General features: G+C 39.3%; 1 protein-coding gene across 1 annotated transcript; it reads right to left on the reverse strand.

Moving 5' to 3' along the window:
* Window positions 1-7,743: 7,743 nt before the first annotated feature.
* On the reverse strand, window positions 7,744-57,406 carry dhx8 (DEAH (Asp-Glu-Ala-His) box polypeptide 8). The gene is made up of 23 exons (XM_060849098.1): window positions 57,203-57,406; window positions 54,467-54,552; window positions 53,179-53,254; window positions 52,517-52,602; window positions 49,714-49,817; window positions 44,586-44,921; window positions 43,121-43,265; window positions 39,687-39,890; window positions 39,154-39,241; window positions 38,022-38,119; window positions 35,783-35,930; window positions 34,928-35,109; window positions 32,676-32,870; window positions 31,169-31,354; window positions 30,390-30,600; window positions 29,479-29,660; window positions 26,913-27,053; window positions 25,466-25,621; window positions 23,165-23,302; window positions 22,145-22,273; window positions 21,359-21,555; window positions 15,816-15,995; window positions 7,744-9,048 (listed from the first exon to the last, which is right to left on the reverse strand). Exons 1-23 carry the CDS (start codon window positions 57,309-57,311, stop codon window positions 8,829-8,831), a joined length of 3,597 nt encoding a protein of 1,198 aa, XP_060705081.1. The 5' UTR covers window positions 57,312-57,406; the 3' UTR covers window positions 7,744-8,828.
* Between the last annotated feature and the right edge of the window lie 14,683 nt (window positions 57,407-72,089).

The following is a 72,089-nucleotide window of genomic DNA, read 5'->3' on the forward strand; positions in this document are numbered from 1 at the left end:
CAGGGTTACTCTTCGGAGGGTCGGTGTAGACCGAATGGCTTGTTTCCACACTGTAGAGATTCTATGATTCTCAGGCCAACAGAACCAATCTCAATCAAATCATTTGAGGAGGACATAGGATGGAAACAAACCTTCAGTCCAACTTGTCCATGCCACCAGATATCCCAACCTAATCTAGTCCCATTTACTAGCAGTTGGCCCATATCCCTCTAAATCCTTCCTATTCATATACCCATCCAGATGCCTTTTAAATGTTGCAATTGTACCAGCCTTCAGCACTTCCTCTGGCAGCTCATGTCATACATGCACCACCCTCTGTGAGAAAAAGTTGCCCCTTGGGTCCCTTTTATATTTTCCCCTCTCACCTAAACTTACACCCTCTAGTTCTAGACTCCCCCACCCCAGGGAAAAGACTTTGTCTATCTATCCTATCCATGTCCCTCATGATTTTATAAACCTCTATTAAGTCACCCCTCAGCCTTCGACGCTCCAGGGAAAACAGCCCCAGCCAATTCAGCATCTACAAGGAAGAACTCATGAAAAATTGCTCAATGTAAGTGGGGGCTTTTAGAAGAATAAGAACGTTGTGTTGAATAGCACTGTGTTACATGAATAAGCTTCTGTCAGCATTTGATGTGATGTGGCAGCACTGGGAATAGGACCTCTAGGCCTAGCAATATTTTGAAGACAGTTTCCAGGATCTATAAGTACTAGAAGAGATGGTTTAGGAGCATCAGGGCAAATTTTGGATAAAACATTTAAAAAAACTATATTTGTGTGAACAATTCTTGTTCTAACCATCAACAAAGAGAACCAGGTAAAGGCCAAGTAAAGACCAGGTAAACATGTCTTTGGAACTCTCTTCCTCAAAAAGTATTAGAAGCAGAATCATGCAGCACGGAAATAGATCTTTCAGTCCAATCAGTTAATGCCGAGCATAAACCTAAACTAAACTAGGCCCACTCTCTTTGAATATTTTTAAGGCAGAAGTACCTAGATTCTTCATAAGGTGAAAGGTTATCAAGGTTATGTGTGATTCTGGGCTAATCTAATCAGTCATGATCTTACTGAATGGCAGAGCAGGCTCAAGAGACAGAGTGGCTTACTAATTTGGAGTAGCTTGGAAATGTGTGTTGTCAAAATATTCATAACTTTAACATGGAAGTAAACCTTTGAAAATTGAATTTCCAGTTTCTGCCTATTTTCTAAGAGATAAAAAAAAACTTCCCAATCCTCAGAGCGGAGTAAGACCTCAATGTTTGTTGATGCACAGATTGATTCTTGGGAAATCCTCCAATCTACAAAAGTTCAGAATGCATCTCAAAGAATTTAGCCACCTGGAATTAAAATTCCTCTCTCAAATTCTGGGAGGCAAAATATTACCAGTCAAACTGTGGGCTCTCAGGAAATGTATAAGATCTAATGCAAAAGAAAAATTCCTATTAGCAACATCAATGTCTTACTGAGTAAAAACAACGTCAGATAACAGCAAGCTGTACAAATACACAAAATCAGAAGTAGCTGCTAAATTGGTTAATATGCATGTGAATGTGATTCTACAAACAGTCTCATCGTCTGTGGCCATTGAGAGGGGAGAGAATGTGTTTGTGCTTCGATTTCCATAATTCCTTCAGGAAAAAAATATTTATAAACAACAGCAAGCTCATCTGTGATTTCACAAAAACGAAATGGGCTGCCACTATGCATGGGCTAAAAAGACCACTTGTTCAACAGGCTGGAAGGGTGCTTGAGCTAAGAAACCACATCATCAATGCCACATGGAGAAGTGTGAAAAATAAAAAATAAATAATGAGTTTGCTTCCAGTGATTTGGCAATGACAGTGCCACAAACACATTTTTAATACCTCGCTGTAAAAGACATCCATTTGATATCAGCTAGAGTATTGCATCCAGTTCTGGACCCACAGTTTAAGAAGGATTTGAAGACATTGGAGAGTGTGCAGAAGAGATCTACAAAACTCCAAGATTAAGGAACTTCAGTTGTGGAGATAAATTGTTGACTGTTTTCTTTGGAGAAGAGAAAGCTGAGAAGGGATCTGATCAAAGTATTCAAAATCTTGTGAGAGTTGGACAGAGTAAGAGAACATGTTCCCACACAATAGCTCAAGGGTGATAGGGGAGAGATTTAAAATAATTAATAGAGACGTATAAGTGCTACAAGGGGACATAAATTTAAGGTGAAGGGTGGAAGGTATAGGGGAGATGTCAGGGGTGGGTTCTTTACCCAGAGAGTGGTGGGGGCATGGAATGCGCTGCCCGTGGGAGTGGTAGAGTTAGAATCATTGGCGACCTTTAAGTGGCAATTGGATAGGTACATGGATGGGTGCTTAATCTAGGATAGATGTTCGGCACAACATCGTGGGCCGAAGGGCCTGTTCTGTGCTGTATTGTTCTATGTTCTATGTTCTATGTAAGTGTTAGTTCATGAGTGTTTGGGGTCTGGAATGCACTGATGGAGGAAGGTTCTGTCATAGCATTCAAATAACTATTAGATGGGGATTTGTAAAGGAACAATATGCAAAGTTATGGGGAGAAGGCAGGAGATTGCACAAGATGAACTGCTCATTCCAATCTCTGGTGCAGACACAGTGGGCGAAATGGCCTCCTTCTGCACAGTCACAATACTGTGAAGTGCATATTTTCAGTGATCAATTAAGCTTTAAAATCAGAATGGAGAAAAATCACCTTCTCGTTAATGTTCAATTCAATTGTGTAAATTGTCCAATACAATAATATTGTGTAATTTCATGACAGCACTTAAATTATGTGATTGAGTTATTTTATGATTTTATCTGAACTCTACATGTGATTATACATTAATTTCAATTAATGTATGTATACAATTTGAGTTAAAACCAGTTTAAAACACAGCTTATATGTCAGGAGGCAACTAAAATGTCGACTTAGAAATGATTTAAGTCATTCATATCTGGACCTCTTTGTACTCAACTAACTTTTTTTTTCAAACCAAGAAGTTTAGATTTCTAAATAATTGGATTAAACACCAAAGTTTATTTTTGGCCAAAATTTCAATTACTGTAGCTCAATTTGAAAAGTAAAGCTTTAGGAATGGGTAAGGTCTCCGTCTTCAGTAGTAAAGAGTTAAAGATGTGTAACCAAATTAATTTGGGTGGAGTGTCCAAAACAAGGCTAAATAAAGAGAAAATCCTATATTTAGTGACCAAAGTGTGTACACATTGGGTAAACAGCTACAATGGCCAAAAGCTAACCACCCACAAGCACATGATCTGCCAAATATTATGATTTCAGAAAATGTGGTAAAGGAACTGTGCTAGAAAGCCATCTTATTCAATTAATTTTATAGTTTGGATTAATTATAAGTAAACTTGGCTTGACTTTGCCAACAATAATGGTACATATTCAAACAATTAGCCCTTAAAAGAGTTAGGGAAAATGTAGGAAATCAAGCACTTTCCTACATATTCATAGTTTTGGTGCCTTTCATTAAATATTTACTTGTAGAAAATGTTTTCTTTTAACATCAGGAATGTGTCACAGGGTGCTCCATTTGTTTTGGTCATAACATAGCTGTTATTATAAGGAAGTGAGCGTGAAGCTTTTCTGCCTAACACAGCAAAATGAGACAGAGTCTCAACTTTCTCTGCTAATCGTAACACGTTAAGGCAGGAAAACCCAATTAAATGGTGGCACCCAGGGACGAGCTCCTGACATTGAAGCAGAAATTATTTTTACAACGTACAAGGTTTTATTAAAGGCATTAAGGCAACCATAATGGGCCTTTATGAGAGGAATCCCACATTTCTACTCCACGTCCTTCGACAATCCAAGTACGATCACAGGTTTTGGATCTTATGAAACGTTTTAGCTCATAAACTTCATAATTTCTCAAATAAATATATGGTGTGATGCAGACGAACCAATCAGTATCAAAGAACCCAAGCGTTCTTTAAACCATTACTTCATATCCTGAAAGCTTACTATTGCAGTTTATAATATTCATTTGATGGCGATGGATCTAAGCCAAATTACTTCATCATTACAGGACAACAAAATGTTGATGGAGTGACTGTGCTTTAGCCTGTCTAAGGTAGTGCTCTTATGTTTTCTGAAATCAAGTTTGGACTTGTAGTTCCTTTTTCTTTTAAGAAATTTCACCAGGATCAATCATTTCATTAAAAATTGCATTCCAGCCTCCCGTGATATTTAGAAATTACTTTCAGGTGATAATAGGAAGAACATGAATGGTCTGCCAGAAAAATAGACTTGCATTTGCATAGTGCCTTTCAAGACTTCAGGACAGTGCAAAGTACATTAGGACCAACAAAATAGCTATTCACGGGTAGTCAATGTTGCAATGTAGAAACATAGCAGTCAATCTGTGGATATTAAACTCCCACAAGAGGCACCATGACAATGATCAGAAAATTGGTCCCTATTTATTTAAGATTTAATTGTATATCAATGTTTGTACTTGAGAGTTTTGTTTATTTTTGTAAACTTGTAAAAATGTTAGATTTCCAATAAAAATATCTATTAAAAAAAAGAAAATTAGTCCCTTGGTATTCTTCAAATTTGTGCAATGTAATCCTTTACTTCCATTCCATGCTGTAAGTGGCCTCCATTTAACATTTTATTCAAAGGTTGTCACCCCTGACAGTGCTGTATCCCCAACATATTACATTACAATGTCATCTCAATTTTGTGTATATGTCTTTGAATGGAACCTGAACCCAAAACCAAGTGTGCTACCAACAGAGAACATGTAGGCAAATATATAATTGTCGTTGTAATTTATAAAAGGACCTGATAAAGTTGAAGAAAGGAAGCTGTTCCCACTCCGGTTTTCACCAGAACAAGGGATTATAAATATCAGAGTCACTAGATTTTCCAATAAAGTATTCAGGAGAAAAGTCTTTACCCAGAGAATGGTTAAAACATGAAATTCAGCACCATGTGGAACTGTTAATAAGACTAGCATTGATGCAGTTAGGGGAAGCTTAAGGAGTCTGGGACACAGAGGCAAGACCTAACTGTCAGAGTTAGATCTTTCAAGAATCAAATCAGGAAAATCTTCTGCACACAATGGGTGCTAGAAATTTGGAACACTCTTCCACAAATGGCAATTAATGCCAGATCAATTGTCAATTTTAAAATCTGCAATTGATTTTTGTTAACTGAACATAATAAGGGATTATGAAACAAAAGCAGATACATGGAGTTTGGATTGCAAATCAGTCACAATCTCATTGAATGGTAGCACAGACTTAATGGACTAAATTATCTATACCTATGTCGCTAGAAAAATACATAAGGGAGGAAGGAATGCAAGGACATGTTGATTGGCTTAAAAGAGGGAGGGTGAGAGGAGGCCCTTGTGAAGCATAAATACTACCATTAATTGATTAGGCTGAATAATCTGCTTCTGTGCTGAAAGTGCCTTGTTATATTGCCGTAATTATCCCAAGTCAAATAACTGAAGATCGAATGGTAGTGGCCTGGATAGCTGATCCAGTTCCCTATTCTTGAAAGTCCCCCATTTTAAAATTCACATCTTCCCACTTAATTCCTTTCAGACCCTCACTGCAAAATTTTCCATCTCCTGTCAAAAATTAATTTCTGTACTTTTCCACTATCCTTCACTGTTGTCAGTGTTTTCTGCCATCTAAAATTTCCTTCCCAAAATCCTCCTCCGATCCATTTTTTAAGAGCTTTCCTAAAACACCCTCTTGTGATAAAATTTTTGTTCCACCACCTAACTCCCAGTGTTCCAGAAGCCCATAATGGCATGAATTTGAACAGCCAAATGTCTATTTCTTGTTCAAGACTTTATATCTTACTCTCCAATTAGTGACTATAGCTATTTGGTGACTACATGTTTTAGAACCCTTGTTGATTTTCCATTACTTTTATTTTATGATCAATTTTGGTTTGAAGCTGTGAACTTTGAATTGTGAGCAAAAGAGGGCTTTTGGACTGTCTGCAACAGCTTGTGGTGAAAGGGAAACAGACCAAACAAGCTCTTGTTCATTCATGAGGCCAGGCTTAGAAGTTAATTGCAGATTGATACTTGATGAGAACGCTCTGCAGACACTTCATCACTGGGGAAAAGCATTATGTTTGAACAGATAGCAGATATTAGTTTTAATGTCGGTATCTCAGAATCAACTCCAACAATTCCTGAAAAGATTGTGTGCTCAAGCAGATGTTGAACTGTAACTTGGGCCCTGTGGAGGAGACAGTCTCTGTGGAAATGGTCAGAGCTTGAACCAGGTTTTGGGCAGCATTTTCTAGGGAAAAATAACCTATGAAGATTTGAAAGTTCCCTGCCTAACCTCCCATGGGCAGCTCTTACACGTTTAGAGAATAGAAAATTAAGTTAGAAGCATTACTGCCTTTATCGAAGAAACCTGTAAATGTGAACTTGTTCGACATCTTAAGAAAATCAACCAAGAAATCATGCTGCTGTACAAAATTCTGGTGTGGCCTGACTTTGGAGTATTGCGTACAGTTCTGGTCACCACATTATAGGAAGGATGTGGAAACTTTGGAAAGGCTGAGGGACTTGAGGCTGTTTTCATTAGAGAGAAGAACGTTGAGAGGTGACTTAATTGAAACATATAAGATAATCAGAGGGTTAGATAGGGTGGATAGTGAGAGCCTTTTTCCTCAGATGGTGATGGCTAGCACAAGGGGACATAGCTTTAAATTGAGGGGTGATAGATATAAGGACAGATGTCAGAGGTAGTTTCTTTAATCATGGACATGGAATGCACTGCCTGCAACACTCGTGACTCGCCAACTTTAAGGGCACTTAATTAGTCATTGGATAAACATATGGATGAAAATGGAATAGTGTAGGATAGGCTTAAGATTGGTTCCACAGGTCAGTGCAACATTAAGGGCTGGATTGTGCTGTTGTGTTCTATGTCATTCAGCAGTCTGGTCAGGAATCATTGGGGTCCAATTTTGAGGGTCTTTGAAGGTCTTAATTTTACTGTGTTGTGAATACAGAAGTAGAAAGGCTGTCTCCACATCGTAACAAGATGCCCAACAACTATAGAATTAAGATGAGATTCCAGAACTGATTGGAATTCAAGATACTCCTACCTTGGTGGCTAATTTGGGTCATGGATCAGGAACCTATGTCACCTTTGAAAGAGAGATTGCAACATATAGACAAATAGACCATCAGAGCAAGATCATCTCATAACTTAAGGTCAACTTCTGGAAAACAGTATGATTTTCGTCAACAAGAATTATTTCCCCAAAAAGCAATTATCTGAAGTTGGAGCTTTGTAAAAAGTCTCAAAAATCCTGGATGAGAATGGTGAAGTTGTCATTATTTAAAAGAACAGTTTAGCTCTCTGAATAGTCATGAAGCATATGGAAAAGGTCACACATTCCACTCGGAATTCCTAACTACACCACTTGAGGCTATACATTTTGGAATCAGGAAATTGGGAAAATGAAGAGTAAAACAAAATTAAAACATTATTTATTCTGTGACTCTTTCCACTGACTCCCTTTCTTGAAGTGTTGATGCGTAGGAGCATTTCCTGGCGGTAATCATATATTGGCAGAGACACCAATAACAAACTAGTTGTGTGGCTCCTGGCAACTTGTGAACCCATGGAGGAAATTATTACATCGTAAATTGTTCATGAAAGGAATTGCTGGGTTGTGCTAAAGGAGAGGAATAAAAACATAGGTGCACATTACATACAAAATATACAGCCCAGATTTATTTAGATCCTTGAGAGGCTACATATTTAAACACATTTTTTTTTACAGTATGTACATTAAATCCTAATATAAATATATTTCAATCACAGATGAAACTGATTCAAGTTTTCCAATTGAGAAAATTCCCTCGGTTGCTCATTCCCAGCTGCTGTAACACCTGCCTTTGAAACCACCAGTTAGAACTAAATACAGTACAGAAAAAATGATAGCTTTTTAAAGAACAGCATCTGCCAATTTCTTTGAAATTAACCATTAAAAAAAAATCTGCATTAGCAGTGTTACTATTCATATCTTATAATGTACTGGAAGAATTATTAAACTCGTATAAAAGGTAATGGCCAAGAGGCATGTTTTACACTTCAATGTTTAATCCATTTTCCAACAATAATTACACCTCTCAACAGTCATTAAAAAACTGATGTATTAAAAAGATGTTCAAATGTTCTGAGTCAAACGTATCTAGAAGGTGAAGGGATTGAAGAAGATTACTTCAAACAAATCTTTCAGCATGTCGAGGGCAGGATAGAAATATCCCACTACAAAATGAATCTGGTTTCGCCCATTGAAATGCAGGCTTCCAGATTTATGTTGCTGCTGTGCATTTCTTGACTCCAGAGGTTTCGATTGCTTAATATTTCAGAATGTTCAAACACATTCTCAATAACACTTTGTGCCTATTTCAAAGCATTAGTTGTAGTTCAGAAAGAAAATTTAAAAAAGAATACAGCCTTTTTAAAGTAAGGACTTTGTGCCACATTCTATCTGATGCAATTTTTTTGGATTCAACTGCAATTGCATGTGAGTATATATTACAGAGACAGATAAAACAGCAGCTCCTAACCAGGTTTGTACAGAATAGATTTATGCAAAGACATTATGGAAGAATACACAAAGTATTTCCTTACGTAGGAAACTTTTAAATGCTAAGAACACATCATACAGAGCAACACAAAAAATAAGACATCTTAAATACTGGAGGTGCTTTGAATATACAGCTCTGCTTTTCAGTCTTTAATCCCTTTAGAATTTTGTCTTGCTTCCAATCCCACTTTCTTCACCAAATAATTCTGACAGTCAGCAATTTAACGTCGTCTGAACGCGCGCGAGATTCTCCAGGCGTTTGGCTCTTCATAGCGGTTGTATAGGGGCTCCAGCCTCTGCTGTTTCTTTTGCTTGCTGAGTTTAGTTGGGTCGGACACTTTGAAGAAGGCGGGTGCAAACTCTACTAGCCAGCGTGGGTCAATGGTGGTCACTTCTCGCATGTATTCTTTAGTAGTCAAGACAAGTTCATGATATACAACCCTGAAAGAAACATACAAATATTTTAAATGCTCGTCAAGCAAGTTTGTTTCATGAATTATAATTAAAAGGGCTGCAGATGCTGGAAACCTGAAACCAACACAGAATGATGGAGAAATTAGAAGTCCAGCAGCATCTGAGTAGACAGAAACAGAGTACATGATTCAAATCAGGTATGACTTGTTCAGAACTGTGAACTGTAGTTTCTCATTTGAGTTTTATCACACATACTTCAAAATAATAAATATAAAATATAGCCATACAGATGATCCCCATTAAAACAAATTGTTTTTAAAAAAACCTGACTGGTTATTAAAAATACATATAGCAGTGAATTGAGGGGATAAAAAAGGGGAAGAACTGTGAAGAAATATCAACATTGTCCTTTTATCTTCAGAACATTAGTTTGAATCAACATGCACTGATGGGCTGAATGTTTCTTCTGTGTTGGCTGCAAGTCATCTAAATGAAAAGAGTCTTAAAAAAACTTATAACAATTCAAAAAAATCTACATTTATATACAGCTTTTCATGACCACTGGATATCTCAAATACTTTACAAGCAACACATTCCTTTTGAAGCATTATCACTGTTTTAATGTAGAAAACATAGTAATCAATTTGCACACAGCAAGGTCCCACAAACAGTAATAACCAGATTGGTTTTTATTTTCTAATGTTGATCATGGAATAAATATCAGCCTAAGCTGATACCAGGCAGCTGAGGAAATTTGGTATGACGGTGAATACTCTTGCCAATTTTTATAGGTGCACCATCGAAAGCATTCTGTCTGGATGTATCACTACCTGGTATGGCAACTATACCATTCAAGATCGGAGACAGTTACAGAGAGTGGTGAAGTCAGCCCGGACAATCACAAAGGCCAACCTCTCATCAAACTACCAAACACTGTGTATAAAACCAGACATTTTGAATGGTTAGGGGGAGAACTGCCAAATCACCAACAGACTGCTAGCAGAACAGCTCTCTGAAAGATACCTGTCTATAAGAAATTTGTGCAGCGGAACACCAAAGTCAACTTAGGGGAAAACTACAGAAAAAGTTCGACATCCGAAGACTATACCTGGGTTTGAAATTGATTTTGCTATAAATCTAAAAGGGAATTTATCAGACCAGTCTTGTCGAGTGGAAGGTAAAACATAGTCTTAAGAGAAAGGAGTTGTAAATAGTTATTGGACTTAAAAAAATAGAATTGTTAATTTTTATTTAAATAGTGACCTCTGGGATAGTTCTTCGCCTCTCAAAATGTAACAGATTATGGTGCGAGGTGAGCTTCTCTGTGCCTTGGGTTTACATTAGCACAGGGGTTTACCCCATGTCGTAACACTAAAGAAAGAACTCATCGTGTCAACAGCTGTCACACTCAGCTTTTCGCCATGGTAGGGAAGTATAAAACTAGAGGGCATAGGCTTAAGGCAAGAGGGAAGACACATAGAAAGGTCCAGAGGGGCAACCTTTTCACACAGAGGGTATTGGGTGTCTGGAACAGGCTGCCAGAGATAACGGTGGAGCTGAAAATGTGTTGCTGGTTAAAGCACAGCAGGTCAGGCAGCATCCAAGGAACAAGCAATTCGACGTTTCGGGCCAGAGCCCTTCATCAGGAATGAGGACAGGGTGCCAGGCAGGCTAAGATAACGGTGGAGGCAAGCACAAACTTGTCATTTAAAAAACATTCGGACAGGTACAGAGTACTGTACAACAAGGGATTCAGCAATGACAATGCCATTGAATATAAATGGGAGATGACTACACTCTCTCATTTTCAAGTTGGTCATGGGCATAGCAAAAGTGCCAGGCTATTTCATTTGCCATTTATAAGTCAGAAACTGGATTTTGTTGTGCATGAACATGGATTGCTTCAGTAGCTGACGCATCCTGAATGATGTTGAAAATTTGTACAGTGAACATCTCATCATCTCATGATGGATGCAAGGTCATTGATGAAGCAGCTGAAAATGATGGGGTCTCAGACCCGACCCAAAAGAAATCCTGAAGAAATGTCCTGCAACTGAGATGAATGACCTCCAACAACCACAATCATCCTCCTTTCCATGGAAATTAAGACAGGCTCATTCACCCAAGATGGCGACCAGCCACATTCAAATAGTGGTTCACTATTATACTGATTATAAATGCTGCTCCCCAATTTCTGAAGAGATTTTTCAAGACTTAAAAAGGTGACTTGCATGCTGACAACAACTCTATTTCATTTACCACACATTTTTAAAAAATTACAAGCAATATAATTTGAAGATTTGGCCAAATAGGAAAACTGCGAGCAGTGTGTTATATTAGCTTGAATGCAGCTTTGCAGGAGGAAACACCAGAAAAAAAAATCCACCTCAACAGATTAAATGATCGGTGTCGTTTCCCAACCCCAGTCCAGGCACCAGAATAAGCCCAGCAGCAGTGAGCTTGACAAGAACAAACTGGTGTAAAGTCTGGAGCCGCCACTTAAAACAAAGCCTGGAATTAGCAAGGCTTAACCCCAAAGGAGAGAAACAAAATAAAAAGCATGAAATTCCCAAAGAAGCTTTGTGATGCTCAATTAAAACACATGAAGACGGAGCAAAAAAAACTTTAGAAAATGAGTGACTAAGTAGACTTCATATATAAAACAACGTGTGCATAAATACAGTATATACACACACACACACACACACACACACACACACACACACACACACACACACAGCGAAAGGGAGAGAAATCGTAGGGCATAAAAAAAGAAAGAAATGGATGGGTTTATAGCACAAGAAGAAATTTACTTAATTCTTCAAATGAAACAAAGACTTGCAAACTGACATCTGCAAAAGGCTATTCATGCCATGCAGACAGAATGTCAATTCAGGCTGCCAAATGTAGAAAATCAATTAAATAAACGGGGGAAGTGACTCACTTAGCCCAAAGGGCTTACCGTACCACAATTCACTGTGTAATATGGGCTGACAGCATCCACAAGCCAATCAGAAGACAATTCATATACTGAAGTAATTCATTATGGAGTTTCTATCACTTTCACCCACTGACACAGAGGGATTCCTGCTCGTCAGTTCTTAGTACTTTATTCTTTTTTAAATCTCATAAAAGACTAATCCTAAAATTGAAAACTACTGCTTACAAAGACTTTCAAATAATAAGATATACTCGTTTCATCAACTTTACTGATGGTGTTGCACTGACTCCTACAGAAACATCAATATCTCCTTATAATCAAAGTATAATACTCTGGATGCAGAAAATCTGAAACAAACACAGGGAATACTGGAGAAGCTCAGCAGGTCTGGCCGAATCTATGGACAGAGAAGCAGAATTAACATTGAGTTCAGTACGACTTCTTCAGAACTGAAGAACTATCCTCTGAAGGAGAGTCATTCCGGAGTCAAAGCCTGTATTTGATTCACAGTAACATGCTTTTACACTTTTGCATCAGTTGTCTCAGTGCTGACTGTCTCTCACATCCATTCAAGGCAAATGTTCATTCTGAACCAAAATGAGGAGGAGCATAGTATACAAGGATTAAAGCATAACCTTTCACATTTGGGATCAAGTTTTAAAATTAGCCCTGGTTAATAAGTTAACTGACTTTCTGCAGTTCAATAACATACAGATTGGTCAGTTTCAACTAATTCCACAATAAAGCCCTGCTTGTTGATACAAAACTCAGAATTGAGCAGATTTATTACTTTTTTTTAATATCCTGGATATACCTAATTTTCCCAACTATTAAAAGAAACAAGCTTATAAATTACTGGTGATATATACAGCCAACTCTCAGCACAACGATGTTAACGGAAGCATTAAGTGGCTCATGTCACTATCCACTAACATCAACATGTTGTTAGCTCTACAGCCTTCTTTAGTTACTCAAAATGTATCTTCTACAAAACATATAAATGCAAACTGAAGTACAGTGCCTCTTTTATTAAACATCCCAATGTCTTGCCTTAAACATTTCGTGAGAGAGCTTGCAGTGAATGTTTGAAAATTATTTAAAATGAATGGCAAGCAGCCAAACCAGATGTTGTTCATTGACATTTGAAAATCAAGCATTTTTTGTTGGGGAGAGCTGGGGATGGGAGGTAGTGAAAGCACAGGCTGCGTCAATGGTCAGTACTCTTCCTTGAAGCAGTTAGGTATAGAACCCAGTCGTGCCCTATCCATCATAACCAGCTAGTACTCAACTCCAAGATCTTACTGGTCTATATAGTGTAGTATCACACATAATGCTTTCATTCAGTAAGCCATCAAGAAAACACGGTCATACTTATAAACACCACAAATACGCAAGCATCACGTAAACTGTTTACATGTACTACAAACACTGGAGTAAAATTTTACTGTCACACTTACTTTGGAAAAAAAACACTACAAACAAAAAAAAACAGAATTTAAGCTGTGAAAAAGGATACACTGTAAGAGAAATTACCTCAATGCCCCACTTTGGAAATGTGCTTTCTGGAATTTTGCAAAATATTTTAGCAATAACATGATAGCACATAATGGCATCTCACTGGTGCCATTAACTAAATAGAAAGGTTCAGCTTGTCACTCAACACAAAGAATAAGTGAATAATTTGGGAAAGACCTAGCCTGAATTAACGGTTTGTTTTAAAAATATGGCAGATCATGTAGAGGGAAATATTTAACCAGAGGTAAGTAACGAAATACTTTCTTCCCTGGATGAAAAAATATCCAGGATATTTGTGAGTGAAGAGAAATTGTGACAACTAACATTTAAGATGATTCAAGTTGTAAAAACAGCAGAAAATAATATGAAGAAGTGAAAATAGCCAGAAAGAAAAAAGAGATCTAGGCAGATAAAAGTGAATTGGACAGTAGATAAGCATAAGGTGGAAAAAAGCTATAAGATTTTACAAGTACCCAAGGAATACAAAGATTGTCAAGGTTGGGATGGGAGCACATAGAGACAGGGAAACCACCTTATGAGAGACATTGAAGGAATGGCAGTAACATTTAAATATTTCATTTCAGCATTAAAGAGGCAAAGTGAACCTAATAAAGTGCATGATTCAGACAAACACATAGCAAAAGGATACCAGTTTGTTGATGGTATTAAGAAAAAAACATCCAGCAAACGGTGAAGAAGAATGCAGAAGAACAAAAAATAGAATGGAGTGAGATGATGTGACAGATGAGGAAGAACATTAAGTGGTGTTTATTGGGATAATAGTATATAAAAATACGCAACCAGTTTTGAATTTGTCAATGACATTGTTATTTTATACTTGGAATATCGAGTACGGCTTGGATCATGCATCATTGGAAGGACAACACTCATTGTCAAATGAATTTAATAGACATGCAACAGGAAACACAATGAATGAACAACTCTGAAATGAAACTGAGAAGATTAGGGAGAGTCTGTAGACCTAAAATTATGGACTGACAGGATAAATAATACAAATTGCTGACAATTTTAAATATCTCAAAATCGAAGTAGAAATGAGAGAAATTAATTGAAGACATTTAAAAAAAGGCACAAATTAGAAGAATTCACTTCCAAAACAGAAGAGAGCTCTGCAATTTTTGAGAAACTTTGTACCTCAATTTGAGGTTCAGGTTGTAAGTTTGCTTGCTGAGTTGGAAGGTTTGTTTCCAGACATTTCGTCACCATGCCAGTTAACATCAGTGAGCATCTGGTGAAGCACTGGTGTTCCGTCCCACTTTCTGTTTGTGTTTCTTGGTCTGTTAAGGTGGGTGATTTCATTTCCGGTTCTTTTTCGCAGAGGTTGGTAAATGAGGTCAAAATTGATGTGTTTATTGATGGAGTTCCGATATTGAATGCCAGGCCTCTAGGAATTCTCGTGCGTGCCTTTGTTTAGCCTGTCCTAGGATGGATGTATTGTGCCAGTCGAAGTGGTGTCATTCTTTGTCTGTATGTCAGGGTACTAATGATAGATACTAATGAAAGTCTTTTGGTACGTAAGGATACTAATGGCTTTTGGCGGCTACTTAGTGTTCGTATATCCTGGTGACTAGTTTCCGACTAGTTTCCTGCCTGTCTGACCAATGTAGGGTTTGTTACATTCCTTGCAGGATATTTTGTAAGTGACATCTGTTTTGCTGGGATAACACATCGATTCAGGGACAGGCTAAACAAAGACACACATGGGAATTCCTGGCATTTAAGATCGGAACTCCATCAATACGCACATCAATTTAGTCCACATTTACCAACCTCTGACAAAAAGAACCTGAAATCATATCACCCACCTTAACAGACCAAGACACATAAACAGAAACCGGGACAGAACACCAATGCTTCACCGAAGGCTCATTGATGATGTTACCTAGCATGGTGAAGAAACACCTGAAAACAAAACTTCCAGCTCAGTGAGCAAACCTGCAACCAGAAGAGAGCTCTAATACGAGTAGCTATTGACACAGAGAACATGGCATAATTTAAAATAGATGCACCATACATTGGTTAACAGATCAGTATGCAGATACACTAGAATATATGTGAATGGTCAAGAACATGCCCAAATCTTGTGAGGTTGCTCTTCCTTCACGCAAAACAAGTTTCAATAGTCACGACAAGTTGGGCTTTGTTTACAATTTGAAGAACCTTGATATTTATCGGAAACTTAATCAGCAGTATTTTGTCATTATTTGCAGGTAAACAGATCTCAGCAGTACAAAGTGAGCTAGATCCACCAGTCTGCAGAGACGTTGCGCATGGTGGTTAGTTTTGGCACCCTGATTACCTCATTAAAATTACATACCATTCAGGCTGTCTGTTGAAGAGAGCACTGGAGGGGTGAATGTATACCACCTGCTGGTCAATCAGTGTACGGTATCCTTCTTGTGGGTCCTTCTTCGCTGCATTGCGGAAGAAGCCACTGCAGATTGCTTTCTGAACTCGCACTGTGGCTTTTCCACATGAAACAACATCCAGCTTATGTCTGTAAGAAAACAGTAAAAATTATGCGAAGGCATTAATTCAAAGACATGTATTTACTTAAAACGATCTAAATTTTAAAAATCTACTTGCCATTTTTTAAAGAAGACTTACATTTATATAGCATCTTTCACAAATACCACTGTCCCAAAACACTTGACAATCACTGAACTACTTTTGAAGTGTTGTCACTATTATCATATAGGGGAAACAGACGTCAATTTGTACATGGTAAACACCCACAAAGAGCAATTAATAACCAGATAATCTGTTTTTTCTGAGATGGTGATTGGACAATAAATATGGGCCCAGACACCAGGAACTCTCTCTTCTGCTCTTCAAAATAGTGCCATGTGACCTTTTACATACAGCTAAGCAAGCAGACAGACAACTTAATATGTCACCAAGACAACAGAACTCAACAGTGCGGCACTCCTTCAATACTGCACTGGAACATCAGACTCAGAGATTTTTGTGCTTAAGCTTTGGACCTGGAAGCTTTTGACTCAGCAAAGAGAGGGTGGAGGTGGGGGGAGGGGAGAGTTGGAAAGTAGTGAAGTCGACGTTGATGCTGTGTGGTTGAAGGGTCCCAAGGCAGAAGCTGAAGTGTCTTTCCTCCAGTTGTCGGGTGGCTTTGATTTAGTGGTGGTGGCAGCCCAGGACTTGTATGCCCTTGGGGGAATTGAAGTGGTCAATTGTGATAGGTCAGACAGGATGCCAACTCAGAGTGTTCAGGAATATCTCTGGGACACATGCACACCAAACAATCCCACTGTCCTGTAGGCCACCACTTCAACCCCCCCTCACACACCCCAAGGACATGCAAGTTGTGGGCCTCCTCCATCGCCAAATCCAAGCCACCGACAACTGGAGGAAGAACGCCTCACCTTCTGCCATAGGACCCTTCAACCACACGGCATCAGAATCGACTCTACTAGTTTCCAAACATCCTCTACCTCCACCTGATCCCAGATCTAACCCTTCAAATTGGTACCACCTTCTTAAATCTTCCTTCCCACCTATCCACTCCATCCTCCACAACGACCTGTCACACGATGAAGGGCTTATGCCTGAAACACCAACTCTCCTGCCCCTCAGATGCTGCCTGACATGCTGTGCTTTTCCAGCACCACACTTTTTGACTCTGCAGTCCTCACTTTCTCCTAAGGCAGGGATAGGACTTTGGGACCAGTGACCATTGTTCTGTTAATGTTAAAGTAGTTATGGAGAGGGATAAAACTGGTTCAAGTTCTAAATGAGGGCAAGGAGAATTTTGATGGAATGAGACAAAAGTTTGCAAAGATTGATTGCAGTAGTTTGTTTGCAAAGGGACCTCTGGCAAGTGGGAGGCCTTTAAAAATGAGATAGCTAGAGTTCAAGGTCTATATGTTCCTGCGAGGCTGAAGGGTAAGGTTGTCAGGAATACAGAACCCGGGATGACAACAGTTATTGAGGCTTCAACCAGAAAATAGAGGAGACGTGGCTCAGCTACAGGCAGCTGGGATGAAGGAAATCCCTGGAGGTATACAGGAAATACTGGAGTTTACTGAAGAAGGGGTGGCACAGTGGTTAGCACTGATGCCTCACAGCGCCAGGGACCCAGGTTTGATTCCAGCCTCCGGCAACTGTATGGTGTTTGCACATTCTCCCTATGGTTGTGGGGGTTTCCTCCAGGTGCTCCAGTTTCCTCCCACAATCTAAAGATAAGCAGGTTAGGTGAATTGGCCATGCTAGATTGCCCATAGTGTTCACGGGTGTGTAAGTTAGGTGCATTAGTCAGGGGAAATGTAAAGTAATAGGGTAGGGGAATGGGTCTGGGTGAGATACTCTTTGGAGGGTTGGCATGGACTTGTTGGGCCAAATGGTCTGTTTCCACACTAAGGATTCTATGATGGAAATCAGAAGGATGAAAAAGGGACACAAAATAGCCTTAGCTGAGAAAGTTAGGGTGAATCCAAAGAGGTACATTAGGTATATTAAAGGAAAAGGAATAACGAGAGAGAGAATAGAGCCTCACAAGGACCAAAGTGGAAATGAATAAGTAGAACCACAGGAGATGGGCGAAGTTCTCAATGAATATTTCTCCACTGTTTACTGTGGAGAAAGACAAGATGACCTGGGAACTTGGGGAAGTTAGTGGTGATATTTTGGGGGCAGTCCGTATCACTTTAGAAGTGAGTTGGATGTATTCGAATGTATGAAGGTGGATAAATCTCCTGGTCATGACCAGATATAAACAAGAATACTGCAAGTGGCTCGAGAAGAAATTGTGGGGGCTCTGGCTGATATAATTGCATCATTGTTACCTATGGGCAAGCTATGGGCAGGGTAGCGAATGTTGTGCCATTATTCAAGAAGGGCCGCAAAGGAAAGCCTGGGAACTACAGACCAGTAAGCCTAAATCTGTGGTGGGTAAGTTACTTAAAAAGATTCTGAGAGATAAGATATACATGCAATTAGAAACACAGTGTTTGATTAGGAGCAATCAGCGTGGTTTTGTGATTGGGAGATCATGCTGAACAAATTTGTTAGAGTTCTTTGATGAAGTGACCAGGAAGGCTGATGAGGGCAGGGCTGTTGACATAGTCTATATGAATTTCAGTAAGGCCTTTGATAAAGTTCCACAAGGTCAGCTGCATTAGAAGGTTAGATCGTATGGATTCCAGGGTGAGTTAGCAAATTGAACATAAAATTGACTTGTTGATAGGAAGCAGAGGGTAATAGTGGAAGGATGTTTGTTGGACTGGAGGCCTGGGACTACTGGAGTTTCTCAGGGACCAGTGCTGGGCCCATTGTATGTATATCAATGATTAGGATGGGAATGTGCAAGGCATGATTAGTAAGTTTGTTGACGACACTAAAATAGGCAGCATTGTGGACAGTGAGGAAGGTTATCAGAAATTGCAGCTGGACCTTGATCAGCTGGGGAAGTGGGCCAAGAAATGGCAGATGGAGTTTAATATAGATAACTGTGAGGTCCTGCATTTTGGAAAATCAAATCAAGGTAGGAGTTTTCTGGTGAATGGTAGGGCCTTAAGGAGTGTAGTGGAACAGAGGGATCTTGGGGTTCAGGTTCACAGTTCTGTGACAGTGGATTCACAGGTAGACAGGGCAGTGAAGGAGGTTTTTGACACACTGGCCTTCATCTGTCAGGACATTGAGAGTTGGGAACATATGTTGCAGTTATAGAGGATGTTGATGAGGCCGCACTTGGAGCATTGTTTTCAGTTGTGGTCACCTTGTTATAGGATGGTTTTTACTAATTGGAAAGTGTGCAGAAGAAATTTACAAGGATGTTGCCTGGACTCAATGGTCTGAGTTACAGGGAGAGTTTGGACAAGTTAGGACTTTTTTCCTTAGAGCGCAGGAGACTGAGGAGGCACTTTATAGGAGGTGTAAAAGATCATGAGCAGCATGGATAAGGTGAAAGCATTCAGTCTTTTTCCGAGGGGCAACTTTTTTTATACAGAGGGTGGTACACATACAGAATGAGCTGTCAGTGGAAGTGGTTGAGGCGGGCACATCAACAACATTTAAAAGGCAATTGGACAAATATATGGATAGGAAAGGATTAGAAGGACATGGGCCACCGGCAGCAAAATGGGGTTAGCATGGATGGACACTTTGGCCAGCATGTGCCAGTTTGGGCCAAAGGACCTGTGGACAAGCTGTAGGACTCTGACTCTAAATGCAAATAATGGAACTATACAATCCAACATATTTCCTTTACATGGGTGAGATTAAAGTTAGGTGCAAAAAACATTTCCAGGTCTCTAACACTTATGGTGAACAGATTCCCTCATCCCCTGCAGGAATCTACCTTGCAGATAGGAGCTGAATATACAATGTCATAATGTACCTGATACAAACTCAGGAGGGAGAGACCAGAGATTGTGAAAAGCGCTGCTGTATAATAAACATAAGTTCTTTCTTTATAGGTTAGGAGCACATCAGGAAATGGAATGCTGTCCTGCTCCCCTGACAGAAGGTCCTTCCCAATCAATGACAGAGATAGAATGGCCAAAACATCCAAGCTGCAGATGTACTTAACAAGAGTTTAAATACAATACATAAAGAAATGCATGTGCACATAGTTCAGATCAAAAATGACACAACTGCAACTAAATAGTGTACCAGTATTTTAACAAGGTGTCCATTTCAGTTTCCCCAAACTAAAAACAACACATATATAAAATAAGGCACCACAAGATCACAATTTAAGAAACTGTACTGACATCATCAACCACAAGGTATTTCTCAGAAATGCCTATCACATTAATTTACATTCCAGATATTACTCTCCAGCATTTGACCAAGTTTAAGAAAATGTAATCATTTGGAAATAAAGATTATAGAGGAAATGGAAAGAATACTCAAGCAATGTATAAAATTGTCTCTATACTACAGACCTGTAGGATTCTATGAAATTTGAAATACACCTAACACTATTTTCACCAAAATTTTGCTGAAGCTTATTCCTTGATAAAGTTAATGATGTGTGGTAGGATGTTGGTAAGAAAACAATTGCTGCAAATACGGACAAGAATTTATTTGGAATTTACTACTGTATATTCACTGTATAACGAGGGCAAGGTTATAATCAAATATGTTTATTCTTCTAAGTATGGAACACAGTAACTTCAATATCACGATAGTTTCTGGTAGGGTTACAAATATACTTGGCAAAAAACTTAAGAAAGATGTGTACACGGAATGATGGCCAACAAATCTAATCACTGGTGCACTGAATAAAGAAATGGGCATAAACAAACATCTTCATTTGTGTATTTATTATTTTCTTTCGCCTCCCTCACCAACAGGTTAGACTTATTTTTCTAAAGAAACACTACTAACTCTATGAATATTATGCTCACACTACATGCTTAGCAGTGGTGGGAACACTGGTTCACAGAACGCCTCAGCACTAATAAATAGTAAAGTCCTGAAAGTTGCACTCCTGCATTGAGGCCACTCAATTCCACCCACTCAAGGTAAGCACAGCCTGAAACAAATGTGTCTCAGATTGCTGTTGTGCATTTTTCAATGCTGGTAACAACACTACACAAAGCTGAATGCCTGATGTCTAGGATATTATTTTTCTATTCATCCTCCTAGTCAGAAATATTGCACATCCAATGGAGTCTGGAGAGAAGGAAACAAGTGAAAAATGTCTGGTGATGCTATCAATTAAAACTACATTCTATTTAATCTGCTCATGTAGTAAGAAGATTTTGTTATACATACAAGCGCATTCATTATAGACTTGTTTGTTGAGACCAATAATTGATAAAGAAAATATTTAATACTGAATCTAGCTTCACTTGCTAAGAAATGTACTCCCGAGAGTGACAAGGAATTTCCCTCTACCTGTCCATAATACCCAGCATCTGTTTACGGATATCCTGTGCTCTGCGAAGGGAACGCGCTTGGATGAAGTTTTCATAGCACCAAGGGTTGGAAAATTTATTGTTTTTCCATGAATTGTAGACAGCAAGCAAGGTGAGATGATCCCCTTCTGCTTGGTGGAACTTTGCTTTCTTCTGATCTGCAAGAGCTTGCTTATCCTAGTTTTGATTTAATAGCAGATATGAACAGTTGATGAGTGAAAGCAGATTGAATAGCCAACTGCGCCTTTAAACAGAAAGCTAAAAATGGTGGAAATCTGGCAAAAATATTGAGAATACTAAATTGCACAGGTCAGTCAAATCTGTAAAGAAAAAAGGTAAATTAATAATTCAGATCTTAATTAGTACTGTTCTGATGAGGTTTCTACAATGGCTAGCCTGTCCTTTCTCGAAACAGATGCTGACAGAAGCGTTATGCATTACCAACATGTAATTTTAACTTTCACATTTTCAATGTATAGGTCCATGCTTTGCTGAATCAACAAGAATTCTTCTATTTACTTTCAGACTTGTATTTTTGGAAAAAAAAATGTTTGGTTCCTTAAGCACATTGTAGAAACCCACGTATCTTACAATAAAGTCATTTATTTCTAAGACACGTCCACTGGAAAATGACACAGTTTAAAGAAAAGTTACTGATTGAAATAGGTTCATGATCTAAATCCATTCACAATATTGACACATTGGTCATTCACAGGAGGTCATAAATTCAGCACTTTCCATAATCAATCCAGTTAAACGTGCTCACCTTTGGTCGGTAGAAAACATTCTGTACGGATAGCATGGACACAATTGTTAACATCTCTTCACTGCATCCAAGATGTACAGACATGATTAGCATTTTACAAAGCATGGGTTCCAGAGGAAACTCTGCCATCTAAGAAAGGTGAGTAAAAATGTAACAGTTTAATATCAAAGAGAATCAGAATTCAAATTTCAGCATCACTTGTTAATGTGAAATATAGACAGGATATAGTACAGTCTCCAGTCACTTATTTTTGTTTAAGAAAAGCACTCAGTTATCATTCTTTACACATTACCAATTTAATTAACTTAACATACAATTCAAATCGAGCAACTTTGAGTTAGGAGTAGACTAGATCAAGCTCAGCAATGACTGATGTAGTACATATCCATGTCCATCGGACCAAAACTAGGTTTCAGACCGCGTGTGACAAAGTGAGTTATGGACAAAATACAGCGGGTTATAGATCCTTTTTCTGAAAGACTTAAGTATCCGATCAGGATGAGCTCAGAACTCAGTTCTGTCAATCAATCAAAATAAAATCAATAGAAAAACTTAAATCAACAGAAAATTTAATAAGCCTAATCACCTTGTCCAGCCAGCCAATTTGGCCATTGCAAAATTATGCAGACACATCTCATCCTGTTCTATGGAAGACAGTTTTATGATCACAACGACATCAGCAAGTATGGCAAGGTTAATAGCTGCATGACTGACCTATGCATAGAGTAATAAATGGATCTAAATGAGAAGTGAAGAGGCTGACTCCATTTACTTCCTGCTTAGTACTTAAGAGTACTGATATTGAAGTGAACAAACTTCAGCTATTAATATTCACTTAATCTGGTAAATTGGTAAAGTTTCTATGACAAAATAACCTACCTATGAAGTAAAACAATCTTCCCTGACTCCCAACTCATTTAATATATCAGTAGTTATAAATGAGCAATCACATTGTCAAACTTGAAGGTGAAACATTATTTTAGCGTTTAGTGAACCAAAGATCTGCAAGGTTGGTCTTACCCTGCGCCCAAGTCTTGTCAGCAAACCTTCATCATCTAGTGCTCCCAGTGTGTACAACTGTTCCATGGCTGTGATTAGGGTTTCCATAGGAGGGGCATCCATAAAATCAAATGAAAGCAGGTCATTGATCCCCATAGCCTGAGACAAAGAAAAAGTACATACATTTTGAATGCTAGTCTGCAGTTTGTTAAAGCAAATAACCCAAAACATGATGCCTTATTTTCGTCATGTCATGCCCTAATAGCAGACTCCTTCACACTTCGCTTCTGAACTGCAAAGAGTAATATGAATGCCACCACACACAATATTACAGTACCACTGTTGACCTGTGGTATGTACATTACAAAGTGACATGCTACTAACTCCATAAACAAAATTTAAATCACAAAATAGATTTTTAAAACTCAGAATCCTGATGCAGATGCCAGTTAGATCAGTTGGTTGGATGGTTTGTACAAGAATCAGATTAATGCCAATGGCTCAGGGTTCAATCTTGGTTCCTGCAGAGGTGGACTGAGGGCTATATCTTCATTCTCTCCATAATAATAAAATAATCCCATGATTTGGCAAACAATTCAGAGGATCCGAGAATGCAGGAAGAAAAGTCCTGGCATTCAGCTGTGGACACTAGAAAATCAAGAACGTTTGGGTACAAAGGTCAATTCACTATGCAGAATAGGACATCAGGCTGGGTATGCAGATGCTTGCATCTAAATTCCTAAATTGTGCTCTCAACATACAAAACTCCACATCTGGTGTAGAAATCTACAAGATCTGTCATGTATATGTTTGACATCACAGACCTTTTGTGAGAAAAATTTTCCTACACAAAATCTTGGAATGATAAACACACCTGTGTTCTGTAGCATGCTGTAACTATATTGAGAGTGGACATCAATTATCTAACAACAGCACCATTCAGATAACACCTTTAAATGTAGGAAGTACCCAAAAGCACTTTACAGAACAGGAGAAACAAATAAAGACACACAAACTGAGCTTTAGGGTGGAAATTTGGAGAGATGATCAAATTGTTCAAATGGCCACAAAAGGATGGCTAACAACACAAAAGGAAACAGCAAGTCAATAGTAAATTGGAATTCAGCAATTAACCATTCAGACCCCAAAGATTAAATGCTAAATGGACTTCATTCATTTAGCAAGTGTTACAATTTTGAATAGATAAATATCAGAAGCAACTACCTTTTGGCAAATCAGCAAGACAATATTGAGTGAAGAGATTGATTAATAATGCCAGTGTGGCCAGACAAGGTTTTACAGAAGTGATGTTTCAATTCTTGGGAAACCTTTGCCTGACAGAATACTCTAAAATGACGTATAACTCAAAAACCCCACTTCAAATTCAGCTAAGCAAAATTGTTAATTTCAAAAGGTGTAAAATGAGCAAATCTGAGGAGTCACATATAACAGCAGCACATATACTGGTCTTAGAGGTGGCCATCTGGTGCATTCAATAACCTTTGCGACAGTGTCCGCTCAGAGATTGTGTTTATTTTTAATTCAAGCACAAGTGAAACTAAACTGATCATTTTGGTCATTTTCATTGCCCTGGAGTACTGTACATCATTTTTATCGATTACGAATATTTTAAAGTCACAACTGCCCAAAACCACAAAGAAACCAACAGCATTTTGGATTTTAGAATCAGGGGCATAAAATAAAAGAGCACAATTTATGCAAGGGCATGGTTATGCTAATGTTAGAACACAGTGCGACATTTTCAGAACATCATGACCAAAAAGGCATGAAAGATACTGAACACAGAGAGATATCAGGACTGGAAAACTGTAGATTTGGGACACTAAGACAATATTTACTGGAGTAGGTAAAGCTGTGAAGACACTTTGTAGAGGTTTTCCAAATTATAAAACGTTTTGGGAATAAGAGTTAAGACTCAGCAATAATGAGTAGTCAATTTAATGTTGTCAGTGAGCAGGGTTATCAACATTTTAGGCAGAGTTATGAAACCCTGGTAAGAATGGTTACAGGTACAGCAGTTGGGACAGAGATCTTTACTTTAAGTGGAAAAATATTCCTAGCAAAAAAAAGATTGTGGGATTATGACTATGTTAGAGGGATTACTGCGGCAGAAAGCCAGCACAGATAAGAAGGGCTAATGCTGTGATATATACTTCTATGATTTTAAATTGTAACACTCAGGAATCATTATTTTAAGGGAGCTGAGCTTTCCGTTTTGTATCATCTCCCCACACTTGAACCTTATTACATTCAGAGTATTTAACAATGTGAAGATGTAACTGCAATAAATATTTAAGTTACCTTGAGTGACAGTACTGTACTAGCAAGATTAGTTCTTTGAATTTCAGGAACATTTGTGGTCAACATTTCGTCCCTGTAGGCACGTTCAGTGTAGAGTCGATAACATTTCCCAGGTCCCGTCCTTCCTGCACGACCAGCACGCTGCTTTGCTTGAGCCTATGGGCAAAAGATAGAATTGAAACTTTAAAAGAGGAAGTATCTAAAATTAAACATTAAGATGGCAATACTTAGCACTAGGTGAAAGCATTACAATTTAATATATTTTTGCTCCTTTCTTCATTACCCTTCCCAAGTCATGAACAATTATCAGTTTTGAGTATTAATTATTAAAATCAAAATTGAGAGGGTGGGATGATGGCACAGTGGTTAGCACTGCTGCCTCACAGTACCAGGGTTCTGGGTTACATTCCAGTCTTTGGTGACCGTGTGTGTGGAGTTTACACATTCTTCCCGTGTCTGCCTGGGTTTCTGCTAGGTGCTCCGGTTTCCTCCCACAGTCCAAAGATGCACAGGTTAGGTGAGTCAGCCATGGTAAATTGCCCAGCAGTGTCCAGAGATATGCAGGCTAGGCGGGTTATTTATGGTAAATGTGAGGTTATGGAGAATCTGGGTGGCAATCTCTATGGAGGATCTGCACTGTAGGGATTCTATGCTTCTGATTCCCCTTATGCTTGATGCAAACATGAATAAAAAAGCAAAATGTAAAAGAACATTTAATGGAAAGAAAAAGTTATTCAGCCTAAAGTTCATCCCTCTGGTATCTTTTAAGAAAGCATCCAACTGGGATTTGGAATGCCACTAACGTGGTCCCATGGTGATGCCAGATGAAGTGTAGCAAGGATAGAATGGAGTTCAATTAAAATATCCCTGCAATCAAACAACTTCAATCAATGTTCACACAGAATAATTGTTATCTGGGATTTATTCCAAACAGCGACTGATACAAGAAGAATACGTCACAGCAAAGAATCACTAACAGGAGAGAACAAAAGGGAACAGACAAAAGATAAAAAAAGCTGTAAGACTGGTGGAATAAACACTGGTTTTTAAATCTGGGTTACAATACACAGATGGCAGAGTCCATGGAGAGGGCTAAATGACCTCTAATCTATGCCAGCTAATCCAACGCATGATACTGGTTTTGTTTATAGAATACAACAAATTACATGCACAGTACCTCAAATTCATAGTCCTTTGGATGGACATTGTGTTAGATTTTGGATATCTTTGGTTCATTCAGTTCAAGCACACCTGGCACAGAGGACAGAGCATCACACAAAGCCGCAAAGGCCAGTGTGAAGCCATATTGTGAAAATGCAGGGTCGAGCCAAATTATTCAAGTGAATTGTATGTTTAAAATTGTACTCAAAACTGAAGCAAAAAGCATCCAGTTTTTGGACAGCCAGATTTGAGGTACCCTATACCTTTGAAACATTTTAAAAATTACCTGTGAAATTGGAGTCACCACGAGCTGGTCAATACCCGTCTTTGAGTTATAGACTTTCTGCTTAACAAACCCAGGATCCACAACATAGTAGATGCCATCAATTGTCAGTGATGTTTCAGCAATGTTGGTAGCAATTACAACCTACATATTTTAAAAAAAAGTTAGTTGAAAAAGGTTTAGTCAAGCACATTGAATGAATACATTTGGGCCATCTTATGGCTCAATGGTAGTATCCCTATCCCCAGGCTGAGGGATCTGCCTCAGTCACAATCAAGTCCCACCTGCTCCATACGTGCATAATAACATCTATACATTGGTTAGTTAGAAAAAAAATTTAAAATTTGAACAAATGCATTTAAAAAGCCAGATAGATAGAGCCACACAATAATCTACTTTTTGTTCCATTCTAATCCCCCATTGTCACCATTTCTTGAAGGCTCCTAAATGGCAGGAAAGCCTCTCACAGCACTGTACGCTCAAAAGGTAAATACGCAGACACTGAATAGGCAGCAGAGGAGGATTAGCCAGAGATGGAGCTGGGGGTAATGACTGTTGATGGTATTATTGACAAGAGGATTTTAAGAAAAATTGCAAAAGCAGAAAGGGAAGTGGTAAGGAGGAGGGAATTAAGGGTTTAGCAGTTGTTGACAATATCAGGCACATATAGTGGAGTAAAGGGATGGGGTAAAAAGGTGCCCCAGCAAATGGCATGTGACAGAGACCAAGTCTTGAGATGAAGAAATGGACCAAAGTTCTAGTGATTCTGCTTGGTAGTAAACTGAATAAATGTTCGCTGAGTAATTGCACTCCTGAATAATGTAGACTAGGAAAACCCATTTCATACGTGCAGAGTTAGCTTTAGTCATTTGAAATGATGACAGGAGGAAAGCGTGGATTGGAAGTGAAAAAAATAGAAATAGCTGGAATTGGTCTGATTACTATTCACCCACTACTGGAAAGTCTGATGATCGTGGAAGATCTGGCTGTAAGGATCTAGTCTGTCAATGCTCACTGTTTAAACTCATTCAGCAACAGGCATAACGGAAAGATATTTGCTTGCTTTTGGTTAAACAAAACTAACAAATCAATACTTTAATAATTAGAGAAAACTCAAATGGGTGGTGGGAGTGAGGAAAGAGAGGATAAATGATGCAGAAGACAACTTCAACTCAGTGGTAGCATGCTTGTCTCAGATGGCTATGGATCCCAGCACCACAACCGAGACTTGAACACCTATCAAAGCTGGCACTTTAATAGTGCAGAACATCCTTAGTTCTCTCATGCAGGCAGTAACTGACCTTGTATGTCCAAAAATACTCACATGCTGAAATTTCTTGTCAAAGTTACTGGTTAGTGGTTAGGGTCTCTGATTTACATTCCTTTCTATTCCCCAACCCTTACTGGAGATATCGCTTGCTTTTACTTGTCTCCGATGCGGTGATAGTTCTAACAAACCTTTCCACAAACACTTTTTAAATCAGATGATGCATTGCTTTCAGTTATTTTGTAATTTATGCAGTAACAAATTACGGTCAGTACTATACTCGTTTACCAACAATGGTATGCTTGTTAGGAAGTCAGTAAATAAAGCGATGACTTAGAAAAACTTTAATTTGTATTTCTCTTGCTATCCTTAGAGTAGTTCAAAATGCTTAATGTCACTGCTTTAAAATAAGCAAAGTTAAAAATCATACAACACCAGGTTATGTCCCAAAAGGTTTATTTGGAAGTACAAGCTTTTGGAGTGCTGCTCCTGATGAATGGACTATAACCTGGTGTTGTGTGATTTTTAACTTTGTCCACCCCAGTCCAACACCGGCTCCTCCATATAATAATTTAAGCAGTTGTGGCAGTCATTTTATGCCCCACAAAGTGGTGTTCGATCAAATATTCTGTTTACATTGTGCGGCTTGAGAGATAAGCTTTGACTAGAACACTGGGAGGACTTAAATAGTTTGGCATTCAAGATATTATTTTACAAATGAAATGGTAAACCAAGGTTCCATTTAACTTCTCAGTGAGTGTACAAGATATCATAATTCCAAAGTGCAAGGGAATTTCAATCCCCATCCGACCCACAGCTCACTACACCCTCCTAGTCTCAGATTCTTTGGACAAAATAACAATGGGCAATTAATACCTGCGAGATTGTAACCCCTGCTTACTATATACTCAATCTTAAGTACATTAATAAATATCAAAGGAACGCTATTGACAAATAGCTACATGAGCCTTATATTATTAAAAATATTCAGTAGTCTGTTTAAATACAGCTATCAATAAAGTTAGGAAGGGATTTTTTTTTAAAGAGTAATGAATATTAGTTATATCAAGCAAAAAAACCTACTGAGGTTCCACATAGACAGGATTTCTTTACAGGAGAACACAAAGTGTTAAAGACAAAACAGTGGCCAATGAATTAGTGCATTTTTACTGAAGGAATTGACCACGACAAATTCAGATCACTTTGTTTTAGTTCTAGTTTAAAATAGATTGGTAATGCTACCAAAGGACATTAAATCAAACAAGATTTCCTGTCAGTAGAGTAGTGAGCCCGCAGTTTTACCTTTCTGCTACCAGGAGGGGCTGGATCAAAAATTCTGGTTTGCATCTCACTTGGCAAAGCAGAATACACAGGCAGAATAATCAATTCTGGCACATCTGGGCCCATGGATTTCATTCGTTCGTACAGAATCTCACACGCAGTATCGATTTCTTCCTGACCAGTTAGGAAAACCAGAATGTCACCTAAAATCAAAAAGAATTCTAAGTTTTAAAACTGCATTGACATTTTCATAGGTGCTGAAAGTCTAAATCTTGGAAGAAAAAAGAAACAAACCACAGGATAAAAGAATTAAGCTCCAATATTAAAAATATGAAGAAGTGAGACATTAAAAGGGAGGAATCAAAATTTCACACGTAAAAATTACTTGCAGTTTTGGGAATATTGTTTGGAAATAATAATCAAGACTAGTCACATTGTTAATAATTCTCTAATGTTTGAAAATAATTCCTACATTTATCTGGAGTGCTTCATAGGTACTTATACATCAAGTAAACCAATACCCCACCCTTCTATGTTTCTGAATGGTGCATCTCCCAGTGAGATACTGGCACAGCAACATTTTTGTACCAGAAGAGCAACTCAGACAGCAAATTCCTGATTCCTCTGCTTTATTGCAGACGTTGCTCTGAGTTGCAGTCTAAACTGCTCTATATAAAAACTGAGTGCCTGGTAGCATCACTGTTAATTTTACCATTAAATCTGAGCAAATATCAAGTGGTTTTGTCCTTGAGATTACAAATAAGTAAATTTAATCAAGGCATTTGCACTATGAAGCCTTTATTCAAAGTACCGGAAGATTAATGACAAGGCAGATCGGAAACACTTATTGAAGAAGAAATAAAATTCTCTTATGGGAACGAGAAGTCTAAAGTATGATAAGTCAGTCATTTGAGTACTGCAGTGAGAAATACCTGGTGGTTCTGTTAAATGAATCTGCATCACTGTAATTAAACTAGCATCCAGATAGTCAGTTTCAGGTTCTTTCGTATAAAGCACTTCCACTGGGTATGTTCGGCCAGGAATCGTGAAGATAGGTGCCTCATAAAAATACTGAGAGAATTTAACTGCATCCAGAGTAGCTGATGTTACAATCAATTTCATATCAGGACGTTTTTTAACAGTCTATAAAGAAAAAAGTAAGCATAATGAGTTAGGATAGTGAAAATCTTTCTACATGACACAAACTAAATAAATATATTTAACAGATAGCACAATTTATTACATTATACAGGGACAGGAGCCAATTCTGCTAATGATGAAAAAACATCAAACATTTATTTTTACAATACAAGTTAGAGTGACCCAATGTGTATTTTTTAGTAATACAAAGATGAATACATAGAATATGCTGAGCTATTAAATCCTTCTACATTAGAAATAGACAAGTGACTGAATTCAAAGCTGAAATCTAATCAAGGCTGGGAGGAGAATCATAAAATCAAACTTCATTCTCAGAATTTAGAATGTCATCTCAATCGCTTGATTAGATTAGTTAATAAGTCACTTCTGCTTGTCATTGTTCTATATGTCATACTCTTAATACTGTCCTTCGTATCCCGCATTCAGAGTAAAATAACATATGCTGACAAATAGATTCAACATGCAGACGGTTCAATTTGAGTTTTTTAATACACCATGCTCAACATTTTAGTGTGATTGCAACAGAGAAAAAAATTCAAAGAGAGCTTACCTTTTTCAGAAGTCCAAACAGAACATCAGTGTGGATAGTCCTCTCATGGGCCTCATCCAACATGATGATTGCATACGGAGACAGGTCAGGATCTATGAGGCACTCTCTGAGCAACATACCATCAGTCATATACTTTATCACAGTCTCTGGACTGGTGCAATCCTCAAATCGAATGGTGTAACCAACCTACAAAATGCAATGAAAAGAGTGAAAAAGATGGCTCTCTGACAATTCTAGTGTCCAACCTGCTACTATCACCATTAGCCCTTTCACAGAGTTTAAAGTCATAAAGTTAATAAAACACACCACATTCAAACACACAAACTGAAGAACAACACAGTAAAAGGTTGGGTTGTAAATGATTGTAAGGACAAAACTCTTTCAGCAACCTGACCTATGCAGTTAATGCAGCACACTGTTCGCAAACTCAACAATGTCACAATTTTATAGATTGTTTTGTGTTGGGAAGATGGCGAACTATTTGGGAAAATGTATGACAGTAGGTAATATTGTATTGTCAACTGAACTTCCTCATTTTGCTATAACTTTATAAAGTACTGTAGATAAATGGCACTGGACATAATAATTGCTCTGGGATGTTATCATAGGAGAGGCTTTTAATAGTTTAGTCTTTGTGAGCTGTGCACATCATCGACCAGCAGGGACTGTTGTTTTTATTACATTCACATGGATTTATACAAAGCTTAAGCTATAGATACTAAAACAGTCTCATTCATAACTTATCATCCAATGACTTAACAATGCTCATGAACTGAGACATCCCCAATTTCCAGGCCATTCAAGTTCAAACCTGGAGAGACCAGTTATTGAGAAAAAAGACAATTTATTTGGGTATCATGGGCTGGGTTTTCCAGAGCACACTCCAGTTATTGTGAGAAGATTTCAGAAGTGAATTTGAATTTCATTCAAGAAAAAAGCAATAAAGTCCATGATTGGATAGACTGCACATAGCTTCCAGAGGTAAAATAAAGTTTTGTGGCTCGGTGAGGCAACCACATCCGAGCCAGAACCTCTGACTTCAGAACCTATTACAGGTCTTGTAGGCCATGGAGGAGCTATCGATGGAATAGTTCAACAGGTCAATAATCAGTTTACTAATCCTTCCACACTTCCTCATTATTCCCCAAAAGGGAACAACTGGAAAGTTATGACACATTGGTTATTAACAGATTTTTCTCAAAACATTAATAAGTCTTGAATAAATAGCATCATACAGATCTTAAATATAAATTAAGTGCTGTTACTTAACCTTGCAAAATAAATGTCAGCATGAACAGTACTATGTGAAAACTTTTAAAATGGCTCAAAACTGTGCACACTAGCATTAATACAAAAAGAATGTACATGAATAGTATTTCACCACTAAATTTACATTCATTTTCAGCAACTCACTGTTGAAACAGCATCAAGAGGAGAACAATGAGTCAATTATCAAAACATTTCTACTATGTAAAATTACAATAGGGTAGGCAGCATTCGAGCTTACCTCTTGACCTAAACAGCATCCATACTCTTCTGACACTCTCTTAGCAACTGACATTGCAGCTACACGTCTTGGTTGCGTGCACCCAATTTTTCCCCGGGTTGTATACCCAGCTTCAGCCAAGTATTGGGTGATTTGTGTAGTTTTACCAGAACCAGTTTCCCCAATGACAATCAGGACTTGGTTGTCATGGACAGCCTAAAGACAGGAAATCATTTCATTACTGAAAAATAATTTTCAAAATGGAAGGAACTTGCTGGTTTTGTTCAACTTGATTTCATTTTTGAAAAACATTCAGTAGAACCAAAACAAATAATCTTTAAAAAAAAGTGGAACATTGCAAGAAGTTGGGTTGCGTAATACACCCGTAGGCAATTTATTTGGTATATAACCCCGGTTCATTACTGGGTAAGTACATCTGAAATAGACAATGTTCCCTTAAAATGAGAATACTGACTTCAAAGAGAAAGTTACTATCTACTGCACTAATAGTCTATGGTATCTGCTGCAAAGATTGAAGCAGTTCCAATGAAAGGTCATTGGCCTGAAATGTTCATTATGTTTATTTCTGTCTGACCTGCTAAGTACTTTCAGTTATTTCTGCTTTTATCATAAGAACTTAATCCAATAGTTTTAAAATCGTATCAGAAACTAGTATACTTATCACCACCCTCTACCTCCAAGTCATACTAAATATGTAACTGATTGATACATCTTGATGTAGAAGTATTCTTAAAACATCTCAAAATAAAAGTGACTCAACAATCGAAGTGGTGCCCTTTTCTTTCAAATATTTAAATCAAGTTTCCCTTTGGTCAACAATAAGAAAATCAAGATCTTTTAAACTTAGATTCCAAGATATTAAGTTTATAAAACACAAAGAATTTGAATAGTTCAGGAGTTCTACTTCACAACTGAAACATTGTCAGAAGAGAAGTTTTGCAGGTGTTTCTTAATGAAAACGTCAAATTCCACAATAAATTTGATCCATTTCTTCATAAGATACTTTCTGATCGAAGCCCCAATACTCTGTGTCATATTTGAACAAAGGAATATTAACTAGTGTCGAAACTGAACATTTCCAACTTGTTATCAACATCAAGTACTAAATATGTCAAAAGCCATTATCCTAGTAACATTAGCTACTGTGGCTCAAATCAAAAAGCACTATCACATTAATGCTGCTTTATCCTGTGCCTTAAGCTCATACTGTTACATACACAGAAGTAGCACTCTAGGACTGTTGCAGGCTGTGGGTGTCTACACATACTATGTACCAGAGGCTGCTTGTCCCTCTATGTATTATCATGCTTCAACTCCTTAATTTTCATCTGTGCATAGTCAGTTATCAATTACAGCTATCAAATATAATGGCTACAATCTCCTTCTTCACAAGCTCATTCTAGTGTCTTCTCTCTTTCTGATGTCACTTTCATCTGATCATTACATCATTATAATTTACATGATCTCAATATTCCACAAATGCCACAAGACAGTGAATACAATGTTCTGGGCTGCCAGCTCCTACAACGTACTGATATAATTTAAAGTAGCTTTATGTCAGTACAGACTCAATGGGCTGAAGGGCCTCTCTTGTACTGTAATTCTATAATTAACATAAGGCAACAAGATAATACCAATTACAAGCTCATTACCAGGATAATTCACATAGCACTCCCTCGGATCAGGAGATGATATTTACACTCACAGTTGTGCCTAACAGCAGGATGCGTAGATTATTAGCAACAGGATATTGCTTGTACACTCAAACAAGCATCTGCACCCAGACTGTATTTAAATACTTCAAAAACAAGGAGTGAGATAGAAAAAGAAAAACACAGACAGAGCAACTGTTAAAATAGACTGAGTTGACAAAATCAACTTGATCTAACTCAAATATACTGATATGTCTGCCTTCAACTGTCAATATCTAGCTGTCATATCATTTCAACTCTGCTAGAGATTACTATCTTTTAAACAAAAGGTGATATATATTTTAATGGATTTAATAGACAGTACTGCTTACCTGTTAATCAAAGCTAAACATGATGCAAGGTACAGAGGAGATATGACATTACATGATAATCACAGTCTGCTATAATAGCTGCTGTGGAATGGCTTATATAGAGAATTTTCTAGGTAATGCCTGTAATCAATTATAAACATTACAAAATATCACGAAATGGAAAAATAAATCTTCAGACGATCAAAAAGTTTAGTACATTGATGTATTAATTTAATGCAATTTCTCATACCTGTACCAGCTGCTCTTTAAGTCTATAGATGGGCAGGCTCTCTCTCTGCTCAAGAATAGACATTTGGGTTTTACGACCATAAGATGCCTTGTTTCCACCAAACGCATGCTTCTTCCACTCGGGTATGTCTTGGGGCATCATTCCTATTCCCCTCATGTTTGCTGCAATCTGTCGGCCATCAACTAGAAAAGAAAGCCACATGGTTTTGGACTGCATCTTTTTGGTGCTTTCTGCAATTGATGCAATAAACATGAAAATTTATTACTCTCGGTAATACTTGATTTGAAGTTGGGGGGGGGGGGAGCTAAAAGATAATTGTGACAATTCTGTTTACATAACAGAACAGAATTCAGACTAATGAGCTGGAACTCACCTCAGTTTGAGGGCTTTAGTGGTCTAATGTGTAAATAGCACAGCTTGTTCCTACTTGGGCCACTACACAAAACTGCCATTAGTTAGAGAAAACTGATCACCTTATTTGAAAATAAAGTCACTGATGTGAAAAGCATGGCTTTTAGGTAACGGCAAAGGATGATCAGATCTTAAACACATTATTAGGATCAAGCAGAGCTTTGCTGTGTCTCTCACTGCCACATCAGATCATGTTTAAGGTTGACTGGATGCCAAAACAGAAAAAGCACTGAAAAGCAAGACGTTCACAGAAAAAAAAAGTGAAAGCAAGAAAAAAAATACTTTTAATAATTCATATAATTATCAACTTTAAATCAGAAAGGCATTAAAATATTACATTACCAGTTGCTGAAAAACACAATCAGCAGAAACAAACTATTTATAATCAATACCTTTCCTTTTCCATCCTCAGCACAAAGAAAATACTTTATGCCATTAACATACCATCAGGTAGTGGATCAACCCAGTGTTTATTGAGTCCCATCGGGATCGAGTCCATTTCTGCCTCCCGCTGTGCTTGCTTCATCTCCCGCCTTTCTTTAGCCAAGGCGCTTTGCATCATGGCAGCCTGAGATAGTGAGCCATCAGGATTCTAAAATCAAGCATAAACCAATATACTAAAAGTTTGAGAGAATGTTTTGAAAGCACAAAAGCAAATAATTAGGTTACAAAACATTTTTATAGAATCGTAGAATTCCTACATTGTGGAAACAGGCCCTTCGGCCCAAAAAGTCCATAGTGACCCTCTGAAGAGTAACCCACCCAGAACATGTCCCCTACCCGATTACTCTACATTTACTCTGACGAATGCATCTAACTAACACATCCCTGAATACTATGGACAATTTAGTCAATTCACCTAACCTGCACATCTTTGGACTGTGGGAGTAAACCGGAGCACTCAGAGGAAACCCACACAGACACAGGGAGAATGTGCAAACACCACGCAGAGGCTGGAGTTGAAACCGGGTCCCCAGTGCTGTGAGGCAGTAATGCTAACCACTGAGCCACCATGCCACCCCCTTTAAAATCTTTTAAAAGGTTATAATTAGAACAATAGCTAAGCCAGCATCTGTGTTTCAGGAAGCAGCAATGGTCTCAACTCTCTGACTATCTCACTACATTTTGTTATAAAATAATCATTTGGTAGACCAATCAAAGTCAATCTGCCTGGTTTAACATTTAACTATTGCTTTCTTGTTTCAACTTTAAAATTGGCAGTTAACTGTCAATCAGCATTAACAAGTGCAATCTCCATCACTACACTTCTACCAATCACAATCCATTTGCCAAACAATCAGTCATCCACATATCTGACCCAGAGTTTGGGTTGAATTTGCGGTAAGACTGTTTGTTCTAATCTTTGTATTACCGCTTCTGCTATGAGTCCAGAGATGGGTGAGCCCTGGGTCAGATATGTGGATGACACCTTTGTAATCATTAAAAACACAGAAACAGAGAACACACACACTGGATCATCAACACTACACTCAGAGGAATCCAACTCACTAGAGAGGAAGAAAAGGACAACCAACTCCCATTCCTAGACGTGATGGTACAGAGAACACCTAACGGAGAATTCACCACAAAGGTATATAGGAAAGCCACACACACAGACCAAGTCCTGAACTACGAAAGCAACCACCCCAACACACACAAAAGAAGTTGCATCAAGACACTGTTCAAAATGGCCACAACACACTGCAGTACACCAGAACTGCTAAAAGAGGAAAAAGAATACCTATACAATGTATTCGCCAAAAATGGATACCCGCGCAATTTCATCAACAGATGCCTAAGGGAAAGACAACGGAACGAAGACATGCCGCAACCCAAAGGACTAGCCACACTACCATACATCAGGAGCATTTCCAAACTGACAGCCAGACTACTGTGACTACTAGGACTCATAACAGCACAGAAACCAACAGCCACTCTCAGACAACAACTCACCAGAACGAAGGACCCAATATCCAGCATGAGCAAAACCAATGTAGTGTACAAAATCCCATGCAAGGACTGCACAAAACACTACATAGGACAAACAGGGAGACAGCTAACGATCCGCATCCATGAACACCAACTAGCCACGAAACGACACGACCAGCTATCCTTAGTAGCCACACACGCAGATGACAAGCAACATGAATTCGACTGGGACAACACTACTATTATAGGACAAGCCAAACAGAGAACAGCCAGGGAATTCCTAAAGGCATGGCACTCATCCACAGATTCAATCAATAAGCACATCGGCCTGGACCCAATATACCGACCACTGTAATGGAGAGCTCGAACTGACAACCAGAAGCGGCAGATTCAAACCACTACAAATGGCGGAGGAAAGATCACAGAAGTGCTTTACATGAGGCTCCCAAGCACTGAGGATGTCACCTAGATAGTGGACGAAACGTCTGCAACACAAATTCCCAGCTCGGCGAACAGATCCATTACACATTTCACGACAAGCAAACAAGATATTGCCTTTAGCAAATAATCACAATGAGTAATGTATGAAGATAAACTATGGATTAATTTTTAATTTTGTAAATTAACATTCCCATTAAAAGTAAGTAGCAAACACACCTCAAGGAGAATGCAAATACAAAGTATAACTAACAAATTCAGCAGAGAAAGAAGCCAAAGCAGCAGGCATTCTGGATTCATTAACTGCTTCCCATACCTTTACTATTTTAACAGGACTCATGTCCATGCTCTGTTTTGTATGTCCCCTGAGGAACGGAGGCTCTTCTTCCACTAGCTCGATTTCAAGGTCCTCATCTGCAGGATAATTGACAAAATCAATCAGCAGTTATAAATCTATGTAAAATATTACCAAATTTTCCACATTTGATTTTTTGCTGCTAAACTTTATATATTCTCTGTCCTGAAACAATCCACAATAGTACAACATATAAAAAAATGCCAGAAGTTTTTTCTCTAATTCGACAAGTGCTTAGTCTCTGGATAGCACAGATAGAGAAGATGGTTCATTTGTAGCTTTCAAAGTGGAATTGGTAAGTTTCTGAAGAGGAAAACAAATGCAAGCTATGGAGAAAAGACCGGAGCACGGGACTGAGTTGGCCTTATGTAAGAATTACCTCTATATGAAACAGTAAAACCACAGCTTTCTTCCTACAAAGTCAATGTAACACCTTATTGACATTGGAATCAAGCATGTGAATCACTTTCTCCTTTCATATGTTTCATCATCTACTTTTACATGGTACAATGGAGATGTGTGACAACCCAACAAACTATTCTATAAGAGTCAAATGGATCTGTTTTGGCATATTTTAATGTAATACAGACAGCTTTAAGCATATTGAAGTGTACAGTACCATTGAACAACTTAAAAATGATTTTTTTTCTCCAAAGAACTTAAAGTAAAGCAAAAAACCATTTATGGCAGTTTTCACACTAACGAAAGATCACAATCAACAGATACTTATCTTAAAGATGCTAAAACATCCCAAGACTATTCACAGAAAAATTATCAAATAAAATCTGACACAGAGCATCAGGAGATATCAGTAAGGTTGAATATAGGAATAGGTTTATTTGAAACATTTTAAAGGAGAGAGATAAAGAGAAAGAAAGGATCAGCCAAGAATTCCAGAGCTTAGGGGCTGGCAGCCTTAGATATAGGCTGGAGTGTGGTGCTGGAAAAGCACAGTAGGTCAGGCAACCACCAGTGGAGAAACAGTATATACGTTAGCACAAAGTAAGCAAATACACAAACGTGATTTAGATGTCAGCATTTTTTTTCATGAAAGGTGTTATTATAAACACAAAAGGCAAGAGATGGGCCATACCTTCTTCATCATCAACTTTTGGAAGGATGCCTGTTTCTTCATCAAAGTCAGGATACTCCTCTTTTGAGATAACATTTGCTGCAATCATCTGAAATTTTAATCATGCGTACATAAAACAGGTAATTCTGATTTCTTTTTAAATGTTCTTAAAATATAACCAACTAATTTAATCCTAATGCATGCAATGAATCAGTGCCACCTAGTGGCAGAAAGAAATCACTACTACAGGAATTTCACTTTTGTTAACTCTCACATAATCTTTGAAATACCATCCAAGTACTAGGTTTGGAAAATTATATTAATAAATCTTCAGCTCACATTATGCTTAACACTGACAGTTGAGAGACAGAATAAAGAACATTGGAGATATGGGAGACAAACAAAATATACAAATCAGGCAGCAACCGAGCAGTGATAGGATAGAACAGCGCTTCTGAAACACTTCAATCTGGAACAGCAACTGACATGTTTGTGCTATGCTACATTTTCAGTTTATACTTTGATCTGTTATTCTGCATAAACTGCCCCCACACCTGTTTGATCTCCCACTTCTCAGGATCAGAGATTTTTGTGAGACGTTTGCGTTCAAGCACATCATCTTCAATCTCAGGGGTGTTCACCAGTGACAGATTACTTGGTCTGTCAGGATTCCTCATGGTAGTTTCCTCGTTAGTTTCCCCACCAACATTGCGCCGCCGGTTTGGGTTTAGATCCTCTCCAGTGTCTTGATCTACATCCTAATGAGAAAGAACCAGAGGAGGACCATTTTAATTCGGAGCTTACCACACGGTAACTGACTCCAAGCTTAGAACACAAAGCTTTACTACATCTTTCAGTCTGAGACATTTACCCAATTTGGATCACAAGGTTTAAATTTCACTTTTAACAACTGCATAGGAATATGCAAACCAGGAGCACAAGGAGCCACATTCCCATCTACCCCATAACTTTTGATCCCATCTTACAAAAATCTACCTACGCTATCTGAAAAATGACACTGCCTCCACTGTGTTTTAAGGAACAAAGTTCCAATGTCACAAAACCCTCAGGGAAAAAAAAAATCTTGGTCTTGAAAGGGTGACCCCTATTTTTGAATCATTGCCCTCTAGTTCTGGACTCATCCAGAAGACTAAACATCCTTTCTACATCCATCTTGTCAAGACTAGTCAGGATCTTACACATTTCAATCAAGTCACCCTCACTCTAAGCTCCAGCTGAATCAAGCCAAGGCTGCCCGACCTAGCCTCATGTGAGGCTCCCACTTGTTTCAGGATTACCACTATCATCCTGGTGCCAAAGAAAAATCAAGCAATGTGCCTTAATGACTATGCCCAGTGACTCTGACATCCTTCAATATGAAGTACCTTGATAAGTTTGTAACAACACACAATAAGTATGACCTTCGCAGACCATTAAGATAGCCAAGGACCAATACCGATCCAAACTAGAGACCCAGACAGACACCCGGCAACTATGACAAGGACTGAATGACATCACAGGTTCTAAACAGAGACAGTGCAAGATAGTAGACGATTACATATCCCTCCCTGATCGTCTCAGCGTCTGCTATGCTCATTTTGAGCAGACTTTCGGAGGAGAGGTAACACCTTTTCCGACAAGTCCTGACAGACCTATCCCAACAGTTGCTGCATCAGAGGTCAGATCAGTTTTCCTTCGTGTGAATACAAGGAAAGCAATAGGACCAGACAGAATACCAAGTCGTGCACTCAGAACACGTGCAGATCAACTGGCAGAGGTCTTCCTGAATATCTTCAACTTCTACTTGCACCAAGGCCACTGTCCCTGCCTGTTTCAAAAGGGCTAACATCATCCCTGTGCCTAAGAAGGATCATGCAGCATGTCTCAATGACTACCGCCCAGTAGCACTAACTTCAGTGGTCATGAAGTGCTTTGAAAGGCTGGTCATGGCATGAATCAACTCCAGCGTCCCCACTACTCTTGACCTACTCCAATTTGCCTATCGGACCAATAGATCCACGTCAGATGCTATATCACGTACCCTTCACTCCTCCCTAGAATATCTTAACACTAAGAACAGCTACATTAGAATCCTACTCATTGACTACAGTTCAGCCTTCAACACTATTATCCCCTTGAGACGGATTACTAAACTTAGTGATCTCGGATGAAGCCCCACTCTCTGCAACTGGATCCTCAGTTTCCTGACCCACAGGCCACGATCAGTGAAGACTGGGGACAATATTTCATCCTCACTAACACTCAACACTGGAGCCCCACGGGGATACATACTCAGCCCTCTACTGTACTCACTCTACACCCATGACTGCGTCATCAAATACCAGACTAATGCCATTTACAAGTTCACTGATGACACACCACCATAGTCAGTCAGTCAAATCTCTGATGGCGATGAAACAGACTACAGATGGGAGGTGGAAGACCTAGAAAAATAGTGCACTGAGAACAACCTAGCTCTCAATGCCAGCAAAACCAAGGAACCCATTATTGACTTTCGGCGCGATGTTCCTCATGCCCCCCCTACACATTAACAGCAGAGGTGGAACGAGGGGAGAGTGTCAAGCTCTTGGGAGTGGTCATCCACAACAAGCTTTCTTGGACTTTTCATGTGGACGCACTGGTTACAAAGGCCCAATAATGTCTCTTCTTCCTCAGGCAGCTGAGGAAATTTGGCATGACGGTGAATACCCTTTCCAATTTTTATAGGTGTGCCATCGAGAGCATTCTGTCTGGATGTATCAATACCTCGTATGGCAACTTACCAATCAAATCGGAGACAGTTACAGAGAGTGGTGAACTCGGCCCGGACAATCACAAAGGCCAACCTCCCATATATAGAATCCACCTACCAGGCCCGCTGTCAAGGAAAGGCTGCCAGCATTCTTAAAGATCCATCCCACCCTGGCAATATTTTTCTACAACCACTACCATTGAGGAGAAGGGACAGAAGCCTGAACACATGCACCGGCCAGTTTCGCAATGGTTTCTACCCTACTGTTGGTAGAATACAGAATACAAACTCTTAACATTTGCCTGTAACTCTTCTTTTGTTTTCGCCACTGTTTACCTATTATTTACTATCTATGCTACTTAACTCTGTGATCTGCCTGTATTGCTGACAAGACAAAGCTTTTCACTGTGCCTCGGTACATGTGACAACAAATTCAATTCCAGCCTCCCGGTTTGCTTTGATGCACTACAACTTGCCTACTGTCACAATATTTCCAATGCAAACGCCGTTTCTCTGGCCCAACACTCATCTCTGGGACATCTGAATAACAAGGACACCTATGTTAGACTGCTACTTATTGACTTTAATTCCATCTTCAACATCATAATTCTACTCAAACTCATCTCCAAACTCTAAGACCCAGGACTCTTCCTTCCCCTCTTCAACTGGTAATTCAGTTCATCCACAATGACTCTTACCAATTTCTATAGATGCACCATAGAAAGCATCTTACCTGGATGCATCACAGCTTGGTACGGCAACTACTCTGCCCAAGACCAAATAAAATTATAAAAAGTTGTGAACATAGCTCAGTCCAGCACGAAAACCAGCCTTCCTTCTGTTGACTGTGTGCACTTCCTGGTGCCTCAGGAAAGCAGCCACCATAATCAAAGGCCCCTCCCAACGGGCAAAAGATACAAAAGAAAACACGTACTAACGGATTTAAAGAACATCTTCTTCCCTGCAGTTATCAGATTTTTGAACAGACCTCGGATTAGAATTGATCTTTCTCTGCACCTTCTCTGAAACCGTAACAGTATATTCTGCATTCTGTTCTATTACCCTGATGTACTTATGCAAGGTGCGATTTGTCTGGTTAGCATGCAAAACAATGCTTTTCACTGTATCTCAGTACATGTGACAATAATATATCAAATCAAATCGTACGAAAACCTGCTCATTCCAGTATCAACTGCAATCCAAAATTAAATACAAGTTCACACTATGTATAATTACCTTCATGCTCAAGCTCGTTTTGGATCCAGTAAACGATAGCACCTTGATCTTAACTCTTTGACCTTTGCTAACAACATCAGCAACATTGGCTACACGTCCCTCTCGCCTGAGCTCAGAGATGTGTACCAAACCCTCCCATCGTTTTCTGTGAAAGAGAGGCATGAAAAGAAAAAGCATTGGTAAATGGACTGTGAAGACATACACACACACAATTCCATTTATGCATGAATGAAGCATTTTGAAATAGAAATGGAAAATCTATGTTAAATCTTTTTTAAGTCAGTTACGTTTAAACGATTTCGGAGACACACCTGGGAAATGGTTGATATCTGAAACATCCAAGAAAAACACAACAGAGATAAAAAAATCAATAAGTAGGTTTTTGCTTTGCAGTTAAATATTTACATAAGACTTAACTCATATTTAGAGACTATATTTATATATGTCAGCTCTATTGAAAGATTCTGTAAAATTCTAAAATCTAGTTTCAAGACACCATTCCCTGGGAATGATTACGATCTCTGTTTTAATAAAGGACAAGGAAGAAGGACAGCACTTTCACAAATCTGGGCTGTACCTCTGGCTTCCTGTAGCAAGTGTCTGCTACAGACCACTCCCCCAAACTATGACTAAAATATTGTCATCACTCAAACGTCTAAGCAAATTGCCCAGTCACAATGTAATGACATTCATTCTAAAACCATGCTGATTTAGAACTGGAGTAATCAAACACTTTTGAAACAAAGTTGACTTTACAGAGACTATTTCTATGATCTTATTAATTTTCTATCATATCTACGTAATCCCAACTGAAAGTGCTTGCAAAACCCAGAAGATTTGGCAGGCTCTGTGGAGACAGAAACATAGAGTTAACGTTTCAAGAGCAATGTTTCTCTTACGCTCTTTAGAAAAAATTATATTAGTCACAAGTACTAACATGGTTTTTCTCTTCACAGATGCTGCCAGACCTGCTGAGTTTCTCCAGTCTTTTGTTGCAGATCTCCACCATCCCTAATTCTTTACATTCACCCATTTAATCTGAACTGTTTTTGCACTTATTAAATAACAAAATTATTTATGACCTAAGTGGACTTTCAGATAGGGGCATCTTGATTTTGAAATGCAAAATTAAGCTTTTAAACTTTTTCAGCACAACCATTATCTCCAAAGCTCCAGCAGAATATTTGATACATCAATTGTACATTACATCAGGTAGGAAAAACATGCCACCAGATACCAAGTGACTTGTACAAGTTAGGTACAAAAAACTTAGAACTAAAGCACTTAGGATTTGGAAAATTTGCTCAAATGCAGGCAGTGAGAAAAGCAAGTCTGAGAACTGGCTTAATAACACAATGCTATTTTTTTAAGTTTATTCATTAATGCATTTCTGAATCTGTGGATTTATTCAGATTACCCCATTATTTCCTACATTGTGCAGTTTTTTCTTTGTGCTGTACTGTACCTTAAACCTTCCAGCTGTACAAAGCATCCAAACTGCATAATACTGGTGACCTTGCCATTGTAGATCTCGCCCACAGATGGTTCCTCTGGTGGAGGCCTGTCTACGTGTCTTTCTTTTCTCTTCTCACAGTTCTTCTCATTTGCTCTGACTCGATCTTTGTGGTCCCTGTTAGGGCTAAGGCTCCTGCTTCTGGATCGTCTGCTGGATTTACTTTTGTTTCGATCTCTGGAGTGTGATCTGGACCTTGACCTGCGATGTCGTTTCCGGTCTCGGTCTCGGTCTCGGTCTCTGCTGCGACTACGACTCCTTCTCTTCCTTTTCCCCTTTTCGTTAGAGCTTTAGGGGAAAAAAAATGAATAATTTGCTTTTATAAATGCCATGGATCAAATAAATCATCATAATGTTAACATGACACCTCACTGTCACGAAAGATACAGGGGAGACACATCTGAAAAAAATATGAACACTCTCCACTTTCAGTATCCTGAAAGATTGCAGCTGATTTGTGTTCATTACCTGCAACTACAAACCAGTTAGTTTAATCTCAGTGATAAAAAAGGCTTTTAGAAATGACAATACAGGACAAAATTAATTGTCAATTCGACAAATGCAGGTTAATTAAGAAAAACCAGCATGGAATAGTTAAAGGCAAATCAAGTATATGTCATTCTGCTGTAACGCGCATTTTGTTAATGCGAATTTGCTGCAACGTGATTCACAAATTGGGGAGATTGTTTCTAAATCGCGAACCTTTAAAGCATGTACTAGTTATAATGTGATTCTGGTTCCATTAGTTTAAATGCTGCTATTACACGATTTTCTTAGATTCTCTTTACAAGAGAATGGAACTACCGCATTACAGCAGAACCAGCTGTATAACTAATTTGCTGCAAAAATACTGCAATGTGACAGAGCATTGATAAGGCACACCATTGACTTTCAAAAGATATCTGATATAGTGCTGCACAACAGACTAAAATGACAGCAGGTATGAGACCAACAGAAAAGGAAAGAGATCTGTGTAGGTTACTAGACTGGTCATTAACACCACTGATTCAGTATTCACAGGTGATTAAATAAATATAATGTTAGGATGTAGAACTAACGATGAAGCACAATTGAAAGGAAATATGTCAAAATAATATCTGACCCTAGTGAGATGACTTGGAGTACTCTGGTAAAAGATCATTAACCTGAAACATTAATTCGGCTTCTCTCTCCAAGTGGCTGGTCTGGCTGAGTATTTGAAAAATCCACTTTTGTTTTCAGTAGATCAGGATGCGTCCAAATTACAAGAAAGGCATAGTCCAAAACCATAGAGTAAGAATAAGATATTAATAATAATTTCTGAATTTAGAGAGCTGAGTTATGAAGCAAGGTTGGCTAAATAACTTCACTTTTTGGAAGAATGCAGAAGAGAAACAAAAGAATAAATGCCTTAAAATTTTCTCAATGTGAAGAATTTCAATCCAATATTATTTTTCTGTCAAACACAGGATTCAAAGACTCTGCTAATGTTGAAGAAGCCCACAGAAAGTAAGGAGTTTAGATGCCATTCTTTTTAAAGCAAAGATTGATCAGAGGCAGCCTTTCATAAAGAATTGAATTTTGATTAGGAAAGGTATAAAAATGTGGAATTCCAGATTATGGTAAAGAAGCTGATGGAAAGTTTGAAAAGAACAGATGCACAAGTCAATGTCCTTCAGGTGAAAATATTTTACTCACATTGAAGTTCAATGATCAGAATACATGGTCAGAAGAATGACATTTATGGGGAACAGGCAGCAACCTATTTATAATTTACATAAATATACCACAGTGACCAATTTCAAATCCAGGAAAGTGGAAAAAAGTTTCAAGATATTGACTTTCACCTGAACAACTGCCAAGGTGCAGAGGTTTTAATTAAGTATATTTTGTAACAGCTTGAGATGGTTTCATTTTAATTTAGTATTCATGAGGCACTACCTGTTTAATAACTAAGACATCATTAAACAAAATAGCTCCTGGGTTCACCAATGAAACAGTGACTACATTCAAAGTAATTAACTATATGTGTAGCACTTTTCAATGGTTATTCGAGGCATAGTTTTCATTATATAAATTTAAGTCTTTCTTTGATACCACATTCTGTATTTAGCAAAAAGCTCCAGGCAGGATAAATTTGCAATAATATGCAAGGTTTTATTACTTCCAAAGGGCAGAAGGGAGAAATGGAGTAGTCAAAACAACAACAATAAAGTTAGTGAAAACTTATTACAAAAGACACGCAGTATAAGTTTTAGTTAACATTTAAATTACTACCATATTATAACGTCATCCAACTTTATTCATTTATTATGAAACACTATCTGTTGTGAGGAAACATCAGCATTAAATCTGTTGCTCCCCCATGTGATACACCCACTCCAAATGAAAGTGATGAAAGGAGCTCAGTTGGCTTCTGTTCCCACAGGAGGAAAGATTGATCAAGATGGCAACCAAATTCTTTTATACATATTCATAAATTTGGTGTAGGAGATGAAAAGACAGGAAAACAATCCTTTTGAACCAATACATTTTGAACAACTCATGATAAAGGTGGTTACACAATTCAGGGTCACATATTGTCAATTCAAAGATACAGAATCTGTCTTAAGCTTTTTCAAGCAGAAAATCCAAGTGATCTCGTAAATATGCCCTCTTCTGGTCATTTTGGAGGGTGACGTGCACGGTATCATAACTTCACAGAACATTTTTCTCTTATAAAATCTCTCCCCTCAAAATAGAAGACAAAAAACTTCAAAAGAAAGTCCTCTCTTAAAATATGTAATGTCAATCCATTCAATACTAGACTTGGTCCATTAACAGTCCAGTTAAACTCAAAGCCAGAACCATTAACGACCACCATTTTTTATATTACAACAAAAACATTACATGGTTGTTTCTGTTTTCAAAATAACTATACGAATGAATTATTAGTAAGTTTAAGCAGATTTTTCAAATAATTGAGTCAATTATCCTGTTAAATTAACTGCACAATTTAATAACAATTTATAAAACTTTAAGATCCAATTAAAATAATAACCCTAAAAAAGCTCAGTTTTTCCAATTCTACTAGACATTAAATGAATGTTTAAAATTTTAAATCAAAATGATCTACTTTACATTAACTGTAAAAATACTCTCCAATTCTATCCTGCCTAATTTACATAGCAAAAATTCACATTGGCTCAGACTGTGATTCTCGGTTTTGTGACATCCTTTAAACTATTCACATATTTAGATTTCAGAACCCTCTCAACAAAATACTGCTTTATTAACACAGATGAATCTTGTCAGGAAGATGAAGGCAAGAAAAGTACCTCCTGAATTGCCAGAAAAAAAGCATTTACAGACAGAAGAGACCCACTTGGACAACAGGACCCTTTCCAGCCAGCTTTCCCTGACCCTACTGGGAATCAAAATCCAACCTTAGGGCTGAAAGGAAAATATAAAATTCAATACAATTATAACTCCCAGGGTCACAAATTAATCCTACTGTCACATTGTTCTCACTGGATGACATCCAGCATTATAGATGTTACGCAGTTGACCTGTTTGAGGTGTAGTTCTGTTGTTATTCTAACAGAGGGCCAGTCTGTCTTTCACTTAGTGAAGATGTTTCAGTTGTAGTCACTGACAGGAATTCAAAGTGGGAACCCCTGGGTGATTCTGCCCCTTCTTTGACTCAGGATTAAAAGACCAATGGTATAAGCCCCAGATGAGATCAGGCAGCTCACCATAAACCAGGGCCCAAACCTAGGACTTTCTGGCCTGTACATGCACTGTTCATAATGTGACATGTACTTTCAGTCAATATTTTAAAAACTGGCTCCCATCAATTATGTAATATTTGGCATTCAGACTGCATGTCACACCTCTAGTAAATGCCTTCTATATTCTTTCATGAGATGTGCCCATTGGTAACGCTAACATTTGTTGCTCATCCACACACATCCTAAAGCTGAGCAGCTTGCTAGGCCATGACAAAGTGTAGAAGACTCAAACGCATTGCTCTGGAGTTCTGTAAGGCTGTCAAGGCAAGAATGGCTGATTACCTTACGTAAAGGGCATTCAGTGACGCAGATGAGCTTTTACAACATAATTGTCATTTAATGTAACTAGATTTATTAACTAATATTCCAGATTTATTCATTGAAATTAAATACAATTATTTGTCGAGGTGGGATCTTAAAGCACCCTTAGACCATTAGCCTGGGCTTCTAGATCAGTCGCCCAGTGAGAGTACCATTTGGCCTCTATCTCCCAAACTAGTCACTTTAACTAAATATCAACATTGTCGAGAGTAATTCACAGCCATCTGTGAAATTCACATCTCACTGTTTCAGGAGCTACATGTAGTTTGCAGCCTGCCTGTCAACATGATTCATGCTGGACAAATGGGAAGATTTAAACTCAAACATCACTATCACCTTCCCAATGGTTAAACCCATTCAAACCAGACTGACTGGACCTCAAACATGATAACCCAGTTGCCATGTGATTACCCCAGGACCCAGAAAATTCATTAGTCAGCAGCTAGCCTAGAATCACATTCAGGAGTGAGCTGCAAGTCATCAAGTGGTCAAAATATTGAAACTGACCCAATATCTCACAACCTGTTGTCACCCATTCTCTTTACAAGACCCTCACTCAAACTTTCAAACATTAAATCCATTCCAGACTCCATAGGTCCCCCACGTCAGAAATGCAAACTGTAAATCAGAGACTGGATTAACCATAATCTGTACAAGTGCTCTATTTTTGTGTTTTATCTTTGTATACTTGTGCATGCATGACACTAAGTGTATAACACAGCATTAATTCAGGGTAAGCCTGCAAGAATAAACAACCCCCTTTTAAACTTAAGGATTTAACTTGATATGACTTTTAACACAAAAACTTGCTGAATTATTTAACTGGAATACACACTACAGGGAACGAAACACCACACCTCTTTCAACACAATATCTATTGATTATAGGTAGTGAGATAGCGCATTTAATCTGTATGTGGCTTGTTATCAGATCAGCTGGTGGCTTTTTCCCACTCATCTCCTCAACGAGTGTTACTGATACACTCTAGAAAGAAATTGCCAGTTGAATACCTGCGTTTGCTGCTCTTTTTATGATCCGCCTTTGATGGCATCAAGGCTTCAAGCTCCTTCAATGCATCTGCTGCTACTTTCATATCATCTTCATCCAGCAGACTCTGCAAAGCAAACACCAGGTTGGGATAACAGAATAAAAACAAGTAGAAGTAGCAACAGGCATTACGGAGGTATGTCCACAGAATAACTCCGACGACTTCATGAAAAATGAGAGATTTCAACATGAAATCAAGTCTGTTCAAAATGATGAGAGAATGGTTCGCTGCCTGTATATTATTAATGCATTGTCACATGTTAAATGATGGAGAACTCTGATTATCATGAAAGCTACATTTGGTACTCAAAAGTTTTCTGCATCCAACAAGCCACCTCTAGTGTCCCTCCAGTAAAACTGAATAAGCCTAGTTTAAGATAATGGAAATTTATTTCATTTGACAATGAAAACAGGGAGAAGCAACAAAGATTTTGAGATATTTCGGGTGGGCATTCAGGGTCTTAGTACCTCTAGGGAATCACGGGTTACTACAGCTATTCACCTAATCTGATAGCTCAACCAAACATATTCCCCAGAAGTTTGAAGGAGAAGAGCTGTTCTCAGTGAAATGCATCAAATTCTTAAAGGGATTGACACAGTAAGTGTTCTGAGGTTCTTTCCACTGAAGGGGAAGTCTAGAATTAGTGGACACAGGCACAGGATGAGGAATCACCTGTTTGAAACTGGACCAAAAGAAAATTTCTTTAATTGAAGTTTTGAAGATCTTTGGAATTTTCTATCCCAGAAAGCTGAGGGACAGTCAGTTGTCGATTATATTCCTAACCCAGATCAGTGGATTCTTGATTGTGAAAGAATTATGAGACTTGTGGACAAAATAGGAAGGTGATGTTGAGAAGTCTTTTAGCTTCCACCAGAAGTCCGCACCTTACAGAGGATTGGCTCAAACAATTTGATTCACTCCACACAATATCAAGAAACTGCTGGAGACACTTGACACTGTAAAGTCTTTGAGCCCTGACAACATTCCAGCAACTGAAGACTTGTGCCCCAGAAATGCTCCCACAACCATCACCAAGCCAAGCAGTTCTGGTATAGCTATAACACTGACATCCACTTGGCAATGCAAAAAATTGCCTGGGCATATCCTGTACACAAACAGCAGGTCAAATCCAACTTAACTAATTACCACCCTATTGGTTTATTCTCATGAGATCATCAGACAAATGATGGAAAGTCTCATCAATAGTGCTATCAAGCAGCACATTCTTCCCAATGAGCTGCTCAGTTTGGGTTCAGTCAGGGCCACTCAGCTCCTGATCACACTACATGGTTCAAACATTGTCAAAAGAGCTGAAATCATGAGGCAAGGTGAGAGTGACTGCTCTTGACATCAAGGCTGTATTTGACCAATTGTGAGAGGAGTCAAGGAGCCAGAGCAAAACTGGAGTAAATGGGAGGAAAACTCTCCACTCATTGGAGTCATACCTAATACAAAGGAAGATGGCTGACATTATCAGAGATCAGTCATCTCAGCTACAAGAAAACCTTTGCAGGAGTTTCCTAAAGTAGCATCCTCAATCTATCCATACTCAGCAACTTTAGCAATGACCCTCCTCTATCATAAAGGCAGAAGTGATGATGTTTGCTGATCTTTGCACAAATTTCAGTACCACTTGTGACTCCTCAGAAGCTTAAAGAATCTGTGCCCAAATATAGTAATACCTAGACAATATTCAGGTTTAGTCAAGTCAATGTCAAGTAACATTCATGCCACACAAGTGCCAGACAATGATCATTTCCAAAAGGAGAAAATCTAATCTTCACCCCTTAACATTCAATGTCCGGGAGCTTCCAATTGGCCAGAAGCTGAACTGGACTAGCCATGTAAGTACTGTGTCAACAAGAGCAGACCAAAGGCTAGGGAATCCACCAGCCAGTAATTTGCCTCCTGACTACTCAAAGCCTGTCCACCATCAAGTGCTCCTTAATACTCCTCACTTGCCCAGATGTGTGCACTCTAACAGTACTCAAAAGGTCTGACACCATCCAGGACAAAGCAACGTGCTTGGTTGGCACCAGACTGACAAACATTCACTCCCTGCACCACTAACATTCAGTAGCTGTATGTACCACCCAGAAAATGCATAGCAGAAACTCAATGAAGCTCCTTAAACAGCACCTTCCAAACAACATGATCACTGCCATCTAGTAAGACAAGAGCTGCAGATACATGTGAAAAGCACCTGCAAGTTCCTCGTCAAACTGCTCACCAACCTGACCCTGAAATATATTGCTGTTCCTTCAGTGCTGCTGGGTCAAAGTCATGGAAGCCCCCACAACCTGACAGAATTGTGGGCTTACCAACGGTAAGTGGACCACAACAGTTCAAAACAGCAGCTTAATATCACCGTCTCAAGGGCAACTAGGGAAGGCAAAGAGTGCTGGCTCAGCCAGTGACACTCCCAAACCATGAATGAACTAAAAGAAGTATAGGCATCCACATTATGTGACTTCTGTGAGGTAGGATCAGTAGCGTGCAAGGGGTAGAGGTAAAAATACTGAATATCCCAAATCAAACCTCGGTTCTGATAAAAGGCCACACCTGAAAAGTTCATCAGTCTTTTTGCTTTCAGGTAATGACTTGTTCACGTCAATTTTTTTGTTCTATCATCAATGCAAGAATGGAAGTGAACAAAGTTATCATCAACCAAGAGTCAAAGGACTGTTGGACTTAGAAAGGCTAGCCACAAGAACAATCACATTTCTAAATAAGTAAACTGGAAGCGGAGTGAATATAGAACATACCTTTGTAGGCAGGGTATCAGGCAGGCAGAGAGCAGGGAACAGCTCCTTCATTTTCTCCTTTTCTGATTTTGGTTTGACTGTTTCAACTGAAGAAAAATATGAAGAGAAAGTAATGAGGCTTCACATCAGTACATAAATAAGATGAAGATGGAACTAACTCGAACGTGATAACTCTTTCAGACAGCTTTTTCATGTAACAGTGAACAAACACTGAACATCCAAAGCCACTTGAACCACTATAACACCTAACCCCAGCTACTGATTTCATCTTTCCAAGCTTCAGTTGTTGCTCTACAAAACATTTTACGAGGTGGTATAAGTCTCTCACTGGATGGATGAATGTTTAAAACTGTTAATACAACGCCGGAAATTCCAAAAGGCACTAACTGGGTTATGTTGTAGACATTTTTAATGCTTAAACGTTCAACATAGAGGGACTACCAGCAACCAGCTGGTGAGACTGACTGGCCACATTACTAATCTATTATTCAACAAATGTGCTGAATTTTGGAAATTTTTTTTAACAAAACAGTGCATAGGCTTCAGTAAGCAGGGTGGTTCAGCTAGGATGGCCTGGATCACTTGACATGTTCAGAAATTCTATGATACAAGGAAACCTCAATCACTTCCATGAATAGAATAGAAGATCACATATATCTCACCTTTGCCAGATGTCGATGGCTTGGCTGGAGGTCGCATGGTCTGTATTAGACGTAACAAATTGCTGATGAGTGAGTCCTAAGAGTGGCAAAACACATATTAATGCAGGTCAAACAGCATAGAGAGCAGAGTAAAATGAAGTACTCAAAGAAATCATACATGGCAACAAACCTACAACATTTATTCCTGTAAGCGCAATTTGCATGACAATATTATAAGCGTATGTGAAGTGTGGAGATGGGAGAAACATTATGGTCTACTTCTCATCATGTGTAACTTAATTTGAGTGAAAAGGAATTAAGCCAGTAAATTGATTAAACAACTCTGATTTGAATACCAACTTATTTTTCACAAAACCATTGACAAGTGGTATGTGTAAACACAGCAAATCCTCATAGTAAAGTTCTCAAGTAGACATTAAGCCACTGGTTTGCGTATGCAAAGTAAGTAACACTCATTTCAGTCACAAGAACTGTTTGCCAATTTTCTGAGCAATTGACATGCACTGCCTGGCCACCAGGTTGGAGGCTTAGTGCACCAAAAAAAAGGATGCTGGATGGCCAAACATCTAGGCCTGTGGTCCTTAAGCAGCCTTGCTGCAGAGCTTCATGCAATGAGTACACACATCAGGGATTTGGACAAGAGGCCAGCAAACTCCCCTGATTTGCAAGCACCAACTGAAAATTTTAGGCATTGCAAATCTTGGAATCTGCCCTCCATATTTATGTCTCAAATCACATATCGTCATTGCACATAATTCAGCAAAGCAGCCTATGTTGTAAATCTACCTTCATATCAACATCAGATGGTGGGAATCTGGGCAAAATAGCGAAACACTTCAGTCCACCTTCTATCATGATAACCCTCATTTGGAAAAGTAGAGCAAAAATTAAACACATGAACATAGAACAATTTGGACAGCATAGTCGACAGCAGTGAAGATATCTAATACTAGAAATGCACTGTTAAGGTGAAATCATTTAAGAATGTCATCCTCCATTCAACTCTATAGAAGTATTCTGTTTCAATTTGCTTTTGTGTTCAAGCAGTTTAATTAGGGAAGGATATTGTCGATACAGGATAACCAGCAAATTCTACAACTGGAAATTTATTTTAGGTTTTAGCCAATACCTCTGATCACTTTGGTAAAGTATACTGCATAATTCTGATGGAAGAACACAGACTTGAAACATGATCGCTGTTTTTCTCTCGATGGATGCTGTCAGATCTGAGTATTTACTGAATATTCTGTTATTGGATATTTTGGAATCTCCCTGTATGGGGCCTTACCGTAAACTCAGCTCCATTTTTCACCAGTGCTCCTTTGAAAGTCTCAAAAGTAATATTCTTTTCAGCCAGATTGATGATAAATTCAGCTGAAAATAGAAAAACAATGGCACATTATGGGTTGGAAGGAAAGCAGCATTTTAATTTTGCACAATGCCCTGCGCATAAAATCAAATACATTCTTTTGTCAGAAAACACTAACTGAATAATTGAAAATCAAATAAAGGGTGGCATGGTGGCTCAGTGGTTAGTATTGCTGCCTCACAGCGCCAGGGACTCAGTCTGTCAACGGCTAGGATCAAACCTATCTCCCCACGTCTGCGTGTTTGCTCCGGGTGCTCCAGTTTCCTCCCACAGTCTAAAGATGTGCAGATCAGGTGAACTGCCCATAGTGTTCGGTACATTAGTCAGAGGGAAATAGGTCTGGGTGGGTTACTCTTCGGAGGGTCAGGGTACTTGTTGGGTCAAATGGCCTGTGTTCATATTGTAGGGAATCTAATCTAATTTATTTTTGTTTCATAATGGTGCAATCAAAATATTGGCCAGAATGAAAGGGAAAATATACATTTGGATTGCAAGTTTCAGGGCTTTCCGATGTTCCAAAGCACATCGTATTCAATTAAGCACCTTTCTTTACAAGTTACATAGGAAATGTGGCATGTATAATTTACGCAACCAGAAATGATACAATGCCCAGTTAATCTGTTTTTAAACAATGCTGTCTGAGTGCTAAGTGTCAGCAAGGATAGCCAAGTTAATTCCCTTCTTCTTCAAAATAGTACAATGAGATTTTTTACATCAATCTGAGGGGATAGACATGGCATTAAATTGATGCCTCACCCCAAAGGTGACACCTACAGCAGTGGAGCGTTTGCTTGGCACTACACTGGAATGTCAGTCAAAACTGCATGCTCAAGTCCACAAATGGAACTTGAACCACAATGTTTTGGCTCAAAGGCAAGTATACTTTCACACACAACTGGTTAAAAATGCAACCTAGTGATATTCACTTGGATCAAAATTACGCATAACACTAATTCATCAAACATCAACATGCTAGCCCAAACAGAAGTCCCAAAAATTAAATTGACAGAGATCGGTCGATATGAAATAAAACAACATTTTACACAATACATGCAACCTAATCTATTGAGGGTGGGGAAGATAAGAAAGGAGAATAACACCCATGGTGCTATCAGGGAGAGAGTTCCACAATAATGACCCAACAACTGTTCCCAGACACAATGGTGTGCAGACAGGTGAGGAACGTGCAGGTGGTGATGTTTCGATGCATCTGCTGACCTTGTCTTTCGAGATGGTTGAGGTTACACAGTGGCTGCAGGGGGTCATGGACATGGTTCACCCAGAGCCTATTGTGTTTTAGAATGGGTTGGACGGGAGTTAGTTGCGATCTTTAATGCATAACTACAGGTCTTTTCCCTGATATGGGGAAGTCCAGAACAAGAGGGCATAGGGTGAGAGGGGAAAGATTTAAAAGGTGCAAATGTGTTGCTGGTCAAAGCACAGCAGGCCAGGCAGCATCTCAGGAATAGAGAATTCGACGTTTCGAGCATAAGCCCTTCATCAGGAAAGATTTAAAAGGACCTAAGGGGCAACTTTTTCACGCAGCGGGTGGTATGTGTATGGAATGAGCTGCCAGAGGAAGTGGTGGAGGCTGATACAATTGCAACATTTAAAAGCCATTTGGATGGATATATGAATAGGAAGGGTTTAGAGGGATACGTGCCAAGCTCTGGATGTAGGTTTTCTCACTAAGCTGGAAGGTTCATTTTCAGACATTTGAAAATGAACCTTCCAGCTCATCGAGCAAACCTACATCCAGAACCTCAACCTGAGCTACAAATCTTCTCAACACTCACTAATATGTGCCAAGTGCTGGCAAATGGGAGTGGATTAACTTAAAAATCACCCAACACCAGATTATAGTCCAACAGGTTTAATTGGAAGACTAGCTTTCAGAGCGACGCTCCTTCAGGTGATTGTCTTGATGAATCACCTGATGAAGCAGCGTCACTTCGAAAGCTAGAGCCTTGTTGGGCTGAAGGGCCTGTTTCCACACTAAGTCTAATCTAATCTAAAATTAGACTTATTTTGGGTAGTCATGATTTGGAGATGCCAGTGCTGGACTGAAGTGTACAGAGTTAAAAATCATCGAGGAGAAAGTGAGGGCTGCAGATGCTGGAGATCAGAGCTGAAAATGTGTTGCTGAAAAAGCGCAGCAGGTTAGGCAGCATCCAAGGAACAGGAGATTCGATGTTTCGGACATAAGCCCTTCTTCAGGAATGTTCTTCATTCATTACCTGTTCCTCATTCATTACCTGTTCCCTGGATGCTGCCTGACCTGCTGCGCTTTTTCAGCAACACATTTTCAGCTCAGAGTTAAAAAAATCACACAACACCAGATTATAGTTCAACAGGTTTAATTGGAAGACTAGCTTTCGGAGCGATGCTCCTTCAGGTGATTGTCTTGATGAATCACCTGATGAAGGAGCGTCGCTCCGAAAGCTAGAGCCTCCAATTAAACCTGTTGGACTATAACCTGGTGTTGTGTGATTTTTATTTTGGGTAGACTAGCTGCTCCTTCATCAGATTGGGATATCTGGACGAGTTAGACGGAAGGAGTCCGTCTCCGTGCTGACTCTATGTTTATTTTACACTTCAATGGAAATGGATTAGAAACAAACAGCATCGAGGCCGGGGCCTGGTCCGGTTTCTTACCCAGATCCTTGTCGTTGATGCCCAGATGGTTGTCTAGTTCAGTGCAGACCTTGGACACCAGGGACAGATACTCGAGCTTACTGAGCTCGTCTAACGCCACATCCGCCATCCCGCGACACCCAGCTATCGTTATAACCAGGAGAAGACCCTCACAACAACACTGCAAGGAAGCCCCTTGTCAACACAATCACTCCATCGCCATCTTTACGCACGCCGCTTGACCTTCGACACACCCCGCCCCCTTTTGTTGACGTCAGCGCGTCTCCCCGAACCTTCCTCGGCAATTTCCGGAATCACGCACACACACCCTCGAGAGGGAACCTCCGCCACCCGACCACCAGGGGCCGCTCCAACCCAGAGCCCGAGATGATTCCCAAGAGCAGGTTCTGAAGCCTGGGAGCCCCTGCCAACAGTGGGCTTCCAAAACATACACATCCTGTGCAAAACCACAAATACAGAGACATCTGAAATAGACAAAGTCAGAACCTGTTGAAATGTAAAGCAAAAGAAAAAGTAGTGTGGGTTTGAGAGGCTGAAATGAGAACTCAAAAAAAATGTTGGAAACAGCAAGTTTGGCAGCGTAAAGTGAGTTTTACTGCACAGAAAAAGAGGTCATTCAGCTCATCATGTCCTCACCCATAATCAAACAGCTAATCTGTTCGAATCTCACTTTCTAGCACTTGGCCCATAGCCTCTATGCTAAGGCCCTTCAATATGTATTTTGGAGTACTGTGTGCAATTCTGGTCTCCCTCCTATAGGAAAGATGTTGCGAAACTTGAAAGGGTTCAGAAAATATTTACAAGGATGTTGCCAGGGTTGGAGGGTTTATGTTATAGGGACAGGCTGAATAAACTGGGGCTATTTTCCCAGGGGCTGAGGGGTGACCCTATAGAGGTTTATAAAATCATGATGGGCATAGATAGAGTAAGTAGACAAGGTCTTTTCCATGAGGTGAGGGAGTCCAGAACTAAAGGACATAGGTTTAGGGTGAGTGGGGAAAGATTTAAAAGAGATCTAAGAGGCAACTTTTTCATGCAGAGGGTGATGCGTGTGTGGAATGAGCTGCCAGAGGAAGTGTTGAAGGCTGGTACAAATGCAACATTTAAAAGGGTTTGAGCTATAGGAAGAGGCTGAATAGGCTGGGGCTTTCCTCCCTGGAGCATCTGAGGCTGAGGGTTACCCCAGAGAGGTTTATTAAGTCTTGGGGACATGGATATGGTGAATAGTCAGGGGTGTTTTCCCAGGGTAAGAGAATCCAAATCCAGACAGGATAGGTTTAAGGTGAGAGGGGAAAGATTTAAAAGGGATGTAAGGGGCAGAGGGTGGTGCCTGTGTAGACAAGGTCCTTCCATGAGGTCTGGGAGTTTAGAACTAGAGGGCATTGGTTTAGAGTGAGAGACCTAAGAGCCAACCTTCTCACGCAGAGGGTGGTACGTGTATGGATTGAGCTGCCAGAGGAAGTGGTGGAGGCTGGTACCATTGCAACATTTAAAAGGTATTTGGATGGGTATATGAATAGGAAGGGTTTGGAGGGATATGGGTCGGGTACTGGCAGGTGGGACTAGATTGGGTTGGGATATCTGGTCGGCATGGACAAGTTGGACTGAACGGTCTGTTTCCGTGCTATACATCTCTATGACTATATGAATCAATTTAAAAGGCACGTGGATGGGTACATGAACAGGAAAGGTTTAGAGGGATAAGATCCAAATGCTGGCAAATGAGACTAGACTAATTTAGGATATTTGGTTGGCATGGAGGAGTTGAACCGAAAGGTCTGTTTCCGTGCTGCATATCTGCGTGACTCTATGACTCAAAATACTTCTTAAATATTGTGATGATTTCCACTTCTACTACCCTTTCAGGCAGTGAGTTTGTGATATCTCTAGATAGCCACCCCTCTGGGTGAAAAAAAATTTCTTAAATCCCCTCTAAACATAATGCCCTTTGTCTTAAATCTACGTTCCCAGTTGCTGATCCCTCTACTTAGTGAAAAAGGTTTTGCCTATATGATGACCCCATCTATGATGATTGATTTTGTACGAGTTGAAAAGTGTGGTGCTGGAAAAGCACAGCCAGTCAGACAGCATCCAAGGAGCTCCCTGATTTTGCCCACCTCAGTCAGGTTCCCTCTGCCTAGCCTTCTCTGCCCAAAGGAAACCAACGCCAGCCCCCATGAAATGTTCTCGCCCAGAAACATCCTAGTGAATTTCCTTTGCTCCCTCTACTGCTATCATATCCTTCCTATAGTGTAGCGACCAGTACGCCATACAGTACTCCAGTTGTGGCCTAACTAATGACCTTTAAAGCTCCATCCTGTTCTTGCATTTAACTATGTATTCCAATTTTTTGATTTACTTCTTAATCACTGTATCCAGATATCCTGTTGCCTTCAAGGATAAGCAAGCCAAGAGACCTCTAATCCTCTGTATTTCCTCACATCCTACCTTGCATTGTGTACTCCCTTGCCTGATTAATCCTCGCAAAATACACCTTTAGAGTGAGAAATATTTGATATTTTGAGTCAAATACAACATCTTCGGAATTATTGATGTGCAAGTTCATTGGCACTTTAAACACTATTAATGGTCAAGTCAATAGGTACCTCTCTCACTGTGAATTACAAGGCTCCAGGTTCAAGCTCCAATCCAGGATTTGTGTCCAAAAAAAATCAAAACTGGCATTCCACTATTGTGCTGAGGGAGTGCTACACAGTCAGAGATGTTGTCTTTTGGATGAGATGTGTAACCAAAGCCAATAACTGTCTGCTGGAGTGGATTTTGGCTGCAGTTACTACTCAACAAAAGTATTTCATTGAAGTGTTTTCAGACATAGTGCCCAGGAAAAGTGCAATACAAATGCAAGTTTTTCTTTTCTTTCCAGTAGTAGTGTACCTTCCTCAGATTGTTTCAAATATATTATTTTGTTGCACAGATGATGATTATGTTAATTATTCACAAATATATGGAAAACTGTCACTGGAACGAAGTGAGATCTGAAGTTTGTATTCCTTGTTCCCTGAAGGCACCAATCTTTTTTTCCGTCCTGTAACTGCACTATAACCAGTGAACCTGGTGCTATAACCTGGTTCTTCTCCTGATGAAGGGCTTATGCTCGAAACATCTATTCTCCTGCTCCTCGGATGCTGCCTGACCTGCTGTGCTTTTCTAGCACCACACTTTTGACTCTGACCTCCAGCATCTGCAGTGCTCACTTTCTCCAACCTGGTGCTAGGGCCAGTATCACAGGTGTGGGGTTCTGTGCTCCTGGGATCAGTTCCAAATACTACAGTAGACTGGTTTTGTTCTGGTCCAGTACGTCTGATTTTTCCCTCTGGACTGTATCAAATTTCAGCTGTTGGAGAATCTTCTGTTGGAATAGTAAAGTATTCTGACACGGATATGGATTTCCAGCGGATTCTGGTTTGGTCATGCATATCCAGGGCTGTTTTAAACTTTGTATTAATATGATTAACAGCTTTTTAATTTCCAGAATTGTCAAGAAACTAAAGAGCAACTCACAGGCTCTCAAGATCAAGAGCAGAGTCAAACCCATGCATGAGTCGTGCACTCTTGCTCAGTTTGCAGTATTCGTGACTCAGACTCAACCTTTTGCCAATAGTATTTACAGCTCAGACATATACCAATGGCCCAACTGATCTTTGACAGTGTCCACGCTCCAGACAAGTTCGTTCTAAGCCATCCTAATCTCACTTTATTAATATAATCTCTGCTTTTTCTTCCCTCAAGCACTTTTTCACCTACCCCTTAAATGCATCGTTGTATTCATCTCAATTGCTGCTTGTGGTTTTAGATTAGATTACTTACAATGTGGAAACAGGCCCTTCGGCCCAACAAGCCCACACCGACCCACTGAAGCGCAACCCACTAATACCCCTACATTTACCCTTTACCTAACACTACATGGCCAATTCACATCTTTGTGACTGTGGGAGGAAACCGGAGCACCCGGAGGAAACCCACGCAGACACGGGGAGAATGTGCAAACTCCACACAGTCAGTCGCCTGAGGCGGGAATTGAACCTGGGTCTCAGGCACTGTGAGGCAGCAGTGCTAACCACTGTGCCACCGTGCCGCCCATAAAGTATCGAGTGCCCAATTCCAACCACTCTCTGTAAAGAGATTCTTACCAAATTCCTTGTTGCGTGTATTATTGACCAGTTAATATTAAAGGCTCCTCATTTGGGACTCTGCCCAAAACTTTTTCTCACTGTTCACCTTGACAAATCCTTTTGGAGTAGCTTTCCCCATTACAGGACTTTGATCCACAGGCCTTCCTACTCATGAATATCCTTTTTTCAACAAATCTTGAAGTTTTGAAGCATAAGGTGTAACTTCCAATTGATTCTTGCATGAGTTCAGTGGATAAACCATTCACAGATTGATACAACTGAAAAATAAATCCAAACCTTTCTCTGAAGCGTCTGTGAATGTGTCCTTTCAACAGCTTGACCAAAAATATGAAGGCTGGAAATCCAAGCCAGAATTGGAAGTGTTGCAACTTTTCAGTAGTTAAGAGGAAACAACAGGTTAAAGTTGAGGGCGGAGAATGTTTGTCAATCTGAAAACTGAAAGACAAAATAGCAAATAGGGGTGTAGAAACTAGAAAGGTGTAAATTTCAGTTAGAAATCCAGAGACAGACATATTACAGCTCCCCCCCCCACCCCCCAACCCCCACATTCAATGAATTCACTTTAATACTCAAGTGTCCAGGGTTGATGCTGGTTTGATACTGCAAAGGTTTTGAGTTAAGCTAACCCAAAGATGAGAACCTCAGCTGGTGAGCAGCCACTACCCAATCTCCAGCCAAAAAGAACCAAGCATTAAATTAATAGATAATTGTAATTAAACTAAAAGAACAGCTGAGCCCTAGACATTGTTAGGTTGGTGCATTGACATCTTTTAAAAATAATAGCAGATTTTCCATGATGTTGCACACAGAAGCATTGGAGCATGAACAAAAGTGTAGCAACTGAATTTATGTGGTTAAGCAATGCTGGTTCAAAGTTTTATTACCTGTACCACAAAATGACAGACATGACATGATTAATTGTCAGTTGTCCCTCAATTTGAGGAAGATATCAAATCATGAGTTTCTGCCTTCTGAGAATGAACAGCCCGATTTCTCAGCTCTCAGACTTCAGACACATGAGACAGGAAGTTGCACAATGTACTAGAGCCTTCTTTCCTCTGTGCCACTGTTGTACCACATCATTAAGGTGGTGGGAGTCAAAGTGTGATGCAGCTAAATGGACAAGTAGTCCATTCTTTGAATGATCAGTGCAATCTTATCTCTATCAATGCCAATGCATTTTAGAATGTCCCGCTGGTGTTTTCTCCTCTGGAGCACTGGCCATTTGAGTTGAGAAAGCAGGAGTTAGCGAGGCAACACTTTTCAGTCATCCAGCTACAGTGACTTTGCAGGAGTTTGGCCTGAATGCTTGTAGCATTGCATTTAAGAAAGACACCAGTATTTCTCTCATTGATCCTGGAAAATGCAGCAAAGTGGAACTCCTCTAGGGTTGTCACGTGTCACTGATACACAGTTCAGGTCTCCCGACAACACAGGACTGTGGTGACAATAACTATTCTTACTCAAGGTTTGTGCGAAGATTTGTAGCTTGGGTGCTCGTTGTTGTGGTTCTGTTCCCCGAACTGGAAGTTTTTGTTGCAAACGTTTCGTCCCCTGGCTAGGAGACATCATCAGTGCTCTGGAGCCTCCTGCGAAGCGCTTCTTTGATGTTTCTTCCGGTATTTATAGTGGTCTGTCCTTGCCGCTTCCGGGTGTCAGTTTCAGCTGTCCGCTGTAGTGGTTGGTATATTGGGTCCAGGTTGATGTGTTTGTTGATGGAGTTTGTGGATGAACGCCATCAACAAACACATCGACCTGGACCCAATATACCAACCACTACAGCGGACAGCTGAATCTGACACCCGGAAGCGGCAAGGACAGACCACTATAAATACCGGAAGAAACCTCAAAGAAGCGCTTCGCAGGAGGCTCCAGAGCACTGATGATGTCTCCTAGCCAGGGGACGAAACGTTTGCAACAAAAACTTCCAACTCGGCGAACAGAACCACAACAACTATTCTTACTGTTTAGCTGTAATTGCCTGTTAGGAGAGTGACCTAAACCCCAGTAGTATAAACAAGAGAGGTTAAGTGCACACTCGCTGGTGCTTTGATGCAGAGGGTAAAGACTGAGAATTGGTGAGAAGGGGAGTAAGAATTTTAAATCTTAAAGGTTAATATTGAACAAGATCTGGTTTAAAGTGTCTTAGAAACTTGGCAGCAGGGTAATCAAGGCAATGCGAGAGAGCAGGTGAGATCAGGTATTGCACAGGTTTAACTGATTTTGCAATCATGTTAGGAGAGTGAGCTCAGTCACAGTAGTATAAATGAGAGAGGTTCAGTGCTCTGTTATAAAGTGGAAATGTTTTGTGTTTGTTATGAGGGGAGTTGTTACTGTAAAGATGTAGAAACAGAAGTAGGCCACTCTGCCCACTTTGCTATTCATTGAGATCATGGCTGATCTGATAATTCTCAATTCCACTTCCCTCCTCTTTCCTCAACAATTAGGAATCTGTCTATCTCAGCCTTAAAAATACTGAATGGGCTCTCTGTAGTGCATCTCGTGATGTAATAACATCTCTGATTAGGAAAATGGGTTAAAATACTTAATGATTCAGTTTCAGTAGCCCTCTGTGGTAATGAATTCCACAGATCCTCAGCTCTCAGAGAAAATATGTTTTCTCATCTCTACCTTAGATGTGTGAGTTCTTACTCTGAGATTATGCCCTCTGGTCTCAGATTCTCTCACAAGGGGAAACAACTTCCTCTTCTACCTTGTCAAGTCCCCTTAAAATCTTTTATGTTTTAATAAGGTTGCCTCTTATTCTTCTAACTTCAAACAAGCATTAGCCCAATCTCCCTGACCTCTCCTCATAAGATATCCCCTCCATACCTGGGAATTTTCTCTGGACCGCCTCCAATGTCAGTATATCTTTCCATCAGCACATCTAAAGTGTTCACAAATGCCAGCTGTGATCTGACTAGTGCCTTGCATAGATTTTGCAAAGCCTTCCTACTTTTATACAACAGAACAAAGAACTGCGGATGCTGGAGATCTGAAACAAAAACTGCTCTGTATTTCCTGACTGCAAGTCAGTTCTCAGTGTATGCAATATATAACCACAAATGTTATCTGCTTTGATTTTGCACACATAATCTCTTTTATGGCACCTTATCAAAAGCTTTCTGAAAGTCCAAATTTGCAAAATCCCATGTATCCCACTCCTCCATTCTACTAGTTAAAAAAAACCTCAAGAAACTCTCACAGGTATGTAATAAATGACTTCCCTGTCACAAATCCTTCCTTCCCACCTGTCTTCATCTAGGATTTAAAAGCGGCTTGCACACTCTTGTCCGCTGATTATCTGGAACAGGATCCTCACTTTGTTTGCTCCTCTCCAAGAAAGGAAGCCTCCTGAATGTATTAGTAAACATGGATTGCTGTCCCTCATTGTGACAATACTAACTATTCATACACCTGATGAAGGGCTTATGCCCGAGATGTCGACTGTCCTGCTCCTCAGATGCTGCCTGATCTGTTGTGCCTTTCCAATGCCACACTTTTCGACTCTGTTTATTCACAACCAGAGGAGCCTCTATTATCCAGCATTCAATTATTCGAATTCCAGATTATCCAGACAAGATTACAAAGTCCCGATACTTGGTTAAACTGTGTTGTCCAGCATTCAATTATCCAAACATTCGATTGTCCGAACAAAATACTCCCGCCAGTGACATTTGGACGTGACATTTCCTCTATACATTGGCACCAGTTAGATGCAAAACTCTTCAGTCCTCCACTAGAATGTTAGCACATGCTCAGGTCTCTCTAGGTCCCAGTGTCTTCCCAACTTCAGAAATGTGTCCTTTGCTTTATCTCTCCCATTCATTTCTCCTCAGATATTGTCAATCTACTATCAATTCTGTGTTCTGAAGCAACAATTTTTTTTTAAATAGAATCTCTACAGTGTGGAAACAGGCTCAACAAGTCCATACCAACCCTCCGATAAGTAACCCACCCAGATCCATTCCCCTACTACTTTACATTTACCTCTGACTAATGCACCTAACCTACACATCCCTGAACACTATGGGCATTTTAGTGTGGCCAATTCACCCAACCTGCACACCTGTGGATTATGGGACTGTGGCAGACTCAGGGAGATTGTGCAAACTCCACACAGACAGTTGCCCGATACTGGAATCGAACCCAGGTCCCTGGCGCTGTGAGGCAGCAGTGCTAACCACTGTGTCAACCCAGGCCTCCTGTTTTAGGCCATAAATATATGGCACCTACAGCTCTCCAGTTATTTAGTCTTGTAGCCAGCTCCATCAGCAGAGTTTCACAAAACTAAAATGCCCACATTAGACATAGCTGATTGTAAATCAATATCTAACTCAATGAAAATGATTTGAGGAATATTATGGTTGTTTTTCATGTGCATTATTACGTTAATCAGATCATTTTAAAATCTTTCTTTCCTCTATAAAAATGGCACACATTAGCAGATTAGGTCAGCTAGTTGCCCACCTCATTGAATAATTTATTGGTAGTGACTCATTCATTCATTTTGGGACCGATCTGTCTGAGGCCAAAATGCTATTTACAGGCACAAGTCGAGGCAGCTGGGCCTATGACCTTTAGTCTGTACATCTGTCCTATTGAGAAGAGAGACTGAGAGGGTGGGAGAGGCAAAGGACACTTGGCTGGGAATAGGGCTGCATCTGTATCTGACAGTCTTGTCTGGGCCCATGTTACTGATGGCAAGCATAAAGCAAAGATAATGAAAACACATGCAACTATTACACAGATAATTAACAGAGACAAAACATCAGCTAGTTTTGCCTGTCCATATGGTGCATTAATTGCTAAACCCTATAACAGTCATTTGTTTCAGCACTCTTTTCACTTTAAGGGAAGCGAATGCAAATGGAGAACCAAACAAAATATTAGAAGAAAAATATAAATTCATCCCTACATTCAGTTTGGTTCCTGGTCAAGCAATGCTTTAATTTTAAAATTCTCACCCTTGTTTCTTACTATGACTTTCCCATTACAATCCCCCAAACCCTCACCCCGCCACCACCTTCCCCCCCCCCCCCCACTCCCACTCCCACCCACCCTGCCCCACTAAATCTCTGCATTCTGCTGCAACCTCACAGCCTCCCAAATATATATATTTAATTCTGGCATCCTGAACGTCCCTGATTTGAAATAGCCCATCATCGGTCTCTACATTTCTCATCGCATTAGCCCCAAGCTCTGGAGTGATAGAGTCATACAGCATTGAAACAGACTCTTCAGTCTCACCTAGTCCACACTGACCATGATCCCCAACTAAACTAGTCCCACCTGCCTGCATTTGGCCCATATCCCTCCAAGCCTTTCTTATTCATGTACTTATCCACATGTCTTTTAAACATTGTAATTGTATCCACATCCACCACTTCCTCTAGAAGTTCATTCCACACATGAAGCTCTCTCTGTATAAAAAACATTGCCTCTCCTGTCTTTATTTAATCTTTCACTCCCTGTACCTCTTCACCTCATGACCACTCATTTCTTCTCAAAAATGCTCCTTAAAACCTATGTCATTGCCTAAGCTTTTGGTTATCTGGCCTAATTCTCCTTCTATGTCTGAATATCATTCTTTGCATCTGTTGTGAAGCACCTTGGGAATGTCTTATTATTAAAGATTCCATCTCAATATAAATTAACCGAAGAACTTTACCTTTGCACATCATGAAAGACTGTGACTTTCTGTCAAATACTGTGCAACTCAACACCAGTTATAAATCACCGTCTTTCCTGACATATGCAAACGTCACACATGTTTGAGGAGACTTCGAATTTGGACACAATATTAGAATCTATGTAATGCTTCTAACTGGTGAGAATTGAATATGATCAGTCCAAAACTATACCTCCGGCATTATGTCAAGCTCTAAGAGTAATAACACTTAATGCTTTCCTTCACACAGTTTTGAGTTTGCATTGCCTGCAGTATAACTGTAGCCTGGAGTAAAGTTTCCTTTTAAGGGTGCTTAGTTGGTTCGATCTCATGGGAGTTTGTAAACCTATACATAGAAGCTGTTCAGACACTCCTGTTCAAGCTCTCTCAACACACTCAGAACACTGGCATCTGCAGCTCAATGCAACCCACAGCTGCCCTCTTATTCTTTCACCCCTGAAGTTCACCCCTAACTTATGTGGACAGAGAAAATGGTCAATGCTCATGACATTTCCTTTTCATAGTTTATTGTAAAATCAGGAATACACAACTGTTAGTACCCTGCTCTCCTTCTAAGTTAAATCAGTGTCATATGCACAACACTGTTCCATAGCTTCAAAGCTGGACACGTGCTGTGAATCATTAGATTGCTGCCTCTGAAAAATTGTTGCTTTTGTTCCTGCTGTTCCTTTGACTGAGTTGTCCCAGTTTAGTTCATCCAATTCCCCTCCTAAACTTATTTTCTGACGAACTCTATACTGTGCTATGCTACCACTCCTGGCTGCTGCTGTTTTGCTCCTCTTATTATTGTCTGATTGTACTGTCTCTGTTTTAAGTTCCTACATGTACAGTATCTCAAATCCAGCTGTCCAAAATCTAAGTATCCAACGTGTGTTGTGCATCAGCATTGATTGAGTAAAGTAAAGACTGTTTATCTCTCCGCCGATGCTGCCAGACTTGCTGAGTTTCTTCAGCACTTTCTGATTTTATTCCAGATTTCCAGAATGCACAGTATTTTGTTCTTTAACAAATGTATCTAGACAACTCAGCTACATTACAGTTTCCATTAAAGTTATCCACTTCCCTGCTTGTGTGGTGGTCTAATCCTGATCTACAAGCAATACTTGACCCTTCGCAACAGGCTTAGCAACAAACCACACACAGCTCAGAATATGGCAGATCCAAAATCTGGCACATCCTTGGTGCTTCATGGAAACAAATTGCTGGAGAAACTCAGCAGGTCTGGCAGCACCTGTAGAAAGAAAGCAGATTTAATATTTCAGGTCCAGTGACCCTTCTTCAGAACTTGTTCCTGGAGTTGCTGGTTTTGCAAGACTGAAACTGTGCCATTACTCTTACTGCTAACCACATGTTCCTTAAAGCTACCAAAGTGACACGTGAAATTTTAAAATTTTGAAGTATACTTTATTCATAAAAAAAATCTGCAGTTCAGTTCTGTGCAGCAGCAATATCAAGGAAACAAACCAACATTGAAGTTTGACTCTATATAAATCAAAATAGAGGCACCTTTTACTTGAATCAGACTACATTTACATGCATTTGAGCCACTAGGAGGGTCCAATAACTGATCAGACCCCCATTTAACTTTAGCAAGAAGACTTCCTCAAAGCATCTTTGCGGCAGTTTCCCCAAGCTTTAGTGCTTTCCTCAATACGTGGATCTTAGAATGTGCCAGTCTGCAACACTTAGTCAAGGTCAACTCCTTGTTCTGGAAGGCCACCTGTGATGACAATGCTGTACCCCTGTGCCTTCTTTTATGTTGTAAAAATCTCCCATCTTGATTCATGAAGAGTCCACCAACATACCTTGCATGCATGTAAAGATGTTACAAATTCCAAAGCTGCTTGTTTTTTTCAAATCAGTTAAGATGGCTGATGACCTATCAGGTGACGTATGCACATCACCTCCAGGCAGATCTAAAACACAGCAAGATCCCTAAAGAAAATAAGAACAATCCTAGCCAATTGTGAAACACCTAAATCCATATGTTAAGAATGACTGTAAGTAAACAGGAGTATGAAATGCCAGCCCAATCAGCTTCCTGTCTCACCATAGATAAGAAATGTTGAAGTTCAATTGGTGCCAGGCAAATGTGAAATGCGTCTTATTGATCCTTCGTTGTAATGTGATGGCTGCTCATCTCAAGCAAAAAACCTCAGCTATCTCAGTCAACGTATGAAAACCATGATACTGGATATACACTGATCTAATGCCATTTTATTTGGAAAGGGGTTTGGGGCTCATAATAAATCAGGTGATAAAGGCTGACATGTCTGTGCCTACCTTAAGCTGTTCAGCTCAAAGCAACATCACAAGAGATTCCAGCTGAAACATTACCTGAAAAGTCATTGAACTAGTTGTGGGTCAGCTATGCAGTCCAGGTGAACCATTGATGCTTTGAAAGTGTGAGCAGATTCTCCCTCGACCAATTCTAGTTACAAGTGCATCTGAGGGACAGTCTCCTGGCAATTTGACTGCACAAAACGTCATAGCTCGTTGAAATTCCTGATCTTTTACCAGGTCTCCAGTCTAGTTAAAGTCTCAATTTAGCTAACAAACTGTATGAAAGAAATTCAATGATGGCAACTTGTATTTTTTTAATCTGTATTAAACCTCTCTGTGCATGACAGTGTGTATGAGATACAGGGCTAAAGCCTTTGGGTCAAAATTTTGATCATAGACAATAAGAAAACACATGATCTGTCAGTGATAATATGAAGGTGATTTCAATGGAGAAGATACTTCTTATCATCTAAGGTAGGTCTGGCATTCCTCAAATCCTGGGATCAGCATTTCCAAGGAAAACAGGGACACGTTCAGATGCAGTGGTTCCATGAACCTGATTAGCCTGTAGGAATTATTTACATTATTCTATAGTTTGGTTACAGGAGTTCAATCGTCCAAACAAACCATTTACGCAGATGGATGCATGCCCATTGTGCAGTTTAATTTGTTAGCTACCACTCGACTAGTATATTGAAAAAGTCACTCATTATACCGATGTCAGGTTCCTAATATTTTGTAGGATGTTTGGTGGCAGGTTTGACCAGTTTGCAAAAATTGCCAATTGCAGTCTTTTTGTAGTCTTTTCATGATAAGATGGAACTATATTCAGATGGAAGGGATTCAATAACGGGAACATGGAGAGTTAATGAGGTGAGCAAGGCAAGAAATACCACTAACCCTCATGGTGAAAAACCCTCCAAAACATTTGATGTAACTCACACTAAGTGATAAAAATAAGATTCGGCCCAGAGCCTTTGATGTCAAGATAGAAGAGCAGAAAGTGATCCTTGTGAGGGAATTTGGCTAAGTAATTAAAGGCTTGGGAGAAATGATTAATCTTTTTAAGGTACAAAGAGAGGTGGAGAATGAAGCATGGCCCCTCTGCCAGTATAACAGCTGAGGCCTGTCATCTAAGAGCTAGCACCTTCACCAGAAAAGCAAAGGGAGAAAAGACACCTGTTTTAATGTTCATTAATTCAACAATATTCTACTTAATCAAAGTAACAAGGAAAAAGGGATAACTATTGTATTCAAAAACAAAGTGCTAGAGAAACTCAGTAAGTCTGCGAAATGAAAACAGAGTTAAAATGACCCTTCATCAGAAGACCCTTAGTCCAGGTCACTGGACTCAAAACTTGAACACATTTTTCTCTCCACAGATGCTGCCAAATATGGTGAATTTCTCCATCACTTTCTGTTTTCGTTCCAGATCTCCAGCATCTGTAGTTCTTTGTTTTATTTAAATATTGTTTCAATGGCTCATTCACAATGTCAGGCAACTCTACACCTTACTCACTGATAATAAAACAAAAGTATATCTTGTCACATAAAGTAATTCTACACCAGGTGACAGCATCCTGTCAGAGACTTCCAGCCAGAACATGTAAACCTTACAGAAGAAATCAAACAGTTTATTAAACTCCACAATTATCACAAAACAGAATATGACACTGATTCATAGGTGACACAGCCAATCAAATTTGTGTCTTGCTGTCATGTTTACTGATGTGTGTTTAACAAATGAATTTGAGTGTGGAGTACTTAGTGTCAGTATGTTAGGAGAATGGTACATTACCCCCATAAGCCACTGAGCATGTCAGTGTGGATGATAAATAGCAACAATTTACTATAATAATTTTTGCTTTAGAGAAATGACCCTGTGTGTGTCCCCTGTTGATTAATGAGGTCCCATCAGCTGGCTGGCCATTTAAACTTGCCTTGGGAAAAGGTCCCAGCTGCTGAGATATTGTATGTGGGAGGTTTGTCTCTACAACTGAAACAGACTGGAAAAAATTAGTGTCACTCCATCTGGGAATACTTCGTTTTTGAAGAAAAATGGTTTCAAAACAACATATACTCATCTTTTTATTGATGAATCACTCCAATTTTCCATCTTTGATGAAGTCTTTTCACAGCAATTGGCCTTGATTTCACAATACGTGTTAATGTGTAATATTGTGTCATGTATGATTTAAATAGACCCTGTTAAAGGATTTTTATAAAACTGTATCTGCCCAAATATCAGAGTTAGGATGTAACATGCAAGAAAAAAGCTACATTATTTTTGTATTAATTTTTAAGGAATGGGCGTCAATAGCAATAATGGCTGCTTTATGGACTTTTGTATCTGACCTCTGCCCTTTGAATTTAGCCTCAGTATGTGCCACAGTGATAGGTAGGGCCATGCAGTTAATGGTAAGGTTAGTGGTACAAGTATATAAATCATAAACAACTGACATTAAGCCTTTCTGCATAAGTTTGTTTTTAAAAGTAAAATAAATACAGCATAAATATTCTTTTTATCTTTGTTAGTACGTCCTTGTATGTTAAAATATAACATGTCATGTGCTCTATTATAATGTAAAATTAAATCTCCTTCATGATTAAAGTTGCCTGTTTGGAAATAAACTTTGAGTTACTAGAATGTTATTTGACAGATTTACGCTCTCTGTTCCACTGTATTTAAACTAAGTTAGTCTCTTAGCCTCACTCATTCTTTTCTAGACTTACAAAACTAAGATTCTCCGTAATGTCT

This window comes from Hemiscyllium ocellatum, chromosome 32, assembly GCF_020745735.1.
Source record: "Hemiscyllium ocellatum isolate sHemOce1 chromosome 32, sHemOce1.pat.X.cur, whole genome shotgun sequence".
NCBI classification, from domain to species: domain Eukaryota; kingdom Metazoa; phylum Chordata; class Chondrichthyes; order Orectolobiformes; family Hemiscylliidae; genus Hemiscyllium; species Hemiscyllium ocellatum.

Bases quoted from the DNA above. Each gene is read 5' to 3' on its own strand.
- dhx8 (XM_060849098.1), bottom strand. From the start codon at position 57,311: ATGGCGGATGTGGCGTTAGACGAGCTCAGTAAGCTCGAGTATCTGTCC. The intron at 35,110-35,782 runs GTATGTTAATGG...TTTCTTTTCTAG, and splicing joins GGTTGATCCACTACCTGATG to TTGATGGCCGACAGATTGCA. The intron at 15,996-21,358 runs GTAGAGGGAAAT...GTTTTCTTACAG, and splicing joins ATGCTGGGTATTATGGACAG to ACATAAGCTGGATGTTGTTT.